This window comes from Humulus lupulus, chromosome 6 (assembly GCF_963169125.1).
Source record: "Humulus lupulus chromosome 6, drHumLupu1.1, whole genome shotgun sequence".
NCBI lineage: Eukaryota > Viridiplantae > Streptophyta > Magnoliopsida > Rosales > Cannabaceae > Humulus > Humulus lupulus.
Genome location: NC_084798.1, coordinates 82,986,804 through 83,058,892, shown reverse-complemented (window position 1 = coordinate 83,058,892; position 72,089 = coordinate 82,986,804). Strand labels below are relative to the sequence as shown.

The following is a 72,089-nucleotide window of genomic DNA, read 5'->3' as shown; positions in this document are numbered from 1 at the left end:
TGACGGCGCTGTTATAATATTTCTAGCTGAGGAACTCTCTGAACCCATCCCTACTCATAGCAATAATGTCCTAAGTCTATGATGCCACCTTCCACAAAATACGAGCATCCTCTCGAAGCATATAGGTGGCACAAGCCAACCTTTCACTGCCTTCCACCCTCATAAAATCCATGATGGAGGCGATCATACTCATCCACTGTTCAGCCTTCAGTTGATCTAGTCCTCCCTCAAAGGTTGGAGGATGTTGTTTTTTGAACCGTTCATAAAGTGTCTCCCACCTGTTCCCAACCTCAGGTGACTGTACAAGCCACAACAAGTGGCACAATACGTGTAGCACTCCCTGTCTTAAGAGATGGATCTGATCTTCCTGACTCTGTAATCGGGCTTGCATATCAGCAAGTATCTGCTACCAGTTCTCAAGGCCTAGCGGAGGGTTCTAGCCTTGATCATCATCTCTAGCCTAGGACCCTATGCTGGCTAGTCGTATCAATCACCTTGGATGCATAGCTATCCAAGTTTATCTGCAATCAACGACTCGGCGATCAGGCAATGATGACAGGTTAATAGTATTTTGATAGTCCACCATTGAAACTCAACCAACCACATGCAATCGAGATGCAAACAAGCATTTAAATATTCATTCACATGCAGCAGCAATGCTAATCAGCATGCCTCATTATAGTCACACAGGAGTCAAGGGCCAGGCCCTATCAGTATCTCATGCTCCCTATTATTCATATAGATTAAAACATTTATATTTCATTTAAGCATGGAATCACATATATATAGTTACCAAACACTGAGTCGAGCTTGACTTTAGCGACGAGTGTACATGCCCAGCCAGTCTGATACCAAGTTGTAACGCCCTGGATAACCAAAACCATTACACTGTATTTTAAAATAGTGAAAGACTTGCTAATCAGGTCGTTTGAACAACAATGTGTTCCTAAGGTCAATTATCAGGTTAGGGTTAAAAGGTTTTGATTGTAAACAATTAATTTTCATTGAAATAGAAGTTTGGTGCATGGGATCCCAAAAACAGGGTTTAAGTGACAATTTACAATTCTCAAAAGTTTAATACAAACAAAAGCCACTCTAATGGAAAATACAAGTTTTAGGCCTCTGTCCCTGTACTTTCCCTCGGTCGTGGTGGTTGAGCCGCTGACTATGTAGAGCTCTCCAACTCATGGTTGGTCTAGCTTTCCTTTGCCTTTACCTACACTACGTAGCACTCATGAGCCAAGCCCCAGCAAGAAAACCATAAACAACAAACACATAAAAAGTAGTAGCATTCAATAAATCTTAAAACAATCATTCATAAACTCAACAAATTATAAGTATGAAGCTAGTAATAGTAAACATGTACTTCAAGAATATATTTTAACCAACAATACAAATGTTCAGGGTCGGCACCCTTAGGCCGAGCCCTCTGTTTACTAAGCTGACCCCAGATCGCTTAGGCCGAGTCTATTGTTTATTTATGTGGATGCCAAAAATCCACAAGGAAAAATATATGATCCCGTGTTGAAATGAGTAAGGGTCTTTGAACATGAAAGAAATGACTCAACAAGCAACATAAGCAAAGTTATAGAGTTCGGGCTAGCCGAGAGCCTAAGGCCTTAATGCTCATATAAGGATGGGCCTCATTTTGCAAAATGACCTCTGTGGATGCCAAAAGAAAATGTAACACACTTCCGAGGTAGTCCTAGGAGACCATGGGTCAAATGATGAAACCTTCGCTCCTCGCAATCTAGGTTGCATTATCATAAAATCCTAGACATGCCCACACCGCGAACTTGGAAAACCCTCCATCTCGCACATATGCACCAAGCTACATCGCATCTCATGAAGCCACGGCCCCCACCCCGCGAGACCCTCCGTCTCGCGCATAGGCACCAAGCTACATCGCACCTCGTGAAGCCCAGACCCCTGCCTCGCTAGATCCTCCGTCTCGCGCATGTGCAGCCAGCTGCATCGCGCCTCACGAGACCCTCCGTCTCGTGCATGTTCCTCAGCTGCCTTGTGCCTCGTGAATCCATGACCCCCGCCTCGTGAGACCCTCCATATCGCACATGTGCACCCAGCTGCATTATGCCTCGCGAAGTCACAACTGTGCCTCAAGATACCCTTCGTCTTCGGCATGTTCTCCAGCTGCCTCATGCCTCGCAAAGCCATGATGCTTGCATCGTGAGACCCTCATCTCGTCAATAAGCACCAAGCTGCCTCATTCAAAGAACCATGTCAAGCCGACGTGTCTTGACCCTGGTGTGCATACAAGGTGTCAGGTCTCGTCACATACGCCGTAACTCTTGTTGTAGAGGCCATATCCCCCTCCCTGAGATAAGTGCCAACAACGGGGCACATTCTCCACTGTGGGCCTCGCAAGATGTAGATTGAAGGACCTCTTGAATATGCGTTCGAGGAAAGTTAGGGAAGATTGATCTGAATTTTCTGTACGCAAGTATACGTAGTCGTGTCAAGTAGTAAATTCCGGAAGAACGGATATCGTCCCACAGAGACTATCTCCCAAGTACCACTAATTGATTTTTAAATTCTATTTTGTTAATTAAAATTTAAGTGAATAATTAAAAATAAATGAAATACTATAAACTACGAACCAAAATTAAAGAACTGGAAACAAAACAATGAATCACTACTTAAAAATCAATAATAAAAATCCTAGGAATTAATTTCATCAACTGTTCATTTTATTAATTTTAATAATCAATTCTAAATCTCTTCTTTCTATTCTAATAGATGGATAGTATAATTGATTCTTATTCTTTTCCAAGATATAAGATCTCAATCTATATGCAGGTTTTCTACATTTATGTGATAAATTTGAACATATAAAAGGCATTAACATAGAAACCTAATTACTATACAAGTTATACAGGTACTTTCGTCCAATATGCACCCTATGTCTATACAATGATATCATATTCAATTCTCATCTTTCGAATTTTGAATCAAAACCATTAAATCAAGCAAATAGTGATCAAGTATTTACTAGCATTAAACACACATCATATAGATTAGAATAGAAAAGAAGTATCAATATAAAATCATAATAAAATTAAATAGAATCTCAGTGACTGCATTAATTCCTAGATAAAATAAATTAGTTCATAAATACCATGATGAAAATAAACTGCAAATAATTGTTCATAAAATTAACCTAAAGAATTCAGATGAAAAATAGAGAAAATAAATACAACACCCTCTTTTAATCTCGGGTTTTTCAAAACTAAGACTACTCTCCAAAATCGCAGAATAATGTTCCTTAAATAGTCTTCCAAGATTCCCAAGTGAATAGACTATTTTTCCCTTCAAAAAGTGGTTTAAAATCTACAAAACTTGTTGATAGCGCTGTAGCGCTAGCTTTTGGGCGTATAGCGCTCAAAATTTGGTGCACTAGCGCTGTAGCTCTAGTATTGTAGTGCTATAGAGCTACTCTTCAGTTCTTGATAGCACTATAGCGCTCGTTTTGTAGTGCTGGGGCGCTACTTCCAGAATAGAACGAAACTCGTTTCGAACAGCCTGTAGCAGCTCATCGTATTTTGATCATAACTCCTTCGATATAACTTCGAATTGAATGATTCACAAAGATATGGAAAGCTAAGCGAAATGTCTACAATTTCTATTTCTAAAAGTGTTTCCAGAAAGTGAATAAATTATGGTAAAAATGCTGCTTGAAGTCTTAGACTTGCGTTATAGAGCATAAACGACGTGTGTTGAGCATCTTCAATGTAGTATTTTCCACACATAATGTCTTGAAACTCCAAAATCAACACGAAATCCATCTTATTTATCATATTTAACATGTTTATTCTCATTTCACTCCATATTATGTACTTGACCATTAAAACCTGAAACAAGAAAAAAAACAAGCATAAATTTGCACTAAACAATCCTAAATAACTAAATACATAACATAAAACAATCTCTAAAACAAACCTAAAATGAACCTAACAAATTCTCCCAAACTTAACCTTTACTCGCCCTCGAGTAAATAATCTAACTAACTCAAACCTAACAAACCAAGTTGACATAACTAACCAATTCAAACACTCAAGACTGTTATGCATATATAATTCACAGGAAAAATATTCATGCTATTTAAAACTTTAATGTAGATTTTCAGTCTCAATTATTCACCCTTTCACCTCAATCTATCAAGACCAAAGCTCATTTATTCACATCAAATTCTCACCAACTAACCACAAACTCAAATAGTCCATATGCCTGCATTACTTACTATTCTCCATTACTATAAAGAAATGCACAAATAAGAATCAATAGGACTTTATAAGGGTTGTAATAGAAGGCTTAGGTATAGGTAGATAAAGAGACAATTTTAGGCTTAATCATACCACAAGCATTCCACTTAACAAGCTTTCCCAACAATTTCACACCACTCATCCCTTGTTACCCCTTTTTCTGTGCAATGATTGAGAATATATATATTTTTTTCAATAAACTTCCCCAAACTTTGATTATTCAATAAATAATTGTTTGGGAGCATAATCATTTTTCACTTTCTTTTCCTTTTCTTTCTTTAATTTTTTTTCTTTCTCAATCAAAAGTAATTTTCTAAATAACACATAATACAAACATCCCATTACACATTCACTCCCCTCATATAATAATTTTCATGCTCATGGTATGGGTCAAAAAGAGTAAATGGTATTTCATTTTACAATTAGGCTCAAAAGAATGTGTTAACAAGAAAACAGTTGTAAGGCTCAAAAGGGTTGACTAAGGTTAAAATTTAATAGGGTTAGCTTGAAAGGCACAACCAATCCAAAAAAAATTGCCTATATCATTTTCCTAAATGTGCATTGTTTCAAATTTCATCTCAAATAGTAAGCAAGCAGGTTCTAGAATTTTTTTCAAACTTTTTAATCCATAATCCAAATTTGACATGCATAAAATAACTTAATTATAACATTTTCAATTTATGAGCAATAGATCTCTAATGTCAACAAATCACAGTGAAAAACAAAGTAATCTAACCAAGCACACAGATTATTTTTAGAAGCACATCAATATTTCCTTTGGATTATACTACAAAACAGTCAATCATATTTAAATGACAATTATTATCAACTTAATTTATACTCTAAAACATGACTCAAAATGAAGAACTAATTAAAATAAAAAAAACAAACAAACCAAAAAAAACACATCAAAGAACACCAGAAATAAATCTCTCCCCCAAACTTAAAACCGAACATTGTCCCCAATGTTAAGTACATAAAGAATGAGAACAGAGACTTACCTGACCAGCCACATCAATATGGCGGTGGTGGCGGCTGAGACAAAGGTCCCTCGAAAGGTTGAGACTGCCATTGCTGTAGCGCTATAACCACCTAAACTTTATTTTTTTCACGTTTTTCACGAGTTACGAGTTACAACACAATTGTTCCAGAATAAAACTAAAAACAACTAAAACAAAATCTCTAAAAACATTATTCCAATCAAAAAACAAAAACGAAAAAAAATATCATAAAAATAAAAAATAAACATAGGAATGCCTCCTAAGAGTGGTGTCTTTAACGTTTTTTAGCCGGACTCTTGTTTTCATTCATATTCAATCTTGGATCAAGTCCTCCCCTCACGTCCTTGAGAGACATAGTGTCATGAGTTGGCCCTCGTTTCTTGTGATTAGAAATTGGTGGTACTTTCCCCCCCTCATATAACATTCAAATTCTTTCACTAAAGTACTTTTTTAATCGGTTTCGCCCCTTCCTCATTCTGGTTTTCACTATGGAGCTTGTCTTAGAGCCTTTTAACTTGTTCTCTCCTTGGTTCACCACTTCAACTCTACAACACGTTGGAATTTCTATTGCTACAAAAACTTTAAATATAACTTCCTCTTTTTGCACTCGCAGCTTTAATTCACCTTTTTGTACATCAATTAACGCCCCTTCCAAGTATTATTGGAATATTTTCATCTTCCACCATATCTAAAATAATAAAGTCCGCAGGAAAGATGAATTTACCCACTTTTACCAATACATCCTCAATAACTCCATGAGGATGATTAACTGTCCTATCTGCCATCTACAAAGACACTGTAGTTGGCCGAGCTTCTCCCAAATTCAGCTTCTGAAAGATTGATAGAGGCATCAAATTCACACTAGCCCCTAAATCACATATTGCCTTTGTTTCTACTAAACTCCCTATAGAACATGGGATATTGAAACTACCAGGATCTTTAAGCTTTGGAGGTAGTTTCTTCTGTAGTATTGCGCTGCACTCTTCAGTTAATGCAACCGTCTCATAATCCTCTAGCTTCTTTTTCTTTGACAAAATTTCCTTCATGAACTTCACATAGCTGGGCATCTGCTCTAATGCTTCTGCGAACGGTATATTAATATGTAGCTTCTTGAACACCTCTAAAAACTTTGCAAAATGCTTATCCAAATTATGCTTGCGAAGCCTTTGTGGATATGGAATTCTAACATGGTGCTCAATACTTACAGGTGGCACCTCCTCTTCCTTCCTAAGGTCTTCAGTAACCTTTTCTTCATTAGACTTCTCTTTCTTTAGAAAATCTGTAGTAACCTCGTCTTGTGCTGGACTAGTGACATATCGATCCTCTATCTTCTTGCCCTTGTTTTCTACTATAGGCCCTTCATGCTTAGTCCCACTCCTCAAGGATATTTCATTACACTGCTCTTTAGGATTAACTTCTGTAGTGCTAGGAAAATTTCCTTGAGCTCTATTAGACATTAAAGTAGCCAATTGCCCTATTTGAGTCTCCAAACTCCTTATGGATGCCCTGGTTTCAGTCATGAATTGGTTAAGTACATCAGGTTGAGGTTCAAATGGTTTCATTTGCATTTGTTGTGGTCTATTTTTTGGTTGATAATATCTAGGTGGAGGGTATTGTTGTGAATGTTGCTATGGATACGATGGTCTATTTTGTTGTGGTTGATATTGTGAATGAGGTGGAGGATAGGGTTGTAGAGTGTTTTGGTTATTGGACCAGGAAAAATTAGGATGGTTCTTCCAACCTGGGTTGTAAGACATGGAATTGGGATTATTGGGTTGTCTTTGGTAATTTCCTATAGCTTGTACTTCTTCCATGGGCATATTATTCATATCTATAGTAGGGCATTGGTTGGGTTGGTGGATTGTACCACACACTTCACAAAGGTTTTGAACTTGCATAGCTTGAGATGGGAGTGTAGTCTATTGTAATTGCTTTGTCAAGGCTGCTACTTGAGCTGTAAGCATGGATATAGCATCCAATTCCATCATTCCAGCCACCTTCTTTGGTTGTCCACTTTCAGTTGGCCATTGATAATTATTCATCGCCATCTCCTCTAATAGCTCATATGCCTCATTAGCACTCTTACTCATAAAGGCACCTCCCGCTACAGCATCTATAATTGTTCTAGTCGTTCCATTCAACCCATTATAAAAATTATGCACCAGCATCCACTTTTCTATTCCATGGTGTGGACACTTCCTTAACAACTCCTTAAAGCGCTCCTAAGAATCATACAGTGACTCTCCTTCCATCTAATAAACGTTATTAATATCTCCCCTTAACTTGGCAGCTTTCGTTGGAGGAAAGAACTTGGCAAGGAACTTCTGAGCTAACTCTTCCCATGTTGTGATAGAATTCACCTATAAGGATATCAGCCAACTCTTCGCCCTATCCCTTAGTGAACATTGGAATAACATCAGTCTTATAGCATCATCACTCACCCCATTCATCTTAAACGTAACACATAACTCTAGAAAATTAGCTATGTGTAAATTGGGGTCCTCCGTTGGCATACCTCCAAACTGAACAATTGTTTGGACCATTTGAAGGATTGCGGGCTTAATCTCAAAATTGTTTGCAGCAATGATTGGAGGTCTAATGCATTAAGGCACTCCTGTAACAGTAGGAAGTACATAATCTCTCAAAGGTCTTGGTCCTTGCTCCCTTAGAACCTCTGCAGACCCTTGACCATTATTAGCACCATTTCCCAAATTGTCAGCCATGGTAAAATCCAATCTCCTCTTTGTTTTCCGGTTCTGTCTACACGTTCTTTCAATTTCTAGATCTATTGGTATAATCTCCTTGTGTCTATTGCTACGCATATAACAACCATTCCTAAAACACAATAGAACCTTGATCCAAATAAATGTTAACATAAATTAAATAAAATAAAATAATCAAATAAGAACAAATAAAAATAATTGTGATATTGAAATATAATCCCCGGCAACGGCGCCAAAAACTTGATATGAATTTTCTGTATGCAAGTATACGTAGTCGTGTGAAGTAGTAAATTCCGGAAGAACGGATATCGTCCCACAGAGACTATCTCCCAAGTACCACTAATTGATTTTTAAATTGTATTTGGTTATTTAAAATTTAAGTGAACAATTAAAAATAAAAGAAATACTATAAACTACGAACCAAAATTAAAGAACTGGAAACAAAACAATGAATCACTACTTAAAAATCAATAATAAAAATCCTAGGAATTAATTTCATCAACTGTTCATTCTATTAATTTTAATAATCAATTCTAAATCTCTTCTTTCTATTCTAATAGCAGGTTAATATAATCGATTCCTATTCTTTTTCAAGATATAAGATCTTAATCTATATGCAGGTTTTCTATATTTCTGTGATAAACTTGAACATATAAAAGGCATTAAACATATAAACCTAATTACTACACAAGATACAGGTACTTTTGTCCAATATGCACCCTATGTCTATACAATGATAGCATATTCAATTCTCATCTTTCAAATTCTGAATCAAAACCATTAAATCAAGCAAATAATGATCAAGTATTTACTAGCATTAAACACACATCATATAGATTAGAATAGAAAAAGAAGTATCAATAGAAAATCATAATAAAATTAAATAGAATCTCAGTGACTACATTAATTCCTAGATAAAAGAAATTAGTTCATAAATACCATGATGAAAATAAACTGCAAATAATTATTCATAAAATTTACTTAAAGAATTCAGATGAAAAACAGAGAAAATAAATACAGCAGCCTTTTTTAATCTCGGGTTTTTCAAAACTAAGACTACTCTCCAAAATCGCAGAATAATGTTCCTTAAATAGTCTTCCAAGATTCCCAAGTGAATAGACCATTTTTCCCTTCAAAAAGTGGTTTAAAATCTGCAAAACGTGTTGATAACGCTGTAGCGCTAGCTTTTGGGCGTTGTAGCGCTTTTAACAGTGCCAAAATGCCTCAAAATTTGGTGCACTAGCGCTGTAGCTCTATTATTGTAGTGTTGTAGTGCTATTCTTCTGTTCTTGATAGCGTTGTAGCGCTCCTTTTGTAGCGTAGGGGTGCTGCTTCCATAATAGAACGGAAACTCGTTTCAAACAGCCTGCAACATCAGCTCATCGTATTTTGATCATAACTCCTTCGATATAACTCCGAACTAAATGATTCAAAAAGATATGGAAAGCTAAGAGAAATCTCTACAACTTATATTTCTAAAATTGAATAAAGCATGGTCAAAATTCGGCTTGAAGTCTTAGACTTGCGTTATAGAGCATAAACAATGTGTGTTGAACATCTTCAATGTAGTATTTTCCACACATAATGTCTTAAAACTCCACAATCAACACAAAATCCATCTTATTTATCATATTTAACATATTTCTTCTCATTTCACTCCATATTATGTACTTGACCATCAAAACATGAAACAAGTAGAAAACAAGCATAAATCTGCGCTAAACAATCCTAAATAACTAAAAACATAACATAAAACAATCTCTAAAACAAACCTAAAATGAACCTAACAAAGACCTCACAATGATTCGTTATGAAGTCAGAAGAGGTATGGAATGCACTTACCAACCAAGAGGAGTTAGAGTACAGATACATTGTCCACGCTAGACAAGTAGTGGCAGTATTAGAATGGTACAGAGTATGGACTCCCCAAGCACGTGTATGACGTACGTACCTGAAAAGTAGTGGAGGTACAACACGGTACCATGGTAGGAGTACTTTTGTAGACCCCTGACATATACTAGAGCCAACCACCACTCCTCCAACACCACTACCACCTGCAGCTTGGATATGCAGCTCCTTGTCTCTTCAGGACCACAATGTACCAAGAGCCATTAGAGCTCACCTATAAATAGGGCCTCACTTCATCATTGAAGGGGGTTGGAAAATTCATTGTACACTCAGGCTATTAAAGCAATATACGAGTTTTTACTCCAATGTTGATCTGCATTTATCTTTCCTCAAGTCTATTCTAAATTCTTACTTAGTTATTCTCTTACTGAACTTTGAGTTATCTGACCTAACATAGTTGACAAGTTCTCACTGTCAAATGTTTGGCGCCTCTGTGGGAAGAACAGCTAACAAACAATAGTTCCTCCATTAATTTCAGTAAGAAAACATGCCAAAGCGTTCAAAATGCCTTCAAGACCAACAAGAAGCGGAGGTTCACCTAGACGGAACCCAGCTAAGGGCGTCCATGATGGATCGTCCCCCGCCGATGAATGGAGGTGCGACAGATCTTCCTAGAGACAATGTTTAAGTGGAAGAAGTATCATCCCCTGCCATTCATCCTACACCGGACCCTGTAACACATGCCACCACTCCAACGATGGGTTGTACAACTCACCATCCACCACGGCAACCGATGGCCCCAAGTCCGAACCATCAAGATCCGGGTCCCTCCAAACAAAGACATGGTAAATTCTCACAAGTACACTCAGTGAGTTCATGTTCCTGATATCGCCACTACGAAGAGGAAATACGTGACTTACACTTGAAACACCAAAGCTTGCAGGCCACCGTGGAGAACATGCAAGAGGTACTCAATGACCTGTTACACGAAAACTTTGATGCTCCCTTCTCTAGGCATAAAGTGAGGAAACATATACGAGGAGAAACCATCGTGCCCGTGGAAGATGGAAATACGCAAATCTCCACTTGTCATACCCTCGCCCAGGACGCAAGGAAGATTGTACACCAACGGAGCAACCTGGCATGAACCCCACCTACGAGACGTGTGAACCCAAGGCAGCCTCCAAAAGAGCTTCACCCGACTTGAGGGATAAACTTAACCATAGAGGGTCCAAGGTAAAAACCACACCCCCTACAGTTCCCCTGATGGACACAACCAAAGCAAGGTTTCACCCTAAGAACCCACGAGACTCCTCAAACAGAAAGATGAAGGAATTAAACAATAGAATACAAAGCTCTCGAAGCAAGATTATCATTGCACCTGGGGGGCACAAAGATGACGAATAATTTGACCGTGAATCACCCTTCACAAGGTAGATACAGGTTGAGAACCTCCCCACTTGCCTCAAAGAGCCTCGCATGACTCCGTACGAGGGAACTACGGATCCAAACTATAACTTATACACCTTCAATAACCTGATGAAGTTAAGGGGGGTCAATAGCAGAGCAAAGTGTTATTGCTTCATCGTTACAATCAAGGGAGCGGTGTATAAGTGGTTCAGGAGGTTAAGGCCAGGAATAGTCAAGTCATGGCGGCAGTTCTCTGGTGCATTTCTTCAGCAACACCACGCGGTTTGTGACTATGTTATGCCGAGTACCAGCTCGCTAATATAAAACAAGGAAATAGTGAAAGCCTGAAAAGCTATATCCACAGATTCAATATGGAAGCAATTAAGATGGGAAGTACGACTAAAGTAGAGCTCAAGATGGCAATCACGGCCGGAGTTCCTCCTAGAAGCAAGTTATGGCATAACATGCTCAAGAGGGAGAATACAAACTTAGACGACTTCTTCGAAAAAGCCCAAAAGTATATACTGTTGGGGTTTTATGCCCTAATTAAAACTCAAATTCTTTGTAATCTCATTTTATTATCAATAAAAGAATAGAAATCATTTTTTGACTTGGTCAATCACTTTGCTCACATGTTTTATTTTCATGATTATTTGTTTAATATAAAATTCTATTAAATCCCGAGCATATAGCTAATCTTATTTATAGTGACGTAATCACAGTGGAATATAAATATGATTATATGTTCAAAATAAGTTAGTCCTAAGATTAATCAGTGCACCGGATTTACACTGACTTGCCAATCTACGACATTATCTACTTCTACATTACAGTGTTATGTTCTTTCCAGAACATTAGTAAAGTAGATAAGATCGGATGTATTTGTTACATCGGACTGGATCGATATTGACAGTTGATAAGATAAGTAAACATACCGTTATTATCTATTCTAGTCATATCATATAGTTGACCATAGGTCAATTCAATCTCAATTCTGATTGGTTAGTATTCTAACTGATTGTATTATTTGAGTTCTTTGACTTGTTCGTTACCAGCTTACCCTACGGACTAGCCCATACTTACATCTTGGGAACTCGGTAGTATAATTGAGTAGGAGTGTTAATCATAGATATGAACATCTATAGCTTCTGATGAAGAAGTGAAATGATGGTTTCCTTTTAGTTTGGTTCAAGGTGTTAAATGATAGAGATCTCATTTCATTAATTAAATTAGTTTACTGAAATATCATTTACAAGGAACTAAGTGTTTTAAGGATAAAATACAATGAGGGGTAAAACGGTATTTTAGTCCTATCTCATTGTAGACCATCTATAGAGGATTGAGTAATAATTATGGTTGTAACAATGGATAATTAAAAGCGTATCTATATTTGTTATAGAGCGTTCTATGAATTCAAGAGTGCAATTCCAAGTCTATAGTGGAGTCACGAGTAATTAATAAGTTAGTAAATTTATTTGTTAGATTTATGATAACTTATTGGAGCTTGATTTCATAGGCCCATGGTCCCCATTGTACCTTGGATAAAATCATCTAGATAGTCTCAATTAATTGATTTAATCATCAATTAGAATTATCAAAGTTGACCAAGTCAATTTTGGATAGTTTTACAGAGTTGTGTAATTTTGAGAAGAAAAGAGAAATTATGGCAGATTTATTAATTAAGATAAATTGGTATCTAAATTAATAAATAAATTTAAATCAAGGTTAAAATTATAAATAATTAATTTGATAAAGGATTTAAATAATTATTTAATTAATTAAATCAATAGAAAATAATACAGGCCTTGATTTTAAGTCCAATGAGCTTATAATCAAATGGGAAATTTCATGGGCCTATAGCCCATGATAATTTCGACCTAGGGCTTCAAAATAGCTATTATTTTATTGATTTTTTAATTAAATTAAATGGCCTAATTGAGTCTATAAAAGGAGTGCTTATAGAGAAGTCAAAACAAGAAGTTTGATAAGTCACAAGTCAGATTTTCTTATAGTTTTAGATTCTCTCTAAACACAAGTCTTTTTTTAAACCTCTTAGTTATTTTCTCTTCTTCTCTCTATATCTATCTCATGTGTTGAGAATTGCCCACACTAGTCTAGGTGGTTCTAAGGATACATTGGAAGATCGTGAAGAAAATAGAAGATCGGTTCAGTTTCTTGATAATACTCTGCGACATAGAGGATACAAGAGTTAGAGAAACTGAAGGAAGGACTCTTTAATTCTGCTGCGTATACTGTAAGTATTCTATTTTTTGTTTCTCTTTGAATTCAATTTTAGAAACATGTTTTAGGCTATCTCGTATTAATTTTTTTAATATTAGATATACATGAAAATAAATAAAGATCCTGTATAAGCTTTTTCCAACATATACATGTGTAAGAGGGCCATAAGAACTTGCATGTTAAGGGAAGCAAACCTTCCTCCAATCACCCTTCTACCAATACGTGTGAAGATTCTACATAGAAGATATCGTTGTGATAGAGGAGTCACTGATCAAGTTAGATATTGGAAGAGGTCTACAAGAAGGCTTAAAGGAAGAAGCTAGCGGGATTCATCAAGGATAACCACTGATAAGACTCCCTTTATCTGTGTCGCTGAGGAACCAAAGAAGTCATCACAATTGGCCCCCATAAAGATTGAAAGAGGTCGCCATGTTGACTCCACAGATGTAATAGGACAATGATATTGTGCTACCCTTGCACGTTGTCTACTATTACTAATGTCAAGCACATATCTTATATATTGCATTTATCATTTCCAAGGGACAGTTATATAATGTACATATTACCACTGTTAGCTGAAATTGTCAAAGCATGTCGGAGAATACGAAAAACAAAGTGCTTGGCAAGATGGACCCCATCAACCACTTAGGAGGTGTCCAACCTTGTGAGCCTCAATAGGCACCTAGCCGTGTGCAAAATAACTTCCTAGTATCGCGAGCCTCCACAGGCAAGTCGTGTGCAAAATAGGCGCCCAACCTCGCGAGCCTCAACAGGCACCTAGCCATGCGCAAAATATGTGCCTAGCCTCGCAGGCCTCAATAGGTGCCTAGCCAAGTGCAAAACAGGCGTCTGGCCCTGTGAAATATATATAAAAGTACTTATAATGTATATATGTGTGAGTGATGAACCTTATAAGACAACATTTGAATCTATAAGGACTAGCTACCCTTAAAGAATCTAATAAAGTCAAAAGGTCCCTCAAAATGACCTTTTCACAAACACTCCCACCCTACAAAGGGACCACGTCGCAGAAGACAAAAGGGGAGCCCAAAGAAATCCCTAAGTCTAGATCGACTAAGTATCCTTACAAGGGAAAAAGGGCCTTCAAAATAGGCGCTTGCAAGGTTTAACAAGTACCATCTCCCTATAAGGGTCCCAACCCAAGGGGAGATCATGTCAAAGACCAAAAAGGGTCCTCATAACAATCCTAGGTCGGTCAAGGTCACCTAGCCCAAAAAGGGTCTCAAAGAAGACGCTTGTGAAAAGAGTCTCCAAGAAGACGCTTTTGAAAAGGGTCTCAAAGAAGACGCTTGCAAAAAGGGCTCAAAGAAGGCACTTGCAAAAATAGTATTATGCATAATTACGAGAAGTACATTTCTCGCACAAAAAAAACACTCGTGCAGATATATATAAAAGGATAGCCAAAACCCAAAGGGTCAACATATCCTCACAAGTGGTCAAGGTGCACCAACAAACACGAATCACATGCGGTAGAGAGGTCCCAAAGGGAATCCTTTCAAAATAAAGTTGTTGGTACTATGACCATGAGGAATTGCATAAGTTCCTCACAAAGAAATAAAAAGAACGGCTTCTCAAAGTCCCAGACCAAGGAAAATGAGGCTTCTCAAAGTCTCATACCAATGAGAGAAAGGGAAAGGGATTTACACTTCCCTAATACTTATGTGAACATGTTAAATTATCTTGTGAACATGGTATATCTGGAAGTGTTACGAGATAAGAGGTCCTTGTGTCGTAGGCTCTTGGTGAAATGTGCCCGCAATGCGAAGCCGCAATACAGTAGCCTTCAAATGGAATGTGCCTGCATCGCAAGGTCGCAATGCAAGGTCAACAGTGGGATAGCTCTTTAGTGATATCCATCTCACAAAAAGAGAGGCATATCAACTCATAATTTACCAAGTATGAATGATAGAAATCCTCCCCCTGCATCGCAAGGTTACAATGCAAGGTCAACTTTGGGATAGCTCTTTAGTGATATCCATCTCACAAAACGAGAGGCATATCAACTCATAATTTACCAAGTATGAATGATAGAAATCCTCCCTCGACCTTGGCTCCCAATTAAGTTCGTTTCCTACCATAGACAGTCCTCGTAGCACCACAAGAGCATAGTAAGTGTAGCATCATAATAAATCTACAAGGACGCCTAAAGACCTCCTCATTAACTGGGGGCAAGTGTGGATGCCAAAAATCCACAAAGAAAAATATATGAACCCGTGTTGAAATGAGTAAGGGTCTGTGAACATGAAAGAATTCACCAACAAGCAACACAAGCTAAGTTATAGAGTTCTAGCTAGCCTAGAGCCTAAGGCCTTAATACTCATATAAGGATGGGCCTCATTGTGCAAGATGACCTCTATGGATCCCAAAAGAAAATGTAACACGCCACCGAGGTAGTCCTAGGAGACCATGGTTCAAATGATGAAACCTTCGCTCCTCACAATCTTGGTTGCATTGTCACAAAATCCTGGACATGCCCACACTGTGCACTCGTAAGACCCTCCCTCTCGCGCATATGCACCCAGCTGCATCGCGCCACGTGAAGCCATAGCCCCCGCCTTGCGAGACCCTCCATCTCGTGCATAGGCACCAAGCTGCATCGTTCTTTGTGAAGCCACGACCCCCGCCTCGCGAGACCTTGTGTTTCGCGCATGTGCACTCAGCGACATCGCACCTCGCGAAGCCACAGCCCCACCTCGCGAGACCCTTTGTCTTGCACATGTGCTCTACCTGCCTCACGCCTCACAAATCCATGAGCCCTGCCTCATGAGACCCTCATCTCGCACATAAGCACCAAGCTGCCTCGTTGAAAGCACCATGTCATGCATAAGTGTCTCACCCCTGGGGTGCATACAAGGTGTTGTGTCTCGTCACATACGCCGTAGCTCTTGTTGAAGAGGCCTTATTCCCCCCCCCCCCCTGAGATAAGCACCAACAACGGGGCATATTCTCCCCTGTGGGTCACACCAGATGTAGATTCAAGGACCTCTTGAACATGCATTCGAGGAAGGTTAGGGAAGACCTTACAACGATTCGGTATGAAGTCAGAAGAGGTATGGAATGCACTTACCAACCAGGAGGAGTTAGAGTACGAATACAATGTCCACGCTAGACAAGTAGTGGCAGTATTACAATGGTACATAGTAATGACTCCCCAAGCACGCGTATGACGTATATACCCGACAAGTGGTGGAGGTAAGACATGGTACCAGGGCAGGAGTACTTTTGCAGACCCCTGCCATATATTGGAGCCGACCACCACTCCTCCAACACCACTACCACCTGCAACCTGGATATACAGCTCCTTGTCTCTTCGGGACCACAATGTACAAAGATCCATTAGAGCTCACCTATAAACAGGGCCTCACTTCATCATTGAAAGGGGTTGGAAAATTCATTGTACACTTAGGCGATTAAAGCAATATACGAGATTTTACTTGACTATTGATCTGCATTTTTCTTTCCTCGAGTCTATTCTAAATTCTTACTTAGTTATTCTCTTACTAAACTTTGAGTTTTCTGACCTAACATAGTTGACGAGTTTTCACCGTCAAAAATTTAGCTGCCCCAGCTCACATTGGCCAAGTTGCGTCCAATGCGCCGATCACCAGCCCCGACTACCTTAGGCCATACTTTAACATTTCAAAAATACAGTTACATTACCAATATATCCAGATACAGGGAACCTTAGTTTCAAATACAACCACATGGGTGCAGTTTTCTTACCTTGAATTCCAAAACGGAGGATACAGAACGGTCCTGAGCACGATCCTCAGTCTTGAGCCTGAGCGATAAACCTCGATGGCTGCTATATCCTCAGCTTCAAACCTCCAATTCCAGAGCTTAAATTCCAAAGTTTTCCAACTTAAACTCAGCAAAATTCTCAGCTTGTCTCCTTCTATGTCTTTAAGCTCACTTGGCTTCTCAAGGGAGAGTGACAGTGAGAACGTGTGTGGGAGAAAAAGGGTGAGTTTGAGAAGTTTTCCTAGAGTTTCTGATTACTTCCTACACCTCTGAGTATATCTCTTAACCCATAAAAAGACCTTTTTTCCCTTAAGTTAATTCAACCTTCTAATGATTTCTAAGTGTAGAAAAGTCTTTTCCCGAATTCCCGCTAACACCTCAAGTGTTCCTAATGTTAACCAATTAACCTCGTCACATCTAATTAATTAACAAATACTTTCACATTACTCAATAAACCCCAAAATTCTCTCCAAGTTCCAAAAATACCCCTAGGCTCACCCTGAGCCAGGTATTAAACCCCGATGTGACTATTTCGCTAATCTACTCACTAGGATCGCCTCGAGCCATATACTGCAAATAAATCCACATAATAATGTGGTCTCAACCATTTATCACATATAATCCCATTTATACCCTTATGAACAGTAGAGGGCCAACATGCATATTTAATAATCATAAACATTCATATAATAGACTAACATAATCATATTAATCATGCATGCCATATATATATAAATCAATTATGCCCTCCAGGCGCGCTAACCAAGGCACTAAGCCCTGTTAGCAATTTTGGGTCGTTACAAGTTAAGAGGACTATAGCGGTTTTTATCACATACAACAATAATTAGTTAATGGCCATTAATATTGAAGTTTATTTTTATGTTTTATGTTTTATGTTTTATGATTTTAGTAGTTTTTCCTTAGTGGGCATTAGGCTCATTCCTTTTTATTTAGATTGTGCAGGAAAATGAACATGGAAGACGGGATGGATCTGAGGCGGCTTTGGCTTGTGTATTGGGAGAGAAACTAAAAGAATGAACTGATGGGATCGATCGAGGATGACTTTATTAATTTTGAGTCTTTTGAATTATGTCGTTAAAATTCCCGCACATAGTACTTTGAACATATAAATAAAGGTGTTGTTTTCTTTATTACTTTATGTATGAACAATGGGATCCCGTATTCTATTTTACTTCTGGATTTTCTTTGTATTAATAATAAAGTTTGATTATTTTATTTATATATCCAAAAGATAGTAGTTATGTCTTAGTAGTTTTAATGGTTAGAGGTCTTTAAATTAGTCGGGTCTTTACACACTATCACTTCCAGATGAAGGCCACTCCCAAGAAAGGAGGATGAGAGGATGATACTTCTACTAGCTAATGAAGTGGATGTCTCCATACCCAACTCTCCATCATCGCGAGAATAAGCCTCGGGACTCCAAGAATAAGTTATTTTTCTCTACGGGCTTTTATATCCACAACAACCACCAACTACACCTGGTGTTCAGTCGAGTCAGTGAGCCACCTTTATGGTCTTTGTATTGTATTTTTAGTCTTTTGCTCCTCATCTCTATTTGTCAAACATTTTCCCTACCTTTCCTTCATAAGTCATGTTAGGAATGGTGCCTTTGAAAGCATATGTATTGGACAATGTTTTTGTAACATCCAGGATAACCAAGACGGTTACACTGTGTGTTTTAAAAATAGTGGTTAACCTACTAAGCAAGTCGTTTGAACTTAAATGTGAAATTAAAGACTAAGTGAAGGTCAAGTAATATAATATTTGGTCAACAAAATAATTATTTTTCATTAAAATATTAAGTTTGTACACGGGATCCCAAAAATTCAGTTTAATTCAGTTTACAGACTTGTAAAAGATAAACAGATACAATTTAGCCAACCTAAGCAGCAAAAACAAGGTTTATACCTAGTTCCTCCCAAGCTTTCCAAACTGTGGTGATCTAGCAGGCCACATATGTACACACTGACCCTAAATCTCTCCAACTCATGGCTGGTCCAGCTAACAACTCCCGTACCTACACCACGTAGCACCTGTGAGCCAAAGCTCCGCAAGAAAACTTAAAACAACAGGCACAACTAAGCAACAATATAAATATAGTAAATATAATTCACCAGATTCATCTGACAATAGATTATAGGCAACAATTCCAATACAAGAGCAACAGTAGCATTTAATCAACCTTGACACAACCAGTTCAATTATTCAACAGAGTACAAGCATTCAAGCATCACAATGACAACATATATTCACAAGCATACATCTCAATCAGTAATACAAGTGATTAATTGTTGGCGCCCTTAGGCGGAATCCTCTGTTAATTTAGTTGACCCCGGCTCACTTAGGCCGAGTTGCGTCCAAGGTGCTTATCATTAGCCCCGACGCCCTTAGGTCGTACTTTCATATAAAGCATAACAACAATACTGTCACCCATTGCATATACTCAAATACAGGGAACCTTAGTCCCAAACACAACCACATGGGTGCAATTTTCTTACCTCATGTCTAGAGCAGCTAGCATATTGCAGACCCGAGCATGATCCCTAATCCTTGAGCCCTTGCGGTATAACCTAGTCACAATGCGATAATGGATAACCATATGATTCTAAACCATTTAAAAGCTTTGGATTAAAATACTAGCCTCCGGGACCTCGATTTCTACTAAACCGGGTAGTAGAAGTCGTCTCAAGCGCTTAAGTTTTGATCCCCGAACGTCTCTAAGCTTTAAGAAAAACCTAGGCTAAAATTGTCTAGGCGGGTCGCGACCTGGCCCTGAGTTTCGTGGCGCATCTCTAGTCAGAGGCTCGGCCTCTGCATTTGGAGGGAGGAGGGCCACGACTTGCCTCCCTTGGGTCACAGCGCGCCTATAAATCAGCAAAACCTCCCAAGGCATCAGGGGCATGCGGATCGTGGCGCCCATGAACTGGGTCGCGGCGCTCCTCCGTGAACCCAGAATCCACTGGGTTTTCCAACATTTTTTTCCCAGCTAAATCCTCAAAATTCAACCTCAACTATACACCCAAACCCAAACTAAGTCCAGAAATGAGTCTAAGACTCTTAACCACATAGCTTAGGCATGGAAACACTCAATATCCTACTGGACTACCATCCTAACTTAACAATCAATCATCTTTCAAAAACATAAATTAAGAAACTCAAAATACTTAAGAAAAATTAAGGATTTCAGTAACCATACTTACTTGAATCTTACCACAGTGGGAATTCTGAGCTTAATCTAGATGTCCCACACCCTCAGCTTGTTCTTCCAAGTTCCCAGCTTCAAACTTAAGCCTCAACAACAAAATTTTCCAATGTTGCCTATGTCTTCAAGAAAGAGGAGAGGGAATCGTGAGAGAGAATGTTTAGAGCTTGAGAGAGTTCCTTCCTTTGTTTTTTCCTCAGTTTCTAGTTTTTCCTTAAACCTCCCAACTGCCTAAGTCCACCCTTAACCTCAAGAGACCAAAATATCCTTTTATTAACACAACCTATCCTTTTGCCCACAAGAACAATATGGTCATTGACCCCAATTCCCTCATCAGTGGTGATTATCATACATTTCTTTCCTTAACATTGGCACCAGCAACATTCGAAAGCCACCACCCATACTAGGGTAAGGCTAATTTGTAGGCCCCTGGCCTAGTCCTTAATAACATCTTAGAAGTCTTATTAAATCGGGAGTCAAAACTCCTCTTCCTTTCCAAAAATATCATATTCTTTCTTGTCTGCAATATTCAGAGAAATACAAGTCTCCCGTACTGGAACTTTGTGTTCCTATACTTGAAACTTGCAAACTCTTATGTCCTTTCAGATAGGCGGATACTTTTTCCCTAATAATCCTAATAACTTCATTGGTTTCCCCAAACCAGTATTGAATCACAATATTCTCTGTCTTTCATTTCATTACTTAGACAAGTACTTCTTGCTCTCTACCTTACTATATCTCATTGTGAGTCACCCTAGTCGTTGACCGACATTCACCACTTTGACTATTCCATCAAGAGAATTTACTTGTCTTAATTCCCCAAACACTTATACATTCGATGTATAATTCTCAAAATATGAGTTACTTCTTAAGATTGTCAATTTATCTAAAGGTAACCAATAATTCAAGGTTTCAACCTTATACTCTTTATCTTCTATATCCTTTTCTAAAACTTGGAATAATTAAGGGTCTCAACTCAACACTATCAACTTCGGTGTTCCATGGGAACATATAGTCTCGTGTTGCCCAAATGCCTTATTGTGTCACCCATTCACACGAACCGAAGTGTTTTAACTTAATCTGTTGAGTCGCAACCTTTCATGTCCAACGTTCTTATTTGCCGTCTAACGTGGTCCACTCTTATAGACCACTACTATACCTTTTTATCTTCCAATATATAGATTTTTAGATTTCAACATCCATTTAAATGTCCTAGTTATAATATTCATCTAGAATCTCCACCTCAACACCAGGCTCCATCGGATCACTCATCTGATCTTCATATATTAATTCATTCATACTAAAATAGTAGGATTCTGAACCATACCTACAAGATCTTCTCTCTGAATTTCATTTTCCATAGAGATATATCTATCCACTATCAACTACAGATACTATATCAACCTTAATTGTTACCTCGTCTGATTTTACTGTAATCCGTAGCGTCCTATCCAACTGGCACAGATCGTTCCAACTTAGGATGTCAACTTCCTTATTAATTTTCCCTTATGCAATCAAGGGCTCATAATATGAATCACCCTTTAATTTCCACTAAATCTTTGGTCTAAAGGTTATTCCTCTACAGATGACCAAACACTCAAATCATTTGCGCAAATACATTCACATCTATTCTGTGGGTGCCAGCACTACCCCCCAACTGTGACTATCTAGCATTACTGTCAACTTAATACTCCATGTATAACATTCATCTTCTTATTCTTTCATCTACCGTGAAGCACAAACAACCATCCTTTCAGTCTATACTTGGGTGCATCTTAGTTTTTGATGCACCACCTAATAATTTCATGTCTTAAGCAAAGATAATATCCATCACGTTGTCCTCCCGCATTCTTCCATTACTAATGGATTCTAATACCGTAGGGTGCTAACCAATCATTATTCTATCTTCTAAAAATCTTATACAAAACCATCCATTCAGTCCTACTTTAGGTTCTTGTGTCAACCTAATCTTGGGCATAGCTGTCTTCGAAGATGCTTCAAGTAGTAACTGATGTGCCTTACCAGTCTCATTGTACTTCTCACCTTTCAAGCATTCTTCAGTAATTTCTTTGTGGCTTCTAACTCAATTCCTTCATACATGATCCCATCACCTTCTACAACGTGACCTTGAATACCTTTCGAGGAATCGAAGCTTACACCTTCTGGAGCCTTACCTGAAACCCTACTTTATCAGTCTTAGTATTATCAATGTAGTAGTTGTTTGCGTGCTGCTTGTAACTAGGAGTAGAGCAACACATTCCTAACCAATCTGGATGTATCTCATCCTTGTCATTCTTGTACTAGCTACTTGTGGAACTTACCTGTGTCGTTGAAGTATTGGTCAGATAAGAACCTTCACTGATAATCCATCACGTCCTACTTGGTGTAAGAAGAAATTCCTAGAATGTCTCTTTCCTTGATCCTCAGCTGGTAATATCAAATCGAAGATCAATTCCTGAAAACATTGTCTTATCTTGGACTGGGCAATTGAACCCTTCATCCTTAACAGGCGATGTCGATGTATTCCATGATGCAATGCTCCGTCTAATCCATCCTCAAATAAAATATTCTTCAATTGAACCACTAATTCTTTCTACTAAGCTAAAACCATTCTTCATGATGTCCTTGACACCGAATCTATCCATACCCAAAGTCCACAGCGTACCTAACAATTCTATGTTCACCCATCTGAAACCTTACTTGCTAATCCAGTTTCCATTTAGTCTAACTGATATATTCTAGATGTTATTTACCCCAACGTCCAGGCATCTCGTAGATGCAACCAGGTCCTTCCCTTCCAGATCCAGACATTATTACCGTCTCTTGTAATCCATGGTTGTCCCTTATTAAAGGGATTAGCTCATACTCAGGCTCGTACTGAAACTCTTATATGACGAGTTCAATCACTTTTACTATAAATCTTTTACCACTAGTATTCCCATTCTTTTCTTGGAAGTTACCAACTCTTACAGCTCATTATATGATAAAGAACGAGGACTGATAAGTCAACCTGTCGCCTCCAAGGGACTAACCTTGGGCTCTGACTGTAACAAGGCAGCCCAGCCCTCCCCTCTCCAATCTCAGGCAATCCACCCTAACGTGCTTAACTATCCCATTAAGAAAAAATTCCTTCACTTAGCATCCTCCCAGGTGGTGTCTCCCACGTCTGGCGCATACTAAATAACTTTACCTGGCCTCATCGCTCCCTTGGCAGCTAACCTATAAACTATAACCCTTCCTGTCAAAACCAGGAGTAGTAGAACTATTAGGGATCCTTCTTTTTTGGTTACTGGGCTTCTACCCTTACATAATCTCACTAATGGGAATACCATTGCCAGCACTTCTTGCCTTACGGCATTCTCGCTTCATACCTCATCTCTTATGTTTTTATTAATGAGGCCCTCCCTACTTCCTGAGCATAGATGAAAATCTCATGCACTGGAGCGACCCTAACACTCTGGGCCAGCCCAGAGTTCAGTCCTTAAATAAATCTTTCTCCCTGGCCTACACCTACTTGTATAAAATTAGAAACCGGGTGACCAACCTATCAAATTTATTGACACACTCCGCCATTGTCTTATCATTCTGAACCAAGTTCATAACCTCTTTAGTCTTTGCAGTTCAAACTGCGTCATAGTAGTTTCTTTTGTCAAGTCACTGTCTGAATTCCTCCCAACCCATCATGACAACATTCCGGGTCTGGGGTACTACTTCCCTTCACATCTGGGCATCCTCCCACTGCTTATGCATGGAACAACTACTCTATCATGACCAACCATTCTCATATAATCAAGGATGAAGTTAATCACGCCCATTTATTGATCAGTTCTTGAGCAAACCCAAACCTTCCTCGAAAACTAGATGATAATGCTTCTAACACCATTCATAGGATAACTCTTATCAGTTTCCATCATCAAGTTGAACCAACATCGATGCCTTTACTGTCAAGACATACGAAATATCATTTCCCCGATGGAACCTGCTATCTCAACCATCTAATCTCCTTATCTTGATCTAGCAGCCTTACTCGCATACCAGCAAACATCTCCTGCAAATTCCAGGGGAAGATGGAGAGTTCTGACGCCAACTATCATCTGCAACCCCCATTCTAACAATACCAGGTCCAATTAACAATCTTGAGCACATACATTCTGAATCAGTCTGCAATCACTGACTAAACCCCTCAGCCCTAATGTTCATATCCAGTATCATCCCACAGGCAGGTCCAAACAATCACAATAACCACACGCACAATAAGCATATCAAAGCAACAATCTGCATTACTCATGCATTAATTATCAAATTCCATTACTACCATATACACTAATACACATCATGCTTTCTCTATACTAACACACATATAAGGCATATAGGTTCAATTTAAAGAATTAACCACATAATCATGTCATTAAGTACCTAACCATGAGTCTATCTTATCTTTAGCAGCTAGTGTACACACCCAGCCAGTCTTCGGGAACCCTTAAACCTAGATGGCTCTGATAACAAGTAGTAATGCCCTAGATAACCCAGACCGTTACATTGTGTGTTTTAAAAATAATGCTTAACCTGCTAAGCAAGTCATTTGAACTTAAAGACCGTTAAATTAAAGACTAAGTCAAGGTTAAGTAATAAAAGATTTGGTCAAAAAAATAATTATTTTTCATTAAAATATTAAGTTTTTACATGGGATATCAAAAATTCAGTTTACAAACTTGTAAAAGATATACTATGGCGATCGAGCAGGTGGCATATGTACACACCGCCCCTAAAGCTCTCCAACTTATGGCTGGTCTAGCTATCAACTCCCTTACCTACACCACGTAGCACCCATGAGCCAAAGCTCAGCAAGAAAACTTAAAACAATACACAACTAAGAAACATTATAAAGAAAGTAAATATAATTCACCAGATTCATGTGACAATAGATTATAGGCAATAATTCCAATACAAGAGCAACAGTAGCATTTAATCAACCTTGACCTAACCAATTCAATTATTCAATAGAGTACAAACATTTAAGCTACACAACGACAACATTTATTCTCAAGCATACATCTCAATCAGTAATACAAGTGATTAAGTGTCGACGCCCTTAGGTTGAGCCCTATGTTTATCTAGCTGACCCTGGCTTGCTTAGGGCGAGTCCTATGATTATTTAGCTAACCCCGACTCACTTAGGCCGAGTTGCGTCCAGTGTGCTTATTATCAGCCCCAACACCCTTAGGTCGTACTTTCATATAAAGCATAACAACAATATTGTCACCCATTGCATATATTCAAATATAGGGATCCTTAGTCCCAAACACAACCACATGGGTGTCGTTTTCTTACCTCAGGTCCCGAGCAGCTAGCATATGGCAGCCTTGAGCCCTTGCAGTATAACCTAGTCACAATGCGATAATGGATAACCATAAGATTCTAAACCATTTAAAAGCTTTGGATTAAAGTACTAGCCTCCGATACCTCGATTTCTACTAAACCGGGTAGTAGAAAATGTCCTGAGCGCTTAAGTTTGGATCCCCGAGCCTCCCTAAGCCTAAAGACAGACCTAGGCTAAAAATTTCTAGGCAGGCCGCGACCTAGCCCTGAGGGTCACGACGCGCCTCAAGTCAGAGGTGCAGCCTCTACATCTGGAGGGAGGCGGGTCGCAACTTGCCCCCCTAGGGTCGCGGAACGCCTATGAATCAGCGAACCTTCCAAAGGCATCTGGGGCGCACGGGCCGCGACACCCATGAACTGGGCCGCGATGTGCCCCCGTGATCCTAGAATCCCTTGGGTTTTCCAGTGTTTTTATCCCAGCCAAATCCTCAAAATTCAACCTCAACTATGTTCCCAAACCCAAACCAAGTCCAGAAACGAGTATAGGACTCTTAACCACATAGCTTAGGCATATAAACACTCAAAATCCTACTAGACTACCATCCCAAATTAACAATCAAACATCTTTCAAAAACATAAATTCAGAACCTCAAAATACTTAAGAAAATCTAAGGATTTCAGCAACCATACTTACTTGAATCTTACCTCAGTGGGAATTCTAAGCTTAATCTAGATGTCCCACACCTTCAGCCTGTTCTCCCAAGTTCCCAACTTCAAACTCAAGCCTCAACACCAGAATTTTCAAAAGTTGCCTAAGTCTTCAAGAAAGAGGAGAGGGAACCATGAGAGAGAATGTTTAGAGCTTAAGAGAGTTCCTTCCTTTGATTTTTCCTCAGTTTATAGTTTTTCCTCAAACCTCCCAACTGCCTAAGTCCACCCTTAACCTCAAGAGACCAAAATACCCCTTAATTTATATACAGCATCTCCCTTTGCCCACAAGAGCAATATGCTCATTGACCCCAATTCTCGCTAACTCCTCGAGTTGTCCTATAAATTCTCAATTAATCTTGACATGCCCATTTAATAACCAAATACTTACCCATTACTCAATAAGTCCAAAATATACATTAACTTCCAAAAATATCCCTAGGCTAGCCCCGAGCCGAGTATTTATCCCTGTTGTGACTATTCCGCCAATCTGCTCACTAGGATCGCCTCGAGCCGTATACTACAAATATATCCACATTTATGCCTACTACGGAGTAATATTAGAAACATGCCCTTACAAATAATAACGGGCCCACATGCATATAATCATACTCATATTATCATATATTTCATGCATGCCACATAATCACACATTTAATTAGTTAATCACACATACATCCAATTATGCCCTCTCGACACGCTAATCGGGGCACTAAACCTTATTAGCATTTTTTAGATGTTACAATTTTACGAATTAAATAATTAAGATGAATTTTTGCGGATATTGATTGTTTATTATTATTATTTTAATAATACAATATGAATATTAGAAGATTATCAAATTCTTTTGAGTGACTACAATCTTGTATTGGTACGAGAGGAATAAGATTGTAGGGAATGAATTTATATATTTCACAGTAAAAGAAAGTTATATGAAATCTTTGGATTAAATACTATAAGTATGGTTCACTAGTATTATGAATACATGTAATCTAGATCCAGATTACTGATGTAGTAGGACATCTTAGTGGAGGTACTCTGTATAATGTGCTTACACAAGAACTAGACCAAATATGCTATTAATGCTTAACTGAATATCGGTTTTTTTTATAAGTATTAATTAAACATATAAATAAGATCATCATATACAAATTGATCTTAATCCCGAAGTTACTATGAACTCATGTTTATGTCATTTGATTCACTCGCTATGGTTTGTCAAAATGATATGGCTGAAAACTTTTGTTTTGAGGACTCATTGATATAAGTGGTTGAGGACATAGTATACATATATAGAATCTATATATTTCCGAAAGAAATTAAATAAGGGTCCCCTTAAGGGTTAGGCTTTGGAACAGAAAGGTTATTGAGCTCAAAGTCATTAATTAGTTTATGAATTATCCTTCACTAGTAAAGTTAATGGTACTTAAGGAAACAAGAAATAATTAAATAGGTAAAATTGTGATCTTATCCCTACTTTAATTATGAACCATTAATAGAGGATCAAATTGTATGTAATGATTAAATCGATAGATGCTTTTTATCTTTAAAATTAATTTCTAAATAAATGTCTATAATTGTAAGAGTGCAGTCTCTTATTTTTAATGGAATAATATTGAGATTAATAATTTAAGGTTATTATATTAAAGAGATTTAATTAATAATCTAAATTTTTTGGAGCTTGAAATTATAGGTCCCTAGGTCCCCTAGGTGTCTCTATCAACACTATTCTTCCAAAGAGGCATATTTGGAAGAAATTTGTTCTTCACGGCAAATATATAATTGACATTAATTTTTAATTTTCAAAATTAATTAATTAAAATTTTCAAAAATTATTATTAAATAATAATTATCATTTTCAAAATTGATAAATAATAAAAAAAAATGTTTTTGAATTAGTTCATTTTTATTTATTTAAACAATGTGGAAATAAATTTGATAATTCAAATTGGATTTGAATTAGTTTAAAATTTATTCAATAATTCATATATTTATCTAATAATGTTGGTTATGAGAAATTAGATTTTTTTTTAATAAATAGATTATTGAATAATTAATAAATAAAAGTGGTTAAGACACGTGCCCTGAACAAGACATGTGTAATACGCCAATCACAGTGCTAGCAAGAGCATTAGACTCAGTCTTGGCTATTTTATTTATTTAATAATTTTTAATAATCATATTATTTAATTTTTAATTTTTAAAGTTTGAATTTAATTCATTTATAAAACTTTTTGATTGAAAATGATTTCTAGTTTTCCCAGTTTGAGATTTTACATTTTTCACAGAGCGAAAAAGATATCGTATTTTTTTAAACCTGAAAAATGATCTCAAACCTAAAATTCCAAGATCTCATGTGTTGAGAATATATTGTGAATCTCTAAAAAATCTCACTGTTACTCTACGTCCTCACATACGTCTTGAGGTGTAGAGAACACTTTGGAAGATCGTGGTTTGAGTACTTGGAGACTGCTGGGATTGGATGATCGTTGGGGATACAAAAAGATAGAGATGAATCATGATAGTTCATCAACTGGTAAAATTCCTAATCCTTTCTATTTCATTGATTAATGTATGTATTAATGGATATGTTATTTAAAGCTTGTTTAAATAAAATATTCTGAAATCTCTTGGGATTACCACCTTGTTCATTATGTTGCGCACATGTTAAACATGTTACCAACAATTGGTACCAGAACGGTCATTAATCTCTTCATACATTAATTATTGTGTGGGAATAATATGCATTCTTATTGTTATCCAAAGGGCAGGCGTGGATGACGTGGCAAACATTTTTAACACGTGGCTGACACCTGGCAGAGGTTCTGTTTGACTATTGACCAGGGAGATTCCCCTGACATAACATTTGGATTTTATATACGACCAGCTTGGTCGTATACTCCGTATATTTTGAGAAGATCTTGTGTAATTGTAATCATATCCGAGATTATCTCCCATGATTCCTGATTATCCGATTAATTAGGAAAGAATATCTGTAACAAATTTGTGTAATCCTCCTTGAGCCTATAAATAGAGAAGAAATAGCTCAAGGGAGGGATCTTTGGACTTTTGGCTAATTTTGAGTTTATGCTTTACAAGAGAATTATAGCTATTATCTTTCAATTGTATTGTTTATCCCTCTAAGGCTTGTGAAACTCGAAGAACCCTAGTTCTTTGATCACTCCTTTGAGAATCAATATCAATAATAGCTTAAGTGGACGTAGGTCATTACCAATTCGTGGGGCTGAACCACTATAATTTGTTGTGTCGTTTACTGTTCTTTCCATTAGATCTATTTCAATACCTCGTATCACATCAAGCATTTGACTCCGTGTCAATTGACCAAGACGAGGGTCAACACTTATGTTATGGTAATATGTGACGAATGAATGGATGTATGTGCGATATATGTTTGCACTTAAGTGTTGTTAATTATATGTTGTTTTGCATTTAGGAATTGGTATTAATTTTTTTTCTAGATCTACAAAATTTTATGCCACATTTGAGGCATAGGATTTTTTAAATTTAATTTTCTGTAATTGTAATTTTTTTTTGTAAAAAGTTATAATTTTGTGCCCAAGCTCTCTAGTTTCGCGGCACCCTATGGGCACAAGCCCCACGGCTCCTTGTCGCACCAACCCTGCTGTCTGCAAGCGCCCCTGCGCCCCTGGCCATGCCCCCTTGGCGAGTCTGCCTCGTGCCTCAGGCATTACTGCTGAGCACCTTTGACCGCACTCCCTTGCCCGCTGGCCTCACACCCCCGACACAGCCGCCCAGTGCCCTTGGTAGTAGTAATCGATGAGGCTGCGGAGTTGGATTCCTTGAACCTATGGACACTGAAAATGGATATTGATGAGGTTGTTGAGAATTCTTGACAATTCCTGTTAATAAGCATGGAGGAGGAGGCATTGAACTTGAGCTGAGCAGCCCTTGACGCCTGAGAATCTGAGGGACATGCGCCCGAGCCTCATATTAAAATGGAGAACGAGGTCAATGAGGCCTTTGAGCTTGTACGCATTCAGCGCACCAATCATCGGCTGCATACCTTGGGCCAATTGGAGGCAGAGAATCAAGGTAAGGGGCTTTCACATTGGTTGAAGTAGTAGTATATTGACTATCTCAATTCTGTTTATGAGGTTGTTTGTCATCGCCATCATAGGGATCTTGCGGGGATAGAAGTGATAGAAAAACTCATGTCGATGAGTTCTTGGGGGTTTCACGAGTATAGACCAAACATTGGACTGGACTAGAGCCTTCTACTCGACGCCATTGAGAAGACCGTGGAAGAGTTAGTGTCCTCAGGAAGTTATAAGGACTCAATTGCTTCGCAAGGTCTTGCGGCACCCAAGGGGTCTTAAGAGTTCGAGGAGGCCCTAACTAGTGGGATGATGCTTCAAGTGCTGAGGTTTATTTTTCTGTCATATTATTGTCTCTGTTCTCTATAACTAACCATTGTTTCTTTTTTAAATTTCAGGTCAGATGGATCCCTCTCGGATTGTTGCTGAGAAGAAACGAGCAACCCTGGCTGCTCAGAAAAGGAACAACCAAGTTGGCGAGTCCTCAGGGGCAGAAAAAAGACAGTGAATTGGCACTGCTGATGCCCTCCTAGTTGCCCAGTCAGTGGGGTTGACTGTGACAATTTCGAAGATTCCATTTCATATCATAGGCTTGAGGAATCTATTCCCACGGCCTCGGGGACTGCCCTCCTCAGGACATCTCAGAAGGACCCAATAACTCGTCCCTCGCTGTAGCTGGCTTAGGTTTCCAGGATTCTAGAGGAACAGGAGACTTTCGATCGAGTTGTACTATGCGAGAAGGTCATGGTCGAGGAGTCAGCACTTGCCTTCGTGGCATCCCTCTTCAAAGCCCTAGAGTGGTCCCCTTGTGTGTCAAAGCAACAATGATTCTGAGTCTTCTGCCCACGAGGAGTTCATGGAGTGTCTCCGAGGACTCGGGGAGGAGATCACTCCCCTCACTTCTAGAATTTTGTCCGCCGTGGGCGACACCATCAGAAGTACACCCGCTCGTCGGTGGGCTCAGCTGCGGGAGTAAATCATCGCACGTCTATCCCAATGTCAGTCGCTAACTCTGTACTGGTGAGCCTTTTCTCTTTATAGTGTAGTCAACCACTATCGTTACTATTTATGATTCTCTTATCCCTAACTTCTGCTGTTCGACTTCCTTTTTAGATGACTCTCATCACAATCCAGGACAACGAGGCCGTGAAGGGGATGATGTGGGACACTGAGCTCCTTCATTAAGAACTCTTGCATTACACAAAGATTTTGAAATATTCCGAAGCGGAGCTGGCCTGGTTATGGAAAGAGGGAGTCATTCCTCCTGAGGAACTCGAGAGGCTTTGCAAGGGTATGGCCCACTTGAAGGGAGTTATTATGATGGCCAAGACTCAAATTTTTGCAAGTAGGAGGCATCTATTTTTGGAGATGTCACATTTAGTGGAATATAAATTGATATTATATAGAAGGAGATTACTACTTTAGAAAATCATGTCAAATTATTTAATTGTGATTGGAATTCAAGAAGACGTATTCAAATAGTGAATGATTGCACAAGAGTTAACTTTTAAATATTGATGTGTGAAGATGAGCCTTTTATAACAGGTTGCATTGAAAATAAATCCTAAAGATTATTATAATGTGAGTATGCAATCATACGGTGAGAATGTGGACTCTTATTTGCAAGCTGAGGTTTCTAGTACTAGTACAACTATTGATGTTGAGTAGGGAGACATTAGTTTGGTTAGTTCAAATAGACATAACTATTGATACATGTATCTTGTTTGGTACAAATAAAATGGAAGAAAAAGATAAGTAATAGTTATTTTCTTTCCTATTAATATTTTACATGACATTTGGTAAATTGTATTTTAGTAATTAAGTTTTATGATGTTTGAGTTTATGAATTCATTTTTTAATATAATCATATACCAATATATATTTTGTTGGTCTTTTCATATATGAAATTAATTAGGCTTAAAAAATTATATTATATTTGTCAAAATTACATATAGACTATTATAATTTTGTAAAAAAAAGTGAAGATATTAAAATTCCTCTAAAAATTTAAGTAACATTTCTTAAATGTCATAAAACAATTATAACGATATAATAAAATGTTATTACATCCTTGAGACACTTTTACAATTCCACGTATAATATAGTTTAATGAAATTTTTAAATGTTACTAATTTTAACTATTATCAAATTAGTGACATTTTTTAATTAATTTTAGTAAAATAGTGATTAAAATGTTATTTATTCTCACTAAAGTGACATTTTGATCAATTGTTCTAATATATTATATATTATAATTATGGCATGTTTTTTTATAAATGCTACTAATTAAAATATCTATCATTAGATTTTATATTTTGGTGCAGTGACATCCATCATTGTTTTGCTCTATTTAATCAATTCCTTCCATTCCATTAATTGACTGTCCCTAGCTTTCTGAAAATAAGTGCTACATATAGCAAAGGTGAATAAAAATCACAAAAAATCAAGTGTACATGTTTGCCAGTAGTATACGGACTAAGCACATGCATGTATGTCCCTACGTTCAATCACTGTAGTGGTGTCTATTTTCAATCGGTTAAAATTGCTTTTGGCTTATTGAATAAAAGATAGCTAACTTACACCAAATCCATGTATATGTAGTTATGAATATGTATATAAGGTCATGATCATAATCTAGCCAACAATCTCTCTCTCTCTCTCTCTCTGATCATTAGTACAATTTCTGTACCATAGATTGAGTTGTCAAAAGGTCCAATAATATATTTTAGATGTAACTCAAGGCCGTCGACATAACAATTGAATTGACAAAAGGTCAAATAATAATATTTCATATGTAAATCAAGGCCGTGGACCTAAATATATAAATTTGCAACACTTTCTTAATCTTCTTCTTGTTTATTTGTTATAATAAGGTAAAATGCCCTTGTGCGAGGATCAGTAAGTGCAACCATTAAGTGAGAGCAAATATATACAGCTAGCATAAAACATACAATCAAAATAATGTGAAACTAAAAATATAATTAGCATAATATATGTGCAACATTATTTGATGAGGACGGTAATTCACTACACCAAAAATTGCAATTAGTAACATTTTAATTAGTGACATTTGTCAAAAAATGTCACAATAATAGTATTTAAGTGACATTTGACAAAAATGTTACTTTATTAAAAATACATGACATTTTAATTAGTGGCACTATTTATATGATTTAGTGACATTTGATCAAAAATGTTACTAATTTGTGAATATATAGTTTTAGTAGCATTCAAAAAATGTCACTAGAATATATTAATAGAGACTGCAAAAATGTTACAAAATATTAGATTTAGTGACATTTTAAAATGTTACTTAAATAAATATTTTTAGTGACATTTCAAAAGTGTTACTAGTGAAATGTTGCCATTTTTAATTTAATAATTATTTTCTTTTAATTTGTTAATTTTTTTATTTACAAATTTAGATTAAGAGTTTAAATGTAATTTATTCTTTTAGGCGTAATTAATTTCATAAATGAAAAATAACTATAAATATTAGCACATGATTATAATAAACTTTTTTGAATACATGCAATTGAACTCCATAAAACTTATTAAGACAAATAAAATTCTGGAATTTATGCAAAATATGAATAAGAAAAAAAAATTACAATCCCTAAGTTTCTTCACCTATCTCGTTTGTATCAAACGACGACACTGATGTATCAATCATTATGTCTTGCATTTCTTCCCTAACCAAACTACTCTCTCCATCCCCAACATCAATAGTTGCGCTACAAACTTCAGTTTGCAAATAAGACTACACATTCTCATCGTGTGATTGCACACTCATATTATAATAATCTCTAGGATTGATTTTTAAAGCAACATGCCATCCATTATGTTGGAGGTCTTCCACATACATTACCTGTTCTGCTTGAGAAGCTAGTATAAATTGCTCATCTTCACGCATCAATTTTGAAAAGTTGACTCTTGTGCAATCCTTCTCTTTTTTAATGCCACTTCTTGAAATCCAATCACACTTAAATAATACAACACGATTTCCCAAAGAATAATCTAGTACTATAATATCAGTTAATATTCCATAAAAAGTAACCTCTCCGAAAACAGGATTTGGGTCCCTACTACTTGCGAAACTTTGAGTCTTGGCAGTCATAATAACTCCACTATTTTGAGTTCTTAAGTTCTTTTCGATTTCTTTTGTGTGAAACCTGAAACCGTTTATTAGATATCTTTTAAATTGAATGAAAATATTGTTTGGACCATTTGCCAAACAACGTAAATCTTCAGAAACTCGATCATCTCCATTATCATATAATTCTTCTACCTGATTTGAAAAAATGTAATAAGTACACTCAATATGTGTTTGGCTCATTAAGTTGATGAAAAAATTATTAAAAAACCTTACCTATTTTGCAAACCATGAAGGAAATGATTGGCTATGAATCTGATCTACGGTCATGATTGTTTGACGAGAGTTTTATTGTGCAATCATATTTCGATGTTCCCTACAAAATAAGTTAGCTTTAGTCATATTTATATGTTGTTTCACATTTTTATTATTATTGGAAATATAATAAATAACACTTACTCAATAAATGATTCTACGATATTGCAATTAAATAACACATATCGTTGTGCCTTAACTTTAGTATCCTCATCTAAATTCTTAGTATCTATTTTTCCCAAATGTCGACCTGTCGTTTGGAAAATAGGCAATGTTTCTCCATTTGGTTCCACATTACTGTAATTTCTAGGCTTGCAATTAAATTTTGTCTCCACACCTTCCATATATCTTGAACAAAATGTTAACCATTCATCAGCTAAATATCCTTCAGCAATACAACCTTCCGGTTTGCTTTTGTTTCGAACATATGACTTTAGCTTAGACAAGTACCTATATTTATTCATATAAACATTAGAAAAAATATTGAAACTTCTTACAGTTAAATAAAATGAAAATCAATCAAGATTTTTACCTTTCAATAGGGTACACGCAACGGTAAACTGATGGTCCAGCAATTCTTGTCTCATATGCTAAGTGTATCACCAAATGAACCATTATATCAAAAAATGCAGGGGGAAATAATTTTTTAAGATTACAAAGAATGATAGGTATTTGTTGTTCAAGTTGCATAAAATCTTGTGGTAGAGCAACTTTTGAATACATCATGCGAAAATAGTTGCTTAAAGGAGTTAGATGTAGACGAACATGCGCACTCGATATTCCCCTTAGTGCTAGTGGTAGCAATTGAGTCATAATGATATGAAAATCCTGACTTTTGAGCCCATAAATGTTTCTTTTGCTTACATCAACACATCTAGAAATGTTGGCAGCATATCCATCTGGAACCTTAATTTTCTTTAGAAATCGACATAATTTTTTCTTTTTTGCTTAATGTAAAACATGCAAGCGGAATGACAGTTTTCTTTGACTCGCTCTCCTTTGGATGAAGTTCAGATCTAATACCCATATATTTTAAATCAAGACGTGCATTCAGATTGTCTTTATTTTTTGCATCTAAACTCAATAATGTCCCAATTAAACTTTCACATACATTTTTTTCAATATGCATCACATCAACATTGTGTCGTAATAAATTATCCTTCCAATATGGCAAATCAAAAAATATACTCTTTTTCTTCCAATCGTATGGCAATGAAGGATTAACAACTGTCTTCCCAAATTTAAGTTGGTAACCTGCTAACGTATCCAGTATTATAGAACCACTTAATGGTGTTGGAGCCATTCTTTTCTCTTTTGTGCCATCAAAAGACTTTTCATCATTTCTAAATGGGTCGTTATTTTCTAACCAGCGTCGATGTCCCATATAACAATGGTTTTTTCTATACTTCAACCATAATGAATAAGTGTCTTGATGACAAGATGGGCACGTATATTTTCCTTTCGTGCTCCATCCTGATAAGTTTGTATATGCTGGAAAGTCACTGATAGTCCATAATAGTGATGCCCGCATATTAAAGTTTTTTTTGGTAGATGCATCAAAAGTTTCAACTCCAACTTCCCATAACTCCTTTAACTCCTCAATCAGTGGCTTTAGATATACATTAATATTATTTCCAGGTGCGTCTGGACCAGGTATGAGCAAAGACATAATGAAATTAGGTTGCTTCATACACATCCATGGAGGAAGATTATATGGTATCAAAATAATTGGCCATGTACTATGGCTTACTCTTAATGTTTTGAAAGGATTCATTCCATCAGAAGCTAGCCCAAGTCTGACATTTCGAGGATCTGCAACGAAATCCTTATGGTTGTGATCAAAAGTCATTCATGCTGGAGAATCACTTGGGTGTCTCATACAACCATCACTTGTACGATCTTGCTTATAATGCCCAGTCATAAAATCAGATGTTTTTTATGACATAAATAATCTTTGTAATCTTGGTATCAATGGAAAATGGCGCAAGACTTTAGCTTCACTCCTATTTTGATAATTAAAATATCAAGTTATTATAATCTAGAAAGTATAAATCAGGTAAAAGAAAAGCAATGTATGATAATATACTACTACTCAACTTGATTACATTTGAAAGCAATATATATATATGTGTGTGTATTTCTCTGCTCCTTCATATATAAACTTTTGTGTTCTTGTTCCAATTCTATGTTTTTGCTTGGTAACTTTTTCAAATTGCTTCTTCTAGTTGCTTGCTTATTCATTGCTTGCCCTTTTTCTTTGCTAATTTATAATGAAGTAAATTATATATAACTACTTTATTTTTTCAAATCTTCAAAACAACTATGGATCCATACATGCAATGTAGATTGGCCTCACAAGATAGTATAGAATCATTTTCAAATATGTTGATGAATAATAATGGTGAAAAGAAAACTCGAGGCCCTACACAAATGCGTGAAATATGGGGAAAACGGGATGGAGAGAAGATAAAAATCACTTGCAACGATTTTGGACAGCCATATGATAAAAGTGCAAGCAAAACTTTCAAGCTTTATTGGGACATTAGTACGGGATGGAAAAAATGCTCCAATTAATTATAAAACTTGGCATGAGGTACCTGCTAAATACAAACATGGAATGTGGAAAATCATACAGGTATTAATTATTGTTTTCATGATTATTTAGTTTGGTATTTTATGTTAAAAATTGAAGTATTATGTCATTTCAATATTTGTTTATTGTATTTATTACAATCTATAGTATATTTAAATTTGTGAATAATCTGTGTTTAAATTCTTGTAGGAAAAATTTGAAATTCCTCCTCATGCTAAGAATTGGACTTTCAGAACTTTTGGAAGGAAACTTAGAGCTTGGAAATCTTATCTTAAAAAAAATTATTATTTGGAGCACTTATCTTTTGAGGAGCAAAAGAAATATAAAGACAAACGAGTATATGATGATCAATGGGAGGAACTAATAAAATATTGGGCAACAGAAAGTGCAATGGTATTTTTCATTCAAACTTCTATTAACTTGCATTATTTTCATTGTATTTCAAGAATTGTTTACTAACTAAATTTTAATCTTTAATATTCTTTTAGAGAAAGAGTGCTAAAAACAAGACTAGTCGTGCAGAAAAAAAATACAACCATACAACTGGCACAAAGAGTTTTGCTCAACTTAGAGCATTACAGGTAAAATTTATTTAGTATTTTAACATTAACATTTGAATATTATTTCAAATTTAGGTAAATTTCATTGCTTTTTAATTAAAACAATATGTTCTTTTGTAGAAAAAAGATGGTGCAAGTACGCCAACACGTGCAACCATGTTCAAAATCTGCTACTCAAAAAAAGATAAGAGCATTACTAATGAGAAAACAAAAGAAGCAATGGTATGATCCAATTATTCTTAATTAATGTGTTATTTCTTGCTTGCTAGTTTAGTTTAATCTTAACTTCATGTTTACAATATTAAATCAATAATAGTTACAATTACAAGAGAAAGAAGAATTGATTGAAGATGCATCAAAAGAAAAGAGTATGAATGACGTTTTTTTTGAAGTTATGGGTAAAGAAAAACATGGATCAATTCGCATGTATGGATTTGGTGTTTCCCATCTGATGTGTGGAAGGATAAATCAACTTGGAGAAGAAACCAAAATGAGTATGTAGATACTCTGCAGTCAGAAGTAAATGATCTAAGGTCTCAAGTTCAAATTCTTACTAAGACTGTTTTGAGCAAGCTAAATAATGTCAATGATATAGCTACACTTCAGGTTAGTCAAACTACTAGTTTTTCATTTATTTTAATTATTGACAACAAGTTGTACTAACTACATTAAATTTAATTATGTGCAGCCATTACATTATAATGAAAATGCTACATCTTCACACCTGGTTAAGATTTATTTTATTTTGTTGATTTTTAAGTCACTAACCTATAAACTATATATAGTTATTTTGCTAATTTATTGTTATATATGTAGGCCATAAATGCTAGTACCTTACATAACAAAGAAACTCAACGTCAACTATGGTTTTCATCTTCAGCATATGATACTCCTGTTGTTGAGGTACTACTATTATATTATCATTTTTTAAAATATTTATAAGTGGATCCTCCACTATTGGAATCATTCATTTATTAATATAATACATACATGTCGGAGAAGTAGTCAATCTTAAGAGTGTCACTAGTGAGCCTGAAACAATTGCTATTGGTATCGTTTTAAGTAGAGATCCATCAAAAGAAGTTGGAGGAAAAAAGCTCGGATCTTTTTTTTTCTGAAGTTATAGTACAAGTTCCTATTAAGCCTGACAAACAACTGATTAAATCATATGTACATTTTAAGGAAATTGGTCAAGTTGTTGGAGCCCCTATTGCATGGCCAACAACATTTGTGGTAAGCTAAATAAAAAAATTACAATAATTATCTTCCATTAAATGTCATTATATATATGTGTGTATACAAATAATTTTATATGATTTTGTTGACCCTGATTTTGGCCAACTGACACGGAGTCAGAATATGCTTGATGTGGATGAATACGTTGAAAAGAATGTAATAGCGAAAATAATAAGAACACGATATTTTATAGTGGTTCGGCCCCAGGATCTGGTAATAACCTATGTCCACTTAGATTGTTATTGATGTGAGAATCAAAGGGGTGATCAAAGAACTTGGGTTCAATGAGTTTCACTAACCTCTAAAGAACAATACAATATCTCAGATAGAATTACTCTAGTCTCAAATAATTCGAAAGCCCAAAAGTCCCTTCCTTGAGTTATCTTTCTCTATTTATAGGCTCAAGGAGGATTACATAAGTTTATTGCAGATATTCTCTCCTAAATAATCGGATACTCAGGAGATTGTGTGAGTCAATTTCGGGATTTACAAAGATCTTTATTGGAACACCAGGTTGCACGCGGAACTATCGACCAGACTAGTCGCAGGTAAAACTAGATCGCTTATTGCTTATAATGCATCTTCTAGTCGATATCCTAGCAGAGTTCCTCCAAATGTCAGCAACGTGTCCAGGAATCACTTGCCACGCCATCTATGCCAGTTTTTTGGATAACATTTGCCCCCCCAAGTTTATTTATTACGAGTAATAAATAAACTTTTGAGGAAACGACCCTTCGATGACCCCGCCATACATGTCAGAACCCTACGTGTGTTCTGGGAAAAAGCAACCTACTCTTGTCTAATCATGACTTTTCGCTTCCCCAGTAATAATTCAACGGTTATCTCGCTTCCCCATACTTCGAAAAAGGGGAAACTGATGATTACTCCCTTTTAATGCCACAGACAAACTTCTCTATATAACATCTTCGAAGTTCTCTTTTTCTTTTTACGCACGCCATTACTCATTCCAGAAACCCTAAAACCAGAGCTTTCATCTCCTTCCAGAGACCGTTCTTCTGCATTTTCAAGACTCAGCCCGAGAGTTCCTCGATCTCCGAAAGCTCTTACCAATCTCCACGATCTTCTTTCTGGTAAGTCTTCGAATCTTTATGTTTCGTATTATTGTAGTGCATGTTCCTGTATGTTTTACAGTTGAGTTTTTCTACTTCTGTGTTGAGATGCTTTTCAGTAGAATGTCTTGTGGGTGAAAAAAGTTACGAGTTAGTTTGATAGTTAGGATCATACTTTTTAGGACGTAAAACCAAAGTAAAAATTAGATTTTTAGGCCAGTCGAAAAATAAGTTTTTCTCGCCCTAAGGGGAGTTGAAAAAGCTTTTATGAAAAACTTTTTACTTTCACCCTTTGATCCGTTTCTCAAACTGTTCGTGTGGAAAAATTTTAGTCTTTGTTAGAATGCTGCCGTATAAAAGCTTAACTTTTATACACGAACATCGTTATTCTAAAAACCCTTAAAAATTCTTTATCCTCACCTCCCCATTCTTCTGTTTGCAGACTTTAATGCCAGATTTGTGGGGAGGTGAACGACCCATCGACGATGATCTTCTTGCCCAGCTGCTCGAAGGCGAAGAACAACCGACCGACCGAATTCACGAGATCCCTTTTTCACGATCTTCTCCTAGACTTCGCCCATCACCTCCTCAAATGGCCCGTTCTAAATCCTTAGGCAAGAAAAGACCCGAATCCAAAGAGAGCCCAAACTCTCCTGCCCAGCCTGATTCGCAGGCTAGGGTTCCCTCGACCAGTGGTCGAGAAAATCCTGCTCCTGAACCTAATATCCAAACTAGAGCTCGCCCTCGTCATCAGAATCTACCTGATGTCGAGTGGTATCTCTCACCGACCAGTCAAGTGACTCCTTGGATGCTTGCCAACTACCTAAGGAAGTATCCTCTCACAGGGGTCAATCTTAAAATTCCTGCTGCAGACCAAAGAACTAACCTCCCCGGAGGTGTATACAGTGCCTGGTCTTGGTATCACATAGAGGCGGGGGCTACCCTCCCTCTACATCCTTTTTATCAGGGGGTGGCCGACAATTTTGGTGTCGCCCCCTTCCAAATTACTCTGAATGGATATAGAATGCTGACCGCACTCTATATCCTATACAAACTTAAAAAATGGCCAGAACCTACCCCACATGAGGTCAATTATCTCTTCGACCTCAAGTCCAACCCTCAGCAAAATGGGACGGGCTTCTTCCATCTTTGTCACCAGGAGACCAACCGAACGTTCCTGAGTGACACCACGCACATATCCAACATGGGACAGTACAGCAAGGAGTACTTCCTTACTCCGGACATGACCAGCAACAACCTGACCTTCGCTCAAGGAGGTAAGTGCTGTTTTTACTGTTCGATACTTTTCAACAGCGAAATTTCCTTCATCTTTATTTAAATTATACTTTGTCTTTCACGCCCATGGTTACGTCCGACCCCAACACCAAACATGGTGTTGAGGTCCAACGCGCTGACCAGGATGACAGACGCAGAAAAAAGCGTCAAGTCCCTGGTTACTGATGAAAATTTGAGGCTATCTGGCCTCCTGGCTCCTCGCCATGAAACAAGAGGACCCGTGGTTGCTGATGCCACTGCCGAGAGGGTTCCCGAGCAGCAACCCCCTGCGTCCCCTCCACGAAGGAGGCTGACGGGGGTTACAATCAGGGAGCCCACGGGCAATCCTTCTGCAGAAAGGCCTTCTGCTCCCCAAGGCAAGGGAAAACAAAAGGCAAAAGAGCCGGTTGTGGACTTGGGGGAGTCCTCTGTTGAAAACGGTACAGTTATTTTGCTTTTAAATAGCTTGCCAATTCCCTGTCACTTGTTTGACGGGGAGGGCAACTTTACGTATACTCCAAATCTAGGGCCAGACTTCTTCATGCCAGATAGTGAGTGTGTGACTAATAGAGTCAATAGTATAGCGACCAGTAGTTGTAGCTCAGGAATTAAACTTTGTGACCACCTTTCTGTTTTATAAAGAGGTTTTGTCTGCCTTTATCTTATCGTTTGCATGTGTTTACTTGTATGCAGATATGGCCACTCCCAATGCCTTTGATTTATACCAAGCTGAGGAGGAAGTAGAAGTTCCTCTGGTTCGGCGAAAGTCATCCAGGAGGCACAACGGTGAGTCGAGCCAAGGACCTCATGCCAAGAAGGGTCGAACAGAAGATCCTTCCAAGGACATGCCAACTGGGCAAACTTCTGCTCAGCCTTCGGCTTCTACTGAAAAGGAAACTCCGCCCACGACGACGAACCCTCCACCTGCAGCCGCCAAGGAACAAACCCAGCGGGACGAAGCCCTCGGGGCCAAACTCTCAAACCGCGCCCTACGAGCAGCCAAGGACCGCCTTGCACACATCGTGAGGTACAACCGTTGCAAGGATGCCATGGCTGAGGCAGAGAATATGGGGGTCGACCAAATTCTGAATAGGGCCCTCAATGAAATGGCCAGCGTAAGTGCTTCTTATTTCTTTGGCCTTAGTCTTTTATTCTTTGTAACAGGCTCTAACTTTATCCATTGTCCACAGGCTTTGCTGACTGCAACTACTGCCCACACCCGCGCCCAAGCTACTATCGACCAGGCTCGGGCAAAGGCTATTGAGAGGTACTAGGCGAAAGCAGCTGAGGAACTTCAGGCTGCAGAGGCCAGGCATGCGAAGGAGTTGGAGGCGGTCACCCAGCAGAAGGATGCTGCGGTGACAAAGCTAGCGGAGGTTGAAGCTTCAAAGGCTGCTTTGAGGAAACAGAGGGAGGAGTATCAGGAGGCCAGCCGAGTCCAATATCGAGAATGCAAGTGACTAGGCGAGGAGCTCCAGTCCAAGGACAAGGCCATCGCTGCTCTTGAGAGCCAAGTAGAGCAGCTGAAGCTTTCCAATGCCAAAGATCTGGAAAGGTACAAGAATGCGACGCTCTGGTGTTTTTACAACTTCTGGAAACACAACCAGGGTGCCAACTTCAACTATCTTTCAGAAGATGTTAGAAATGCTGAGCTGGCTCGCTGAACTGCTCGATTGGCCGAAGAAGAGGAAAGAGCAAGGATCCCTGCTTCCATAAGCATCCAGCTGGCCACTGGCACAGAGGAAGGAGGAGTTGTTGAAGATGAGGCCAACCAGACTGTTGAGCAAGACCCTCCTGCTCCTACTGTTCCTTAAACTTATTTTCTTTTTATTTTTCTTCAATTACACGACCCACGGGTCGTGATGTAAAGACTATCTTTTTTGGATTTGCTGCATGGGCAGCAAACTTTCCTTTTACTCGAACAATTACACCCAAGCAGTGATGCTTGCGGTGTGAAGGATGGCATTATAATGTTATAATATTTTCTTTTACTATAACATCTGTCCGTATGACCAAACTTAGCATAGTACTTTGGCATGATTTAACAAAATATGAATTTTGAAAAATACTCTAAGTACCCTAGCATGCTTTCACTTATTTTGTTCATGTGTTTACATACCTCATGGTACGCTTTGCTATCGATGTGCCTTATATGCCTCCCAAGTGATCGAGGAGCTTTAGGTCCTGGGTCACTTGCCTTGACCACGACCTGTTCGAACATTTCTGCTCGGTAGAAAACGTAATACTTGTAATACAGCAAAACAACACACGTAATGAACAAATACTTGTAAAAATAAATTTACAAAGGTTGGCAAGAATGACTGGCTACGCACAGTCCCTTATAATCTCGTATAAAAAATGGACTAAACATGTCTTTACGAGTGATCCTAAAAAGGATCTTACATATATAAGCGATTAGCCATATAACGTGGCTAACCCTATTTTGCAAAACTTGTAAAAAGTAAAATTTAATACAAGCCAGTCCTTTAAAAAGGACAGTTTACTGATAATACTTGCGCAGGTGTTCTCCATTCCAATAACGTGGAACGAGATCTCCGTTCAAGCGTGCAAGTTTGTAGGTGCCCGGATGAAGAACTTCCTCAATCTGGTAAGGTCCTTCCCAATTTGGTCTGAGTACTCCAGCAGTGGGGTCGCGGGTATTTAAGAAAACTCGTCGTAGCACCAAGTCACCGACGTTGAATTTTCTTTCTTTAACTTTTGAGTTAAAGTACCGGGCGACTTTTTGCTGGTACGCAACAACTCGGAGTTGGGCCTTCTCCCGTATCTCGCCAATTAAGTCTAGGGACTCCATCATCAGTTGGTTGTTCTGGTCCTGGTCGTATGTTATGCGTCGATGTGAGGGGGGATCTAACTCGACAGGTAACATGGCCTCATACCCGTAAGCTAAGGAAAATGGGGTGTGACCTATCGCTGTTCGGTGAGACGTTCTATACGACTAGAGGACTTCAGGCAGCTGTTCTAGCCATGCTCCTTTAGCGTCTTCAAGCCTTTTCTTTAGGGTGTCCTTAAGGGTTTTATTTACGACCTCGACCTGCCCGTTTGCTTGGGGATGTGCAACTGAAGAAAAGCTTTTAATAACCCCGTGCCTTTCGCAGAAGTCGGTGAATAAATCGCTGTCAAATTGGGTTCCGTTGTCTGAAACTATCTTTCGGGGCAAACCATACCGGCAAACAATGTTCTTGATGATAAAGTCAAGAACTTTCTTAGTCGTTATGGTAGCGAGTGGTTCAGCTTCGGCCCATTTGGTGAAGTAATCAACTGCCACAACTGCGTACTTTACTCCGCCTTTTCCCGTTGGTAGGGATCCAATCAAATTTATTCCTTACACCGCAAAAGGCCACGGTCTCTGCATCTGCTTCAACTCGTTTGGAGCTGCTCGTGGAATTTTGGAGAACCTTTGACATTTATCACATCTTCATACAAATTCCATCGAATCCTCATTCATAGTCGACCAGAAGTAGCCTTGCCTTAGAATCTTCTTTGCCAAACTCTGCCCCCCAGCATGATCCCCGCAGAAGCCTTCATGCACCTCTTTCATTAGTTCCTTAGCCTTTTCTGGTGTAACGCATCTGAGTAATGGCATTGAAAATCCTCTCCGGTACATAACACCATCGACCAGTATGTACCTAGCGGCCTGTCTTTGTAGAGTTCTGGCTTTGTTTCTGTCTGTTGGTAGTACACCGTTTGTCAGATACTCCAAGTAAGGTGCCATCTATGTATCCTCCATTCAAATTTCCATACTGGCTTCAACCGCTTGTATGCTTGGCCCACTCAATCTTTCTACTGGCACAATGTTCATAACGCCTCAGTCACGAAGGCGAAGAAGGGAACACCAAAGAGCACTACCTCAGATAGGTTGCAGATGGCAATTGATACATAAGCCCAATCCGGTGATGAGGTCACCAAATAGGGTGTTGCCCAAAGTGAGGATAGAGAACTAGATCCTTGCTTTGGGGATTTTGAAGAGAATGTTGGACCTGTCGAGGACCTGGAAGAGGTCCAACTCGACGAAAAAGACCCGACCAGAGTCGTAAAGGTCGGGAACACCTAGAACCAACCACGAAGCACGCACTGGTGGAATTTTTGCACAAAGACATGGCTGGGATAGACCCTGCAGTTATCAGCCATGTCCTGAAGATAGATAAAACTTTTCCACCCGTGCAGTAGAAAAGAAAGCTGCTCGATAAAGATCGGTCGAGAGCCTTAAAAGAAGAAGTTGAAAGATTAAAAGAGAATGGGTTCATCAGGGTGGCATTTTATCCGTCGTGGGTCTCCAATCCAGTGCTGGTTCCCAAGCCTAACGGCAAATGGCGAACCTATGTGGACTTTACAGACCTCAATAAAGCATGCCCAAAAGACTGCTTCCCACTCCCAAGAATCGACCAGCTGGTCGATGCTATTGCAGGACACGAGATCCTCTCGTTCATGGATGCATATTCGGGCTACAATTAGATTAGCATGCATCCCCCAGACGAGGATCACACCAGCTTCCGGACCGACACGGGCTTATTCTGTTATAAAGTGATGCCCTTCGGACTGAAAAACGCAGGTGCGACTTACCAGCGGCTAGTCAACCACATGTTTAAAGAGCTGATCGGAGTAAACATGGAGGGATACGTAGACGACATGCTGGTAAAGTCTAAAAAGGCAGAAGGACATGTGAAGGATTTACAAGAATGTTTTGATGTATTGAGCAAGTACCAGACGAAACTAAATCCTCTCAAATGTTCCTTCGGAGTTGGATCAGGGAAGTTTTTGGGGTTCATTGTAAATTCAAGAGGAATCGAGGCCAACCTCGACAAGATAAAGGCCCTGATCGGCATGAAATCGCCAGAGAGAATCAAAGATGTACAAAGTTTAACCGGGAGAATCGCAGCCCTAACCAGATTTATTTCGAAATCAACAGACAAGTGTGTCCCTTTTTTCAATCTGCTTAGGGGCAATAAGAAGTTTGAATGGACAGGAGATTGCGAGCAAGCTTTCCAGGCCTTGAAAGCTCATATGGCATAGCCTCCCGTCTTATCAAAGCCAATCGAAGGAGAAACTTTGTTTATTTATCTGGCGATTACTGAAGTTGCTGCCAGCGCGGTACTAGTACGAGAGGAAGAAGACGTACAAAAAGCGATCTACTATGTTAGCAAGAGGCTAATCGGGGCAGAACTGAGATATCCACCCATTGAAAGGTTAGCATATTGCTTAATCCTAGCCTCGAGGAAGCTGCGCCCTTACTTCCAAGCCCATCCTATCACAGTTTTAACCGACCAGCCCCTTCGGCAAGTTCTCCAAAAACCAGAGGCGGCTGGGCGATTATTAAAATGGGCAGTCGAACTAGGGCAGTTCGATATTACATATTCACCGCGAGCAGCAGTAAAAGGACAAGTCTTGGCTGATCTTATTGCAGAGTTCACCGAACTCCCAGACAGCGAACAGTGCGAACAGCCTAGTGGTCCTGAGCCTTAAGAGAAAGCTCCTTCATGGAAGTTATTCACGGATGGGTCGTCCAACGAATCCCACGCAGGAGCAGGGGTGATATTGATAACGCCGGAAGGGCATCGATTTCACTGTGCCATTAGGTTCGACTTCACCGCGTCAAATAATGAGGCCGAATACGAAGCCCTCCTCGCTGGACTGAGAATGGCCAAAGACATGGGCATAAAGGCGCTTGATATTTACAACGATTCACAGATGGTAGTGAATCAAGTTCTAGGGGAATATCAAGCGCGGGGCTTAAAAATGGTGGCCTACTTGAATAAAACAAAAGACCTGCTAGCCTAGTTCACAAAGTACACCCTCCAGCAAATACCGCGGGATCAAAATTCAAACACAGACGCCTTAGCCAAACTTGCGAGCACGAAAGATGCTGACACTTTGAACATTGTGCCAGTAGAAAGATTGAGTGAGCCAAGCATACATGCAATTGAAGCCAGTATGGAAATCCGAATGGAGGATACATGGATGGCACCTTACTTGGAATATCTGAAAAATGGTGTGCTACCAACAGATAGAAACAAAGCCAGAACTCTACAAAGGCAGGCTGCTAGGTACATACTGGTCGATGGTGTTATGTACAGGAGAGGGTATTCAATGCCACTACTCAGATGCGTTACACCAGAAAATGCTAAGGAACTAATGAAAGAGGTGCATGAAGGCTTCTGCGGGGATCACGCTGGGGGGCAGAGTTTGGCAAAAAAGATTCTAAGGCAAGGCTACTTCTGGCCGACTATGAACGAAGATTCAATGGAGTTTGTACGAAGATGCAATAAATGTCAAAAATTCTCCAAAATTCCACGAGCAGCTCCAAACGAGTTGAAACAAATGCAGAGTCCGTGGCCTTTTGCAATATGGGGATAGACTTGATTGGATCCCTGCCAACGGGAAAGGGCGGAGTGAAGTGCGCAGTTGTGGCAGTCGACTACTTCACCAAATGGGCCGAAGCTGAATCACTCGCTACCATAACGACCAAGAAAGTTCTTGACTTTGTCATCAAGAACATTGTTTGCCGGTATGGTTTGCCCTGAAAGATTGTTTCAGACAACGGAACCCAATTTGACAGCGGTGTATTCACCGACTTTTGCGAAAGGTACGGGATTATTAAAAGCTTTTCTTCAGTTGCGCATCCACAAGCAAACGGGAAAGTAGAGGCCGTGAATAAAACTCTTAAGGACACCCTGAAGAAGAGGCTTGAAGACGCTAAAGGAGCATGGCCAGAGCAGCTGCCTGAAGTCCTCTGGTCGTATAGAACGTCTCACCGAACAGCGACAGGTCATACCCCATTTTCCTTAGCCTACGGATATGAGGCTATGTTACCTGTCGAGTTAGATCCCCCCTCACATCGACGCATAACATACGACCAGGACCAGAACAGCCAACTGATGATGGAGTCCCTAGACTCAATTGACGAAATACGGGAGAAAGCCCAACTCCGAGTTGCTGCGTACCAGCAAAAGGTCGCCAGGTACTTTAACTCGAAAGTAAAAGAAAGGAAATTCAACATCGGTGACTTGGTGCTACGACGAGTTTTCTTGAATACCCGTGACCCCACTGCTGGAGTACTCAGACCTAATTGGGAAGGACCTTACCAGATTGAAGAAGTCCTTCACCCGGGTACCTACAAACTTGCACGCCTAAACGGAGATCTCGTTCCACGTTATTGGAATGGAGAACACCTGCGCAAGTATTATCAATGAACAATCCTTTTTAAAGGACTGGCTTGTATTAAAATTTACTTTTTACAAGTTTTGAAAAAAAGGGTTAGCCACGTTATATGGCTAATCGCTTATATATGTAAGATCATTTCTTAGGATCACTCGTAAAGACATGTTTAGTCTATTTTTAATACGAGATTATAAGGGACTGTGCGCAGCCAGTCATTCTTGCCAACTTTTGTAAATTTATTTTTACAAGTATTTGTTCATTACGTCTGTTGTTTTACTGTAATACAAGTATTACGTTTCCAACCGAGCAGAAATGTTCGAACAGGTCATGGTCAAGGCAAGTGACCAAGGACCTAAAGCACCTCGATCACTTGGGGGGCATATAAGGCACATTGATAGCAAAGCGTACCATGAGGTATGTACACACATGAACAAAATGAGTGAAAGCATGCTACAGTACTTAGAATATTTTTCAGAATTTATGTTTTGTTAAATCAAACCAAAGTACTATGCTAAGTTCGGTCATACAGACAGATGTTATAGTAAATGAAAATATTATAACATTATAATGCAGTCTTTTACACCGCAATCATCGCTGCTTGGATGTAATTGTTCAAATAAAAGGAAAGTTTGCTGCCCATGCAGCAAATTTAAAAAAAATATAGTCTTTACATCACGACCCGTGGGTCGTGTAATTAAAGAAAGAAAAATTAAAAGTTCAAGAAGCATTAGGAGCAGGAGGGTCTTTATCAACATTTTGATTGGTCGCATCCTCAACAACTCCTTCTTCCTCTGCGCCAGCGATGCTTGGGGAAGCAGGGATTCTTGCTCTTGCCTCTTCTTCGGCCAATCGAGCAGTGCAGCGGGCCAACTCAGCATTCCTGGCATCTTCTGGAAGGTAGTCAAAGTTGGCCCCCCATTTGTGTTTCAAGAAATCGTAGAAACACTGAAGCGTCACATTCTTGTACCTTTCCAGATCTTTGGCTTTGGTAAGCTTCAGCTGCTCTATTTGGCTCTCAAGAACAGCCATGGCCTTGTCCTTGGCAAGAACCTCCTCTTTGAGTCTCTTGCATTCATGATATTGGACTCGGCTGGACTCCTGGTACTCCTCCCTCTGCTTCCTCAAAGCTACCTTGGAAGCTTCGGCCTCCGCCAGCTTTGCCACCGCAGCATCCTTCTGCTGGGTGACCGCCTCCAACTCCCCCACATGCCTGGCTTCTACAGCCTGAAGCTCCTCAGGAGCTTTCGCCTGGTACCTCTCGATGGCCTTTGCCCGAGCCTGGTCGATGGTAGCTTGGGCACGGGTACGAGCAGCAGTTGCAGTCAGCAAAGCCTGTGGACAAAGGATAAAGTTAGAGTCTGTTGCAAAGAATAAGAGACGGAAGCCAAAGAGATAAGAAATGCTTACGCTGGTCATTTCGTTTAGGGCCCTGTTCAGAATTTGGTCGACCCCCATATTCTCTGCCTTAGCCATTGCATCCATGCAACGGTCGTACCTCACGATGTGTGCAAGGCAGTCCTTGGCTGCTCGCAAGGCGCGGTTCGAAAGTTTGGCCCCAAGAGCTTTGTCCTGCTGGGTTTGTTCTTTGGCGGCTGCAGGTGGAGGGTTCGTCGTAGCAGGCAGGGTTTCCTTCTCAACAGGAATCGAACGCTGGGCAGAAGTTTGCCCAGTTGGTACGTCCTTAGAAGGATCTTCTGTTCGACCCTTCTTGGCAGGAGGTCATTGGCTCGATTCGCCGTTATGCCTCCTGGACGTCTTTCGCCGAACCAGAGGAACTTCTGCCTCCTCCTCAGTCTAATACAAGTCGATGACGTTGGGAGCGGCCATATCTGCATACAAGTAAACATATGCAAATGATAAGATAAAGGCAGATAAAAACTCTTGATAAAACAGGAAAGAGGTCACAAAGTTTAATACCCGAGCTACAACTACTGGTCGCTATACTATTGACTCTATTAGTCACACACTCACTATCTGGCACGACGAAGTCTGGCCCTAGATTTGGAGTATACGTAAAGTTGCCCTCCCCGTCAAACAAGTGACAGGGAATTGGCAAGCTATTTAAAAGCGAAATAACTGTACCGTTTTCATCGGAGGATTCACCCAAGTCCACAACAGACTCTGTTGCCTTTTGTTTCCCTTTGCCTTGGGGTGCAGAAGGCCTTTCTCCGGAAGGATTGCCCGTGGGTTCCCTGATTGTAACCCCCGTCGGCCTCCTTCGAGGAGGGGACGCAGGGGGTTGCTGCTCGGGATCCCCCTCGGCCGTGGCATTTGCTACCACAGGTCTTCTTGTTTCATGGCGAGGAGCCAGGAGGCCAGATAGCCTCAGATTTTCATCAGTGACCAAGGACTTGACGCTTTTTTCTGCGTCTGTCATCGTGGCCAATGTGGTGGACCTCAACACCAAGTCTGGTGTTGGGGTCGGACGTAACCATGGGCCTGAAAGACAAAGTGTACTTTAAGAAAAATGAAGGGAAATTCGCTGATGAAAAGTATCGACCAGTAAAAACAGCACTTACCTCCTCCAGCGAAGGCCAGGTTGTTGGTGGTCATGTCCGTAGTGAGGAAGTACTCCTTGCTGTACTGCCCCACATTGGACATGTGCGTAGTGTCACTTAGGAACGTCCGGCTTGTCTCCTGGTGACAAAGATGGAAGAAGCCCGTCCCATACTGTTGAGGGTTGGACTTGAGGTCGAAGAGATAATTGACCTCATGGGGGGTAGGTTCTGGCCATTTTTTAAGTTTGTACAGGATATAGAGTGCGGCCAGCATTCTATATCCATTCAGAGTAATTTGGAAGGGGGCGACACCAAAATAGTTGGCCACCCCCTTATAAAAAGGATGTAGAGGGAGGATAGCCCCCACCTCTATATGATACCTAGACCAAGCACTGTATACACCTCTGGCAAGGTTAGCCCTTTAGTCTGCAACATGAATTTTGAGATTAACCCCTGTGAGAGGATACTTCCTGAGGTAGTTGGCAAGCATCCGAGGAGTCACTTGGCTGGTCGGGGAGAGATACCACTCGACATCAGGAAGATTCTGATGACGAGGGCGGGCTCAGATTTGGATATTAGGGTCAGGAGCAGGATTTTCTCGACCACTGGTCGAAGGAACCCTAGCCTGTGAATCAGACTGGGCAGGAGAGTTTGGGCTATCTTCGGAGTCAGGTCTTTTCTTGCCTAAAGATTCAGTATGGGACATTTGAGGAGGTGATGGACTAGGTCTAGAAGAAGATCGTGAAAATGGGATTTCGGAAACTCGGTCGGACGGTTGTTCCTCGCCTTCGAGCATTTGGGCAAGAAGATCGTCGTCGATGGGCCATTCACCTCCCCACAAATCTGGCATTAAAGTCTGCAAACAGAAGAATGGGGAGGTGAGGATAGAGAATTTTTAAGACTTTTTAGAATAACGCTGGTCGAGTATAAAAGTTAAGCTTTTATACAGCAGCATTCTAACAAAAGCTAAAATTTTCCACGCGAACAGTTTGAGAAACAGATCAAAGGGTGAAAGCAAAAAGTTTTTCATAAAAGCTTTTTCAACTCTTCTTAGGGCGGGAAAAACTTATTTTTTCGGCTGGCCTAAAAATCGAATTTTTACTTCGGTTTTACGTCCTAAAAAGTATGATCTTAACTATCAAACTAACTCGTAACTTTTTTCACCCACAAGACATTCTACTGACAAGCATCTCAACCAAGAAATAGATGAACTCAACAGTCAACATACAGAAACATGCATTACAAAAATATAAAACATAAAGATTTCAAGACTTACCAGAAAGAAGGTCGTGGAGATTGGTAAGAGTTTTCAGAGATCAGGGAACTCTCGGGTTGAGTCTTGAAAACGTAGAAGGACGGTCTCCGGAAGAAAATGGAAGCTCTGGTTTTAGGGTTTCTTGAAAGAGTAATGGTGTGCGTAAAAAGAAAAGAGAACTTCGGAGATGTTATATATAAGTTTTGTCTGTGGCATTAAAAAGGATTAATCGTCAGCTTCCCCTTTTTTCGAAGTATGGGGAAACGAGATAGCCGTCGAATTGTTACTGGGGAAGCGAAAAGTCATGATTAGACAAGAGTAGGTTGCTTTTTTCAAGAACACATGAAGGGTTCTGACACGTATGGCGGGGTCACCGAAGGGTCATTTCCTCAAAAGTTTATTTATTGCTTGTAATAAATAAACTTGGGGGGAAAATGTTATCCAAAAAACTGGCGTAGATGACATGGCAAGTGATTCCCGGACACGTGGCTTACACTTGGAGGAACTCTGCTAGGATATCGACTAGAAGACAAATTATAAGCAGTAAGCAGCCGAAGTTTACCTGCGACCAGCTTGGTCGCAGGTTCCGCATGCTTCATGAAGTTTCAATAAAGATCTTTGTAAATCCCGAAATTGACTCCCACAATCTTCTGAGTATCCGATTATTTAGAAGAGAATATCTGTAACAAATTCATGTAATCCCCCTTGAGCCTATAAATAGAGAAAGATAGCTCAAGGAAGAGACTTTTGACTTTCGAATTATTTGAGACTAAAGAGATTCTATTTGAGATATTGTCTTGTTCTTCAGAGGTTAGTGAAACTCATTGAACCCTATTTCTTTGATCACTCCTTTTGATCGTATATTAATAATAATCTAAGTGGACGTAGGTTATTACCAGATCCTGGGGCCGAACAACTATAAAATATCGTGTTCTTATTATTTTCGTCATCACGTTCTTTTCAACACATTCATCCACGTCAAGCGTATTTTGACTCCGTATCAGTTGACCAAAATCAGGTCAATAATAATAATATATTATAACAAGTATTTATCTACCTTTTTTTATATAATATAAAAGAGAGGTATATATATATTTACACAGTAAAAAAATACCTGTAGAATATTTTATATGTCTTTTAGTATCTGCCTTTAGATTAACTATTTGATTCAGTGACGTGCCCATATAACTGGAAATATGTTTTTCATTAAAACTCATTATATATAGAGCTTAATAGCTGGTACCTAGTAATTTATAACGTGGGACCTTAATTTTCTAAGTATGTAATAGTTCAAAATATCAACGAAAAAAAGAAAATAAAGCAAAAGGATGGAATATATGGACAAAGAAGTGTTCTCCTTCTAAAGATATAGCAGGAAATTATTCAAATTAATTTAGCTAAAAGTGAAGAGAGAGTGGTGATTTGGGAAGAGACTATGAGCTGTTTGATTTGAACTGAGGGCAGAAAGGTTGAGGTTGAGCCAGCCTTCCCAAAAGTAGAAAAATAATAGTACCGCAATATAGTCATGTGAAGGCATTTATAGTGGGCCTTAGGTGTTTTTTGTATCCTAGTGCACATGGGTCGAGGGTCCTTTTAAGAAGTTGGTACGAAGAAAAGGCCATGGTGCATGTGAGGCCATGTGCATCTTTAATTTGCCTCTCTCATAAGACTTTTTTAATATTACAATAATGATTTTTCGTAACGTAATTAGGATATCAGTAGTTTTAATTACGTTTCAAGTTTACATAATTATAAGATTCAGTATTGATGAGCTTTGTATAATAAAAGACAAAAATCGAACTGAACAAATATTATGTATAGGATCATGTCAAAGTGTGTTCGGTGTAATGATCAGGAGGAGCTCTTATTGGTTATTAAGAGAAAGTTATTAGATGGTTTGTCGTTTTGTGGCATTATATATAGGCCATATAGACCAACTCTTCTTTTATCATACATATACTTTCTCTAAGTTTTCTTTTTTTAGTAAAAGTTTTCTAAGCTTCTCCATATCCTATTAGTACGAAAGCCTAATAGCCACCAAGATATTGATTCTCTTTTATATTTTATTATTAGTTTGAGGCCTAGGATACAATTTGTTGCTCACCTTCATCGAAAGTGAAGCTTTGTATTGTAATGTCTATTTCTTTATTTTACTTGATATAGTCTTCTTCTGCTTCATTATATGTAACTTTGCTTATAGTGATTTTTTTTCTTTGAAAGAAATTGCTTGTAGTGTTTAACGTTACAAATTCCTCCAATTTCAACTATATATATATATATATTCATCAGTTTATTTATTTTGGAGTGATGATGAATAAACGAATTCGTGTTAACCCTGACGAAACATACAATTCACTTCATCGTCTTGACTTTGTGAGAACTTATGTCAATCACTTGGTACCGGCCTTGAAGAAGATCAACATGGAAAAGAGTAGTAGTAGTTTTTGCCTCTGCAACGACCGAAATGGTGATAACGAGCTAGCCAAGGCTGTCCGATTTGAAGTCGATATGGCAATGGCACTATCCGCAAAAGAGTTCTATTTTGCATGGAGTCGTGCCTTGGAAGCGAGGCTTATTCAAAGAGATATTAGTTTAAATATTATAAAATTTGGGGGGAATAATTACAACAATAACAATAATAGTAACAATTCCATAATTGAAAGAGGTTCTTCCTTTCACGAAATATCTTTTACTAATATCGATAAGAGTGGTGAGAGTAATTCAGCTTTGTTGGCTTCTCCAAACCCTAGATCATGTGAGATGATGATGAAGAAGAAGAGAAAAACGAGTACAAGTAGAGCAAGAAAAGGTGTAGCAAAGAAGAGTGAAGAGGACATTATTGTTGGTGACCGTTTTGGCCGATTGAGAACACTTTTGCCCGGAGGGAATGACATATTGGGAGACTCTGATAATCATCAATTGCTCACAGAAGTAGCAAGTTACATAGCCTGCCTCCAGCTGCAGGTGAATGCTCTCAAGTCTCTAGTGGAATTAAGTCATGAATGATGTATAAAGTGATAATATTTTGTTATAGATATCAATTTGTAGTTAATTTACAATAGCTAGAATCTAATTGTCCCAGTTTATAATATTTCTATTCTGATTTATAATTATGAATGATTTGATTGTTATATATATATATATTGTCTAATATCTATATATTTTTGGTAGTGATAAAAAGAACATCAAACAAGTATATGTATAAGTATATATATTTATATGAATATATAATTTCACTTCCTGCTTATAATTTACCGTTCTCATTATTAGTTATTGTGAGTCGGAACTATTTATGGTAAGTGAAAGGAATTTTATTATAAATAGATATATACATGTTTAGGAAAATTCTAAGGTTGCAGCTTGGGTTTTGTATTTACTCGTACCAGCCCTTGTTATTTGTTATTTTTTAGCACGGGGAGAATTTATCACTATTATTTTATATGGTAGTGTACATGGTAGTTATTGTAGGCATTCCATCAGTTTTTGCAAAATTTCGAATAATTTACTGGGTAGAAATCAAGATTATTAACAAAATCAGTTGGACATGTTAATTTTTTTTATACGCATGTAAAATAGACATTTTTGAACTATGATATGGGCATTGTAAATTATTAAGATTTTTATGAAAAGTAGTGAAATGTCTGCTATAATTGCAATGTACATCACCATATAAAAATACTTTGGTTATAATTTTTTCATATGCCAAAAAATAGCGAAGGTAAGGGCAAAACCCATGCCCCTAATATTACCCTATATGTTTATTGTTGTCACTGCTTTTTCGTTATTGGAACGATGAGCATCTTCAACGATATTATGAATAACATTGCTTTCAGAAGGGTTGCTTGCACATATTTCTTTGTTAGACACGATTGTATATTTTTTTACAAGTTAATAAAAGGGATTATGCAAAGCACAGTCAATTTCTTGCCATTTTATATATTGTGTTTTTCACAAGTATTTGTTTATTAAGTATGTTGATTTATGCTATATATAAAAAAAAAATTATTTTACACAAGTAGGCATTTGTAATGCCCCAATTTCTTGAGACATTACTTGATCCATACAATAAATAATTTTGAAATAAAACATCTTTTATTATAAAGAAACACATGAATAACAACCTAAACATTTAAAAAGAAAAGAAATTCCAAAGTTTCATAAATACCGTTTAAACAAATAAAATCCATCATTTGACTCCATAACGAGGCTAAAACATCATTCAAAATCATAATAAAACATATCATAAAAGTGAGGCAAAAACATTAAAACTTCCAAGTAGGCCCGACCCCTAATGGACACGATATCCATGACCTGTACGCCATTCGTCGAAACTCTCCAAATCATTGTCCTATAACCACTTCATTGCCTTTATCTGTAGTACAGAGTACGCGTGAGCTATTGTCAAACAAGAAAAAATATGTAGGACACAACCCCCTTAAATCTTACCCAAGAACATAACTCAATCCAAAATAGCATAGATAACTAAATCATAAATATAATAGCAAACAACAAATCACATCCATAGTAAAATATACATAGTGCATTAAACACATAAGAACATAAACATGCATTTCCAACATATCATAAGCATGCTAATTTGTAACGTAGACATACATTTAAGAACATAAGCATGTCAAACAAAATATCACACATACAAGTACCAACATAATTAGCATTTATCGTAAACTACTTAAAACATATAACATTTACCAGCATAACCATATATCAAACATAGGTAAATAAACATAAAAATTCTACCATTAAGAGTACATCAAGGGTACACCCTGTGTGCAGCTGTCCACTCTTCTTATCTCAAGTCAAGCAGCAACAATAATTATGTTTCCTCCAAGTATCCTTACCAAGCCCTAGTCACAACATAGAAATAATTACTTTTAAAAAAACTTATAACTCAATCCAATATTATTAAATTACTCTTGCTCCTTTTAAAACTCATTCCACTCTAAAGTGTCTTTCAGAAAGTTCTAAAAATGTCTCCAAGAAGTTAGGGAGGAAGTCTCCGATGAACCCCATGTGAAATGGCTTCAAAACGAACTAAAACAACCAAAAGGGACCTTGTTGCAGTCAAGCGATGCGACTCTAATATGGGTGCTGCAACCCTTACTTTTCCCAGTTTCTAGGCATACTAGGCGTCTGGGTGCTCTTCTTTTGCGCCGTGGCGCTAGTTCGAAAACCATATGTCGACAAAACTTTGATTGATCATATCTCCCTTAATATAAATCTATCTTTGACGATTATTTTTGGGTTTTTCTCTTCTTGAATGCCTCTATATTTCGTCATAAATTTTTTAGAGACAAACAAAATATCAAAAATTCATGAGAAGCCTTTAACTACATAACCCGAACAAATCTCATGCAATAAAACTTCTTCTTCCCCAAGCTATGAACATATATCACAAAACCAGTCCTTATATTATCATTGATTCTTCCATAGCATGTTTATCACATTAAAACATATTCATAATATATCCTAACATGAAATTCTAACAATTAATCCATAACCTCTACCCTTAAAACCCATGAATAATCATAAACATGACCTAGATTGTAAAGATAAATAAGATCTTACATTCAAGCTCATTCTTAGTTCTCCAACCTTATAGACCTCAACCTCAGAGAGAATCCTTACTTTGATTGATAGAGCAGTTGACAATAATACGATAAATTTGATCTAAATATTTTATTATGTAAATACTAACCCTAATACTGAAAGACCAATTTGCCCATAATCCTAGCCCTCTCATTATTAGGATAGTCCTTTTTGTACTTTCACATAAAACTAATAGTTTTCAATTTTCTTAATTAACTTATGACCCAAAAGTACTCTAAATTACAATTACCTGTAACAACAAAATTCGTGACACTAATGCCCTTGCTACTTGCAGGAATCAGTGTTGTTGCTCATAAACGTACAAAACTTTAAAAATTATTCACATAATCATATTTCAAATTATAACATAGCCGAATAGACACATAATCATGTATTTACTTCAAATTACCGAAATACCCCTTACTAACAGAAAGTAGATATTACAACTATCCCCTCTCAAAAAGAAATTTCATCCTCGAAATTTACTTGAACAATTCTGGGCATTGCTTGAACATAACCCATCCCAACTCCCATGTTGCTTCTTCTATAAAACCATTCATCCAAAGGACCTTGACTAACCAGATCTCAAGAATATTCATTGGCTTTTTCTCGTTATAAAGGTCATCTTGCACATTCAACGTCTCATAACTAAGAATATGAGACAGGTTCGAGATGTACATACATAACATGGGCACATTAAAAACATTGTGCACTCTCGCTAGCTCTGGAGCCATGGCTAACCTATAAGCCACTTGCCCAATTCTATCCAAAATCTCGAACAATCCAGCCTTTCTTGCCATACCTTTTAATTCCCTTCATAGGCGAAACATGGAGGAATACATAATCTCTAACTTGGAACTCGACATGCCTACGTTTTGGATCAACATAACTCTTTTTTAGTTCCTGTGAAGCAATCGTGCAAGCTCTTATCTTGGCAATAACTTCGTTCCATTCTCTTACCACTTCCGTGCCTAAATACTTTCTTTCGCCCATTTCATCCCAATGAATTGACAATCTACACTTTCTTCCGTAGAGCATGTCGTACGGTGCTACCCCAATAGTTGACTAATAATATTGTTATACAAGAACTCTATCAATGGAAGATACTTGCTCCATCATCCATTAAAATCCAATGCACATGCTCTAAGCAAGTCTTCCTGAATCTGTATCATTTTTCTGTCTGTCCATCTGTCTGAGGATGGAATGACGTACTAAACTTCAACTTAGTACCCATCACTTTTTGTAATCCTTCCCATAACATACATGTGAATTTTGGGTCCCTATCCAAAACTATCGACTTCAGTACTCCTTGATGTCTCACAATTTCCTGCACTCAAAGCTTTGCTTACTGCTCTATTGTATAAACTGTTCAGACATGTATAAAGTGTGTCAATTTTGTGAATCTATCAATGATCACCAGGCCGATTCATGTTGCTTTATAGTTTTAGGTAACCCCAAAACAAAGTCCATAGCAATCTTTTCTCATTTCCATTCTAGGATATTTAACAGTTGTAATAACCCAGACGATCTTTGGTGCTTTGCTTTAACTTCCTGGCACGTAAGGAACTTAGCAAAGTACTCCACTATGTCCTTCTTCATTCCAGGCCACCAATATAACATCTTTAAGTCTTGGTACATTTTTCGTAGACCCTGGATGTAATGAATAAGGAGTAGTATGTGCTTCATCAAGAATCTCCTTCTTAACCTATGGATCTGCAATCACACATATTCGTTCCTTGTCACTACAAAAATGAGTTTTAGGGGGCGACCCTAAAAGTTGCCCTTGTTATGTATTAGGGGTGACATGTCGCCCTTGATGAGTCGCCCTTGACAAAATATCCCTAAAAGGGAACATTAGGGACGACTCGAAGGGTCGCCCCTAAAACTTGAAATATCGCCCCAAAAATTTGAAAATTTTGAATCATTTTTGTCGATATGTCGCCCCTGATACTCCAGTAGTCGCCCCTAATACTTAATTATTAGGGGCGACGTGTCGCCCCTAATACCATGATATGTTGCCCCAAATGTTTACACGTGATATTAATTGATGTGTCGCCCCTGATATGTAACTAGTCGCCCCTAATATTTGATTATCAGGGGCGACAGTGTCGCCCCTAACACTATTTTATTTATAAAAAATTAATAAAATTAAATAATTAAATCAAATTTTAATTAATTATTTATCGAAATTATTATTTAAAATTTAAATAATTGAAAACAAATATATTAAAAATAAAAATATTATATTAAATATTCAAATTAGTTTATTAAAATAACAATTGTACATATTCATAATACATTAAGATAACTAATATTCATATTGTTCATATAATTTAACAATAATTAATAATAAAATAAACCTACTCTCCTAAAATCAGCTGCCTCGTCCTCCCTATTGTCTTCTTGTTCCAGTTGTGGTTGTTGCAGTGGTTGCGGTTGTGGTTGCTGCGGTGGTGGCATCGGCCAAGGATATTGGGGAGGTAATGTGGATGATCCAGCTCCATACATGTAGGGATATGACGGCTGGGAGGACGGTGGAATTGGGCACGAATAAGGTGTTGCTCCGTACATATATGGAGGTACCATATGTTGAGACGGCGCTGCCCCGTACATGGAAGGATGGGTTGGAGCTGGAGGTTGAGAAGACGAAGCTCCAGAAATATTGTCACTTTCAGGCACAATCGGCATCTGAACGTTGGGTGGACGAAATGAAGGTACAAAAAATTGAGATAAGAAATTAACTTGGTCAGTCAATTTTTGTAGATTATTCTCCAATTTTTCTATATATTCTCTTGAATGATGAGGAGGAACTTGAGACTCGCTGAAATGAGAGTGTTGGGTAGATGATGACCCCGACCTCGACCTCGAACCCGACCCCTTCAATTTGCAGCCCACTCCTCGCTCATGTCCACGCCTTTGGCCTAATACTATTTGTAGTACCTCCTCCTGATTAACTGCTGTCGAACTATCATTATTAGAAGCATTAGTGGATGTTTGCTGAGTTTGTAACTCAAAATCAGCCTTCAGTTTTTCTTGTTTTAAGAAAATTTTAGACACTAACATTAAATATAGCTCTATTAATATTAAAAAATAATTCAAACTTACATAATCTTGGCGAGCATCATCGTTCACAAAATCATTTGTTGCTTTCTTCCAATGATATTCCTTCCATGACTAAATAAGGTCCGGGTTCGTCTAAAAAATATAACCCAAATGTTAGAGAACATATAATTTAAAAGAACATAATTTTGATAATATTTTATGTTTCACTTACTTTTTCGAAACGGATGGCTGCCAGCGATTTTGTATCTTGCGTTGTAGAATACTTTTGTTTCTTCCGATTTTCCTTATTCTTTACGGAGCGCGCAATAAATTTTGGACTTGTAAATAACTAACAGATCTACTTCCACTCCTCCTTGTTAACATCATTGGTTGGGTTGTTTAGAACCTTGTCCCAATCCTCCGGTCCATTGTGGTGTTTCTCAAAGTGTTCGTGTCTTAATGTTTTCCTATGACGGTATCGGTCTTTCATCTCTCGATCGATACCATCTAAACACTTTAAGAAATCCTCGCAGCCCGTTATTTGATAATAGTACTAAATTGAAAATTAAACATATTAATAATATATGTACTATATTAAAGACAAATTTTTTTAAAAAATATTTAATACTATTTTTACCTGGATTATGCTAAGGACCTGATCCTTGTATTATTTAGGCCCTGATTCCCATGAATCAAAATATCCAGGAACTTTCGTTTTAATTTAGGTTCCCACGAGGCAGACAAAAGCAGCGTGCTCGCCCCCAACAACCTTGTACGTTCGCGGGCAAGACGTTACTTCCAGTGGTTTTCCATTTTTACGCCGCCTCTCATCTAGATCTTTTCCAATAGCTGCGCCACGACCCTTTTTCTTAGTTGGGATTCCTGTATTCTTTTTATTAATAATACATAGAATATTAGTATATACACGATAAACATATGTGAGTAAATAAAATAACAAAAAAATTACCTGACTCGCATGTAGTTGGGATCCTAGTAGGATCTGGTGGAGGATCACCGCCAGCGTCTCCACCGTGAGCTCTAGCCACATCTGCTGACATCTACTAACACGACAGTAATTTAACCTATCTATTTTAATATTTAATTATTATTTATAATGAATTTATCGAGTATTATTTCAATTGATTAGGTAATTTGAAACATGCTATTTGGAAACGAACTTTTTAATTCTCAATATGTATAATACATTTAACACTAGATACAAAACTAAGTAGAATAGTCACTATCCTCACTAATTACATCAACATCTATCGGGCACACATCATCAATATTATCATCACTAAGGTCGACAATTAATTCATCCTCATCTTCTACTTCTTCTACGTTGTCTTCCATATCATCTTCATTGTCATTAATAAATCCATCATCTTCTTGAACAACTAAAGAAGGTCGATGGGCCGTCTTGACTTGAGTCGCTGGTACATCAAATTGCTGAACAACCAACTCTCCGAGATCTACAGTCAAAACAAAATTCGATGAGTTGGTGTCATGTACAACATCAACATCAGCAGTCATGTCTGATTCACTTCTTCGACAACTTTCCAATCTCGTCCTTTAACGAGATCATCGATGTAGAATACCTACTTTTGCTTGACTAGCTAGTATGAACGGTTCATCTTTATACCATTCGCCGCTGACGTTGATACTAGTAATATTATTTACAGTGATGGTTTTTTTTTTCGAATCTGTATTGAACCATTTGCATCGAAATAATACCACCGAATAAGAACCACTAAAAGACAGCTGGAGTATTTCTTCAAGTTGCCCGTAATAGTTAAAACCTTCTATTCCAGCAACACACACTCCACTATTTTGTGTAATTCGATTCTGATCTCGATTGTATGAAACAAATCGAACTCCATTCACTATACATGCTTGGTAGGAGTGAGCTAATAAATCTGACCCAGATGCTAAAGCTAGTAATTCATCAGCATGCTCTAATGGCCCAAGCTGGTGCAAGTCATATATCTAATAATAAAGAAATATATTAGAATGAGAATGTAATTTGTAGTATGCAATTTGCTAAGTACAAGTTACCTTCTTATGAAACTATGAACGAAACTCTTTCTTATGTATCAATTTATGATTGGCAGCCAGATCTCTTTGTTGCACCTCAGTTAGGTGTTCCCTGTTAATTAATTAACAATGTCAATATTGTTAATTAAGGAGTAGATTGAACAAAGAATAAAATGAATATTAATTTTGTACTTACTCTAAATGCACTTCAGTTTCTGGAGAATTATCCACTATGAACCACTCAGCTTTATTCCGTGTATTTTCATCAAAGGGCACAAGAATTCCCTTACTAAGAGGACGACCTTGAGATTCAAACATTGTGAGGTGTCGATTCACATACGGTGCATCTTCGTTACGATCAGGCTGATAAAATTTTGTTTCCACACCTTTGAAATACATTAAACAAAATGTCAAAGCCTCATCTGCAACATATCCTTCTACTATAGATCCTTCAGGACGAGCTTTATTCCTGACATAGTTTTTTAATTTATTCATGTATCTTTCAAAAGGATACATCCACCTTATAAATACAGGTTCTCCCAATATTGCTTCATCAGGCAAGTGCAAAACTAGATGGATCATTATGTCAAAGAATGTTGGAGGGAAAATCAACTCCATCTTGCATAAAATAATAATCAAGTCATTCTTAGCTTTCTCCATATTAGAAACGTTCAGTGTCCTAGAGCACAATTGTTTGAAGAAATTACACAATTCAGTGATGGTAGTGGATATAGATTCTGGTAAAAACTTGCGAACACCTACTGCAAGTAATCATTGCATTATCACATGACAATCATGGGACTTCAACCCAACAATGTTTGAATCATTGTCTGTGACTTTTTTCTTTAGATTAGAACAAAAACCATCGGGCAACTTCACTCCTTTCAAAAATTGAGAAAAATCTCGCCTCTGTTCAAAAGTGAACACGTATGGAGCATGCGGATTCATTAACCTTTTATTGGCATCCTCGTAAATCCACAACAATTTCCTAACCCCCATATTATTTAAATCGTGTCTTGCGTTAGTGGTGTCCTTAGATTTATCATTATCTAACAAAGTCCCAAGGAGACTGTCGCACACATTCTTCTCAACATCACATCTAGGTTGTGTTTTAACTGATTTGAACTCCAGTAATCAAGTTCATAGAAAATACTTTTTTCCTCCAATTACTTTCCTTTGCACCTCGCTTGCACTTCACCCCCCCAAATCTGTCATGTTTACCAGACACTTGAAGCGGTAAAGCATTGACTTGATCTAAAACTTGTTGACAAGTAAACTGTTGTGGAGGATTTCTTTTCTCAACTTTGCCATCAAATTCTTTGTCCCTTCTATACTTATGATTACTCCTAAAGAATCACCTATGACCGACATACGATGTCTTACCAATCACTCGAATGGAAGTGGTGTCTTCATTGCACGTTGGACATGCTTTATACCCTTGCCCGCTCAAACCAGACAAGCTACTACGAGCAGGGAAATCGTTAATTGTCCACAGAAGGGATGCACGCATCTTGAACAATTCATTCCTTGTGCCATCACTTGTTTCGACCTCGTTAATCCATAATTGTTTTAACTCATCCACCAAGGGTCTTAGAAATACATCCATGTCTTTACCCGGTGATTTTGGCCCAGGAATAAGCAGAGTTAGCATAAAATACTCCTCCTTCATGCATAGCCAAGGGGGGAGATTGTAGTTCGTCAAAATCATAGGTCACATGCTGTATGATAAGCTCAAGTTACCAGAAGGATTAGACCCATCAGCAGCCAAGCCTAGACGAACATTTCTAGGATCTTTTGCAAAATCAGGATGGGTGGCGTCAAAGTTTTTCCATGCAGACCCGTCAACCGGATGACACATCACCCCATCTTCTATTGATCTCCCAGTATGATGCCATAACATGTCATTAGTTGTATGTCTTGAACTGTACATTCACTTTAATCTGGGAGTCAACGGAAAGTAACACATCACCTTGTGTGGAACCTTTTTCCCCTTCTTCTTTTCATTGACCCATCGACTACTCCCACACACATGACATGAATCTTTGCTTGCATGCTCATTATAAAATAAGGAACAATCATATTTACACACATGGATTGATTGATATCCCAACCCTAACTTACTCAGCTTCTTTTTCGCCTCGTAGTGTGTTGGGGGAATTTTATTATCTTTCAGAAATGCAAATTTTAGTAACTTCAACAATTCATCAAAAGAGTTATTTGGCCACTTCCCCCTAACTTTCAAATGCATCAACTTCGCCAAAAAGTTTAAGGATGATATCCAATCACAACTCGGATGCAACTCAACTTCAATCTCGTCGAACAACTCGTCATAATACTGTCCCATTCGACTGCCAGACACACCATCTGCTTCCTCTGCATTTGTCGATAAGAGGAAATCATCAACGACGTTAACCATCTCGTCTACATCTTCATTCTCCTCAACTGCCTCATTGGCGACACTAGCTTCCACCTCACCGTGGTCAACCCACTTTTGATAATTCTGTTGAAAACCCTTGTCAAAGATATGAGCCTCCACTGTATCTATAGTTTGTAGTTTAACATTCAGGCACCTCACACACGGGCATAAAATTCCCCCGTCGCAGTCTACGTGTTCTTTTGCCATTCTCAAGAAGGCTTGGAGATCGTTCCAATAAGCATCATAGTTACGATTCCTTAATGTCGTCCAACTCTTATTGATCGGCATCTACGATACAAGAATAAACAATAATTAAAAATTATTGACTATGTGTGTGTGTGCCCTAATCCACCTTTTCACTCCACTTCTATAAAGGTAAGGAACCTATCTGTTGACCGCGTTTTTGGCCAACGACGTGAGAACGTCAAAAACGATAAAGCCTTCAAGAGAAATTAAACGACACAGACAATTTTAAATAGAAAGTAAATAACACACGCAATTTTTATAGTGGTTCAGCCCCAATATATTGGTAATAACCTAATCCACTTAGAGATATGATTATTTATCTACACTCAAGATCAGATGAACCTGTGTCAACTGAGTTTCTTCAGTGTAAATTCTCAGAATACAAAAGAGTTCTCTCAAGAAAAAGCACTCTCTCTAGATAATTCAGATTAAAACTCCAAATTTCCAAAAAAAAGTCCTTTTCTAATCCCATAAGCCATATATTTATAGGCTTAGGATCATACATCTGCTCTCCCCTAGAATTGGGATATTTCATTATATTTAAATTACAAAAATATTCAAAATGTAACAGAACACCCAATTTGTGGGAAGAATGAGAGATTCCAGCGTATGCCAATAATGATTCTTGTTGAAGCCGTTTCTGGGAATCTTGACGTAGTCTGGTCTACCTGGTTGATGAATATCACCTTCTGGTCGGCCATACTTCTACTGGGCAGTCATGCACTTGGCTAGTAGGACATGCACTTGGCTGGTGGGACATGTGCATGACCGATCGGCCAAGTTCATTCCTGGGCAGCAAAGTCATTCCTGGGTAGCAAAGTCATTACTGGGCGGCAAAGTCATTCCTGGGCAGCAAAGTCATTACTAGGCAGCAAAGTCATTCCTGGGCAGCAAAGTCATTATTGGGTAGCAAAGTCATTACTGGTCAGATGCATCAACTTGACTGGTCGGTCATGACATCTCTCAAGCAGTCAAAACTCTTCATTGATGCACTGGGCTACTCCTAAGCCAGGTCACCCAACCGTTCCTTGCCACTTGTCATTTCTATTGCCACATCATCATTTTCAAAATTTGGGGATAACACTATCCCATTAAGATTTGTAGTATACATATAATTTAATCTACACTCTTAAAATTGTTTCGTTTATGTAAAAATTTCAGCAGTACCTCCCTATAGTTCTCATAAGTGGGCAGACTAAAATTAAGTTTGCCCAATTACGAGAACAAATAAGGAGACACATATTGAAATCTTTATTAACGAAACAATAAAATGAGTACTAGATCAAATTATAGGTACACAACAAATCCAAACTGTCCATGCGGACACATACCATCTTGGATAATTCGGAGAAGCATATTTAAGAGTTTTTACTGACTGAGCTTCACTGAACGGGTCTAAGGCTTTTTGTGATTGAAAATAATTAATAAAACATTATCACTAAGTGATAATACATAAAACTTCTATCCAATCTTTGGTGATCAAATTTTATCACCAAAGAAAAGCAACAAAAAAAAAAGAAATATTTTTTAACACTAGATGTTTTATGATGTCTTATAAAATCTTATGATATTAAATTATAATTTTGTAATTTATTTTGAAATTTTATATCTAATTATTTAATTTATTTTTAAATTAATAATTTTTTTAATATTAAATAAAATTATAATTTTTTAATTCATTTATCTAAAATTTTAAATTATTTATCTAATTATTTAATTTATTTTTTAATTACTAAATTTGTTAATATTAAATTAAATTAAAATTTTGTAATTTATTTTGAAATTATTTATCTAACTTTTAATTTATTTTTAATTTACTAAATTTGTTAATATTAAATTAAATTATAATTTTGTAATTTATTATGAAATTATTTATTGAACTTTTAATTTATTTTGAAATTATTTATCTAATTAGTTAGTTTATTTTTAAATTACTAAATTTGTTAATATTAAATAAAATTATAATTTTTAATTCATTTATCTAAATTTTTAATTTATTTTGAAATTATTTATCTAATTTTTTAATTTATTTTATAATTACTAAATTTGTTAATATTAAATTAAATTAAAATTTTGTAATTTATTTTGAAATTATTTATCTAACTTTTAGTTTATTTTTAAATTACTAAATTTGTTAATATTAAATTAAATTATAATTTTGTAATTTATTTTGAAATTATTTATCTAACTTTTAATTTATTTTTAAATTATATATTTAATTATTTAATTTATTTTTAAATTACTAAATTTGTTAATATTAAATAAAATTATAATTTTTAATTCATTTATCTAAATTTTTAATTTATTTTGAAATTATTTATCTAACTTTTAATTTATTTTTAAATTACTAAATTTGTTAATATTACATTAAATTATAATTTTGTATTTTATTTTGAAATTATTTATCTAACTTTTAATTTATTTTTAAATTATATATCTAATTATTTAATTTATTTTTAAATTACTAAATTTGTTAATACTAAATTATATTATTTATATAGTTTTTTAATTTATTTTAAAATATTAAACTTGGTAATATTAAATTAAATTATATTTTTTTGTTAATTCAAATTATTCAAAAAAATTTGTATTATTTAATTCGCGTAACTCTACCAAAATTTCAACAGCAAAACGACTATATTCTAAGCTATTCCAAAAATTTAAAAGCCTGCAATTGACATTCAGAAAATTCCCAGAACATTGACAATATATTATACATTTTTCTACACATATTCACAATATATTTTTCTACAAATATATTAAAAACAGTCAACACACATTATTTCCTACACACATATTATTATTAAATTATAATTATTTATTTATTTATTTATTTTCTTAATTACATATTAACAACACTAAAAACATAATACTTTTTACACAAATTCACATTTTAATTAAAATAATTAAGCAAAATTATAAAATTAATAAATACCTTGATGCCACAAAATTAGAGATTTCCTAATCACAAATTTTCCAAAAGATACTTCTTCAATTTCTACACAAACATAATATACATAGTTATAAAAAATAATATAAATAAATAAATGAACTATAAATATATAGACACACACCATGACACACATTATATATATATAATAAACACATAAATAAATAAATAAAACTATAAATATATTATACACACACGGGCACATTATATATATAATACATAAATAAATAAATAAACTAATATATATATATACTTACAGAGGTGGTGGAGGCGGCACTGTGAGGCGTTGGTGGAGGCGGCTCAGTGTGGTGGTGGTCTTGCAGCAGCTCCGTGAAGCGGTTGTGGAGGCGGCTCTGAGGCGGTGTCGATGGAGAAGAAGATGGAGCCGAGAGAGAGAGGGAGACAGAGCCGAGATCGAGGAGACGAAGAGGGAGACAGAGCCGTCGAGAGGGACAGAGAGGGAAGAGTGAGGGAGTGAGGGAGAGATCGGGGGTAGAGAGAGGGAGTGAGGGAGAGATCTGGGGAAGAGAGAGGGAAGACTGAGTTTATTTCGTTTTTTTGTTTTGTTTTGTTACAGATCTGGTGAGGGGCAGAGAGAAAGATGAGTCGCCTCTAATACTTTTCACAATTAAAACGCACCGCAAAAATTTCCCTCTTAATTTTGGGCAAAATATCTGATTATCAGGGGCGACGACTCCAATATTAGGGGCGACGTGTCGCCCCTAATAATGTTCCATAATATTAGGGGCAACTTACAACGTGTCGTCCCTGATATTATTATATTAGGGGCGACATGTTGCCCCTAATACTTTTCACCAATTTTAAAATGGCGCCCAAATTTCAGGTAAAATATCTCACTCGTCGCCCCTAATATTGCATTTTGTCGCCCCTAATAACTTTCCATAATATTAGGGGCGACTTACAACGTGTCATCCCTGATATTGCAATATTAGGGGCGACAATATGTCGCCCCTGAAAGTGATTTTTCTTATAGTGTGTACCTCATTGTCTCAATGTAAGTGAGGGTGAAATCCTTGTTACTTCCATCTTGAATCCCATGTTCATACCTTTGTATCTGCGGATCTTTATCTTGTCCTTCTTTAATTCTTTCTAACAGAGTCGAATGTAAACTCATGTTTCCTAATCTCCCATGATCAACTCTATACCCGCTCGTTTTATTTCTTCCATCAATTTAGGAGAAACATCTCTTATAGACAATACTTGCCCTTGGCTCCTTCAACTTAGGGCATCGACTACCACATTCACCTTCTCGGATGATACAATATTTTATAGTCGTAGTCTTTGAATAATTCCAACCACCGTCATTGCCTCATATTTAACTCATTTTGGGTAAATATGTGTTTTAAGCTCTTATGGTCTGTCTAAAACTCACATTTCTCCCCATAGAGATAGTGTCGCCATATATTCAATGCGAGCACCACTGCTGCCATTTCTGAGTCATGAGTTGGGTACCACTACTCATACTCCTTCATTTGTCTAGATGCATATGTGATCATCTTCTCTGGTTGCATCAATACACAACCCAATCCTTGTTTCAACGTGTGATAATATACTACATACTTTTCATTATCTGTAGGTAGACTTATTACAAGTATCGTAATAAGCCTATCCTTCAACTGCTGAAGCTCTACTAATAATCCTTAATCTATACAAAATTTATGCCATTCCTGGTCAACTCTGTCAATGGCGAGGAAATCCTTGAAAACCCTTATACAAATTTCCTGTAATACCCTACCAACCCAAGAAAACTTCTCACCTCCGAAGCATTCTTTGGTTGTGGTTAGTCTTTTATAACTTTGATCCTTACAGGGTCATTCTTTATACTATCCTTGCTAACAATGTGTCCTAAGAATGCCACTTGTGTTAGCCAAAATTCAAAACTTCTTGAATTTTGCGTACAACTGGTGCTCCCTCAACCTTTGCAATGTCAACCTTAAGTGTTCTTCGTGTTCCTCTTCAGCTCGCAAATAAATTAGAATATCATCTATGAATACTATCAAGAACTTATCCAAATAGTCGTTGAATACTCTGTTCATGAGATCCATAAAATTCGCAGGGGCATTGGTAAGTCCAAAAGACATTACCAGAAATTCATAATGATGGTACATAGTACATGTACGCCCTGATTTTCCAATGGGCTATTATCGAGCTGAGATACGGCCTAAACTATATCAGCCACGTGGATCCCCCATGACCGGAGCTGTTGTCGTCAGGTCCTACCTCGTTCGCTCGGGGTATCCAGAGGTTCGCCAAGATTACTTAAGGACTGAGTCTGGACTCTGAAGGCCACAGGTCGAGGGAAGCATCCAGCTCGTGGTACGAGCTAGGGTTGGAGGCTGTGACGTTTTATAAAGTCAACCACGCAAGGTAAACATACATATATCAGACATCACCTGTCTGATATATCCCTGACTTCTCGGACACGCAACATGAATGTAGTATTCAGACACCCACGACTGGGTTGGGCCGTGCGGCCCATTATCCCCCTTACCTATTGATTAGACCACACTTCATGTGTCAGGTTTTAGGAATTAATCATGAGTGTCACAGAGTTGACATGATAGGTAAGAAGGTCATGGGATGACCTTCTTACCAACTCCCAGGTGCCCTCTCCTATAAATATGGAGACCCTGGGAGTTGCAAGGGGTTGGATTTTATTGTGTAAGGAAATACCCTGTAAAAAAAATATCAAGCATATAGCAATAATATTGACTGGTAGAGTAGAAGGATTTTAACCTTTGAACCACCTAAAAAACGTGATTGTGTCACCAGTCCATTTACAAAGATCATTCATCTATTTCGTTTCATAGTTAAGCACTAATCCCTTCCTCTTATTTTCTTAATTACCTGTTGGCGAAGAATCGCATCAACAGTACAGAATGTGGTCTTCGGAATATCCCCTTCCTTCACCCTTAACTGATGGTACCTCGATCTCAAGTCTATCTTTGAGAACACTGCCTTCACTTGGAGTTGATCAAAGAAATCGTCTATCCTTGGCAAATGGTACTTGTTCTTGATTAGGACTTTGTTGAGCTCCTTATAATCAATGCACATTTACATTGATCCGTCCTTCTTCTTTACAAAAAACAAAGGTGCTCCCTACAGTGAGTA

At 37.7% G+C, this 72,089-nt stretch overlaps 2 protein-coding genes across 2 annotated transcripts; one reads left to right on the top strand and one right to left on the bottom strand.

The window, feature by feature from the left end:
- Positions 1-34,207: 34,207 nt before the first annotated feature.
- LOC133785257 (uncharacterized) lies at positions 34,208-36,848 on the bottom strand. Its single transcript, XM_062224508.1, has 5 exons — positions 35,960-36,848; positions 35,532-35,589; positions 35,200-35,449; positions 34,460-34,879; positions 34,208-34,351 (listed from the first exon to the last, which is right to left on the bottom strand). The coding sequence occupies exons 1-5, from the start codon at positions 36,846-36,848 to the stop codon at positions 34,208-34,210; spliced, it is 1,761 nt and encodes a 586-aa protein (XP_062080492.1).
- Positions 36,849-54,512: 17,664 nt separating this feature from the next.
- On the top strand, positions 54,513-55,759 carry LOC133784093 (transcription factor bHLH146-like). Its single transcript, XM_062223605.1, has one exon. The coding sequence runs from the start codon at positions 54,970-54,972 to the stop codon at positions 55,666-55,668; it is 699 nt and encodes a 232-aa protein (XP_062079589.1). The 5' UTR covers positions 54,513-54,969; the 3' UTR covers positions 55,669-55,759.
- Positions 55,760-72,089: the final 16,330 nt, after the last annotated feature.

Excerpts from the sequence above, each read along its gene's own strand:
- LOC133785257 (XM_062224508.1), bottom strand. The coding sequence starts at position 36,848 with ATGACTTTTGATCACAACCATAAGGATTTCGTTGCAGATCCTCGAAAT. Across the intron at positions 35,590-35,959 it reads AACTGTCATTCCGCTTGCAT|CATATGAGACAAGAATTGCT; the intron begins GTTTTACATTAA and ends TGATACACTTAG. Across the intron at positions 34,880-35,199 it reads ATTTAGATGAGGATACTAAA|GTAGAAGAATTATATGATAA; the intron begins GTTAAGGCACAA and ends TTTTCAAATCAG.
- LOC133784093 (XM_062223605.1), top strand. The coding sequence starts at position 54,970 with ATGATGAATAAACGAATTCGTGTTAACCCTGACGAAACATACAATTCA.